The 62,813-nt window shown below is 44.6% G+C and overlaps 1 protein-coding gene across 1 annotated transcript; it reads left to right on the top strand.

Annotated features, from left to right (window-relative positions):
- The first annotated feature begins 13,238 nt into the window (after positions 1–13,238).
- On the top strand, positions 13,239–53,240 carry LOC121555578. The gene is made up of 5 exons (XM_045219855.1): positions 13,239–13,271; positions 18,048–18,827; positions 25,154–25,328; positions 25,425–25,600; positions 52,782–53,240. Exons 2-5 carry the CDS (start codon positions 18,050–18,052, stop codon positions 53,099–53,101), a joined length of 1,449 nt encoding a protein of 482 aa, XP_045075790.1. The 5' UTR covers positions 13,239–13,271; positions 18,048–18,049; the 3' UTR covers positions 53,102–53,240.
- The last annotated feature ends 9,573 nt before the right edge of the window (positions 53,241–62,813 follow it).

Genomic DNA, 62,813 nt, shown 5'->3' with positions numbered 1-62,813 from the left:
CTATATATATTAATTCTGCTCTTTACCCACAGTCTCCTTTCAATGTCTTACTCAGCCCACAATCTCTCCATATATTTAATTGTCTACTCTGCCCCAGTCATACCTCCTTCAATGTATCTGCCCACAGTATCTTATCTAGCTAATGTCTTACTCAGCCCACATACTCTATATATATTCATGCTCTCTGTTCAGCCCACATACTCTGCCCTGTGTCTCTTACTCAGCCCTTATCTATATATCTAATTTGTTATGTTGATCTATCATCTTAAATGTCTGCTCAGCTGATCTTCCTGCAGTCAGGAACTTTGTATAGGTGCAGTTTCTCGCGTGTAGAGGTCTGTGTCATTACCCATAACACTGAGAGGCAAAAACAAATCAAATCCCTTGTATAACTTGTAAATTAATTGCATTTTGTTACTGTAAACATAATATATATCCCTACCAGCATTGAATTCCGGCTCTCACAGACTGTTCTAGATTTTTCTTTATAATCCCATCTCCTGTCACTCAATGCCACCATGTCTTTTCTTTTTATATCAAAAACACCTGTCCACACTCCCAATCAAACACGACTCAACTCTCTATGTCCAGATAAGGCTGTGAGATATCGGATAATTTAGACCTGCAGGCTGGGATGGGCTACCAGGACAATAGCGCTTGGTAGCTGTTGGCGCAATTGTTAGAAAATTGGAAGAGTTTGGGTAATGGAGTTAAATCTCACCTAGGTCAACCCATGCAAGATCTCACCTCGTGGGGCATCTAGCTGATCATGAGAGGTGAGGTCAATGCCCACCACGGCAGACCTGGTCAATGGCCTGAAGAGAGCTGAGACCACAGTCTCAAACAACCATTATAATAACACTAAATGATTTAATCATAAAAAACACACATATATTCCCCGTCCAGAGCCACGTCTGAATTTATAACCATCCATGGATTCAGGATAGAATCATTTATATAATTATTTTTCTACTCGCTGTGTTGGAGGAGAAAGAAGGATAAATACAGCCACGACACCATCCCAACCGTGGAACATAGTACACTGTCAGTCTTTGGTCTTTTAAGGTTTTTGGGGGATGATCCATTATTGAGATCTTGCCAACATCCTCCTTCCCTCAGTAACTTGATTCGTGGCTGGGTCTTCCAGCATACAATACCAAAACACACGGGCAAGGGCAACTACAGGTGGCTCCTAAAAGCATCTCAATCTTCCTACCATCTCCACCTAAATCTTTGGGGGGGGCTGAAAATCCATTATTGCCCAGTGACAGCCCGAAACCTGAAATTGAGATCTGGATTGCCAATCCCTGTGCTGTGTACCAAACCTATCCACAGACCTACAGAATGATCTCTAATTACCAAACACGGGTTACATTTTCCAAATTTAATTTTTTCTACATGTAACTCAAATACTTCTTATTTTCAATAAAATGCCAATTAATTTCTAAAAATCTACAATCATTTTCTACTTTTTTTTTTATTAAACTCTCTTACAGTTAGAAGTTACTATACAAATAAATGCAACCAGCCTCCATACTGCTTTATATAAAAACCTGCAAAATCGGCAGTATATCAAAATACTTATTCTCCCCCACTGTATGCTTAAATTTCTCATCCACATATCTATATATTAAATCCAAAAGCCCCCATCTCTATTATTTAAATCCTCCAATAATACATATCATTAAATGTCTGCTCAACCTGCTCTTCACTACGATCAAAATTTGGGTGTCTAAATATCACTTGTTTTCCAAAAGCAGTATTTTTTTGTCCATTACAAATAACATAAAATTGATCAAATCATTACATTATTATCATGTTACGCTATTTTACAATATCTACATAGACTCCATTTCATCCTGTGTTCCATTTTTTTCATCATCATTTATCATTTGGCTGTATTTCATAACTTTATCATTGTTACATATTATTTACTATTTAAAAAAGCAATAAACTCCCTTCTTGAACTATTGAACATCTCTGAACATCCAGCAAAAAATTATCAGGTTCAATTACCAGATCAATACAATAACTTTCTTCAACATCAATTTTCTTGTTACAAAATTTCTAGAATACCAAAAAATAAGATCTCGTTCAACGCTTTTAACACTCACTCCCTTCACAGAGCACAAGCCAAATAGAGTGACGGTCCCTGAGCAAAAAATTTAGAGTACTAGTTTGAAAACAGACCTTTCACAGGTCACTCCAACTTCACAGCTTCATTAAATAATACCCACCAAACACCAATCTCTCAACAGTGAAGAAGCACTCCGGGATTCTCCCAGACTAGGAGAGATTGCAAAAAAAAAGTCCAGTAGTCGGTCTGTTCTTTTTGCCATCTTGATCTTCTGTTTTTTATTGGCCAGTCTGAGATATGCCGGCTTTTCTTTTGCAACTCTGCCTAGAAGGTCAGCACCGTAGCCGCCTCCAGCATCGTAGCTCGCCTCCAACCTCGTTTTAGAGAATTTGTCAGTACGTCCAACCGGCCTCACAACCGCAGGACCACGTGGTAACCATGGGCAGCCCAGGACTGGCTTCTTCATCAAAGACCAGCCACCCGGACAGCTGATGAAACTGTGGGTTTGCACAACCGAAGAATGTTCTGTCACAAACTGGTCAGAAACGTCTCAGGGGAAGCTCATCTGCGTGCTAAAGCGTCATCCACCAACGGTCTTGACTTGACTGCCGTTTAGCGTCATAAATGCGACTTCAGTGCAAATGCTCGCCTGTGTGACGGCCACTGGCACGCTGGAGAAGTGTAGCTCTTCACGGATGAATCCGGTTGCTTCTGTACCGGGCAGATGGCAAAAGCATGTATGGCGTCGTGTGGTGAAGCGGTTTGCACTAGATGTCAACATTGTGAACATAGTGCCCCGTGGTGGTGGTGGGATTATGGTATGGCAGGCATAAGCTACGGACAACGAACACAATTTGAAGGCACCAGAGATACCGTGACAAGATCCTGGAGGCCCATTGTCGTGTTTCCATTCATCCGCCGGCCATCACCTCATGTTTCAGCATGATGATGTCGGGCATGAGATCTGAAAAATTCCTGGAAGACTGAAACTGTCCTAGTTCCATGGCCTGCCACCCGTTGAGCATGTTTGGGGATGCTCTGGATCGACGTTTAACGACAGTGTGTTCCAGTTCCGCCAATATCTCAGCAACTTGAAGCACAGCCATTGAAGAGGAGTGAGACAACGCTCCACAGAGGCCACAATCAACAGCCTGATCAACTCTATCATAGAGGATATAAACCATATTCTGTTACATTTCTATTCAATAATAAATCAGGTCAGAGCTCAGAGAGGCAGATGGCAAGTTGATACAAATCCCCTCTGTTTGCAAACCAATGCTAGGACTAGATGCACGGGGTATAAATGTCGATGCTTTTTTCCAGTGGAGAATTAGTTTATGAATTGCCTAGCTTGGCTGTGGGACAGTGGATGTGTAGGAATAATTCAAATAATACTGTTGACAGGCATTACCTAGGATCATCATGAATAACTAACTGCTACTTTCAACCAATCAGTATCCAGGATCCAAATATACTGTTTTATAATGAGGATCTAGTCTGGATTAAAACCTCATAGGAAGAACAGTCTTTATCAATGTGGAGGTTTCATTCAGCTCTCTGTTTAACTAGATACTCTTTGTTTTTGGCAGGAAAAGAGACCAGACTCTCAACCCTGGGACATACGGAAAAGAGTCCTTCAGGGGAACCAGACCCAGAGTCACCCAAACCAACGAGACAACCCACTGCTTCCAGTGTAATATGAGTTTCTAAATGGTTATGGAAGCTGAAAGAGCACAAAATGACACACACTGAAGAAAAGCCTTACCAATGCTCCCAGTGTGGAAAGAGTTTTCCGTTGTTTGGGGGAGCCTGAACAAACATAAGAGAATACACACAGGAGAAAAAGCCTTACCACTGCTCTCCCAGTGTGGAAATAGTTTTAGGTGGTTAGGTTGCCTGAATAAACATAAGGTAAAATACACTGTCAGGAGAGAAAGCCTTACCCCTGTTCCCATTGTCGGAAAAGAAGTTTGTGGGGTTGTTAGATACTGTGAAAGGAAGCATGAGAGAGGACACACACAGGGTGAGAAACCTTTCCATCTGCTCCCAGTGGGAAATAGTTTTAGTTAGGGAACCTAAACAAACATAAGAGAATACACTCTGGAGAGACCTTACCCCTGTTCCCATTGTGGAAGAATTTTAGGTTGTTGGGATAATCTGAAAGAGCATGAGAGGACACATACGGGGGAGAAACCTTACCATTGTTCCCAGTGTGGAAAGGATTTTGCTCAGTTAGGCCAAAAAAGCACTGAAGATAATACACTCTAGAGAGAAGCCTTACCACTGCTCCTATTGTGGAAAGAGATTTACCCAGTTAGGAGCCTGAACAAACATAAGAGAATACACTCTGGAGAGAAGCCTTACCCCTGTTCCCATTGTGGAAAGAATTTTAGGTTGTTAGAATTAATCTGAAGGAGCATGAGAGGGCAGCACACAGGGGAGAAAACCTTACCATTGCTCCCAGTGTGGAAAAGGATTTTACCAAGTTAGGAACCTTAAAGAGCACGAGAGAATACACTCTGGAGAGACACCTTACCACTGCTCTCATTGTGGGAAAGAGTTTTATCCAGTTAGGGAACCCTGAGCAAACATGAGGGATACACTCTGGAGAAGCCCTACCACTGCTCCCAGTGTGGAAAGACTTTTACCCAGTTAGGAAACCTGAACAAACATAAGAGAATACACTCTGGAGAGAAGTCTTGTAACATTGTTCCAAGTTAGGGAACCTGAAAGGCAAGAGAAAATAAACACACAGGGAGGATAATCAGTGCCACCTGGTGAGGGATTAGCATAGGCTAACATGTGCCATGTTATCTGATGGGACCACCGGCTACAATTTAGCGTGGTTCTGTCACATGCAACTAAATTTGAGGATTTTAATTTGCTGATCATTTTTTGTGCTGGAGAACTCTGTTTTTAAATGTAAATGGTTGCTTATGTTCGCAAGCTAAGGACCCAATGTGTATTTCTTGTTTCTGACCTTGTAACCTTTAGTCTGGGTTTCATTGAATGAATGTGTGTATTAGGGCTCTATTCCGTCTGTAAAAGCTGAAGTGTTACAGATTCACATAGAAATGTAAAGGTGATTTCGGATTGAGCCCATATATGCAGGGTTTACCTTGAATGCAGTCTCCAGCTAAAACAGGAACATTGGCTTTAAATTTCAATCCAAGCTGTAAAGCTGAATTTAGGCGTTATGGATTGAATAGAGCCCTTAGTCTTCACCCCTAAAGGTTTATGAAAACGTGATGACGTTATTCTGATAACGGTGATAAGTTGTTGACAAAAAAAAAAAACTGTACTAAGCTACTTCATGAATGTTCCCATCAGTATTATTCCACAAAGTTGGAAAAAACACAGATGCTGATTGTTAAAAAATGGATTAATGCCAAAATATTTGTATCTGAATAAAAATAAAATCTTTTTTTTTACTATGTTACCCACTAGTGGACATTCGTTATATACATCTACATCAATGTACTTACAGAAATGAGCTCACTTCTGAATGGATGGCTGGATGGTTGATAACACAACGTAGTCAGTCAGAACATCAGGAGAGGTCTTCTGATTGGGTGAATGGATGACTGGAAGGTTGATAACACAACGTGTCAGTCAGAACATCAGGAGAGGTCTTCTGATTGGGTGAATGGATGGCTGGATGGTTGATAACACAACGTGTCAGTCGGAACATCAGGAGAGGTCTTCTGATTGGGTGAATGGATGGCTGGATGGTTGATAACTACAACGTGTCAGTCAGAACATCAGGAGAGGTCTTCTGATTGGGTGAATGAATGGCTGGAAGGTTGATAACACAACGTGTCAGTCGAACATCAGGAGAGGTCTTCTGATTGGGTGAATGGATGGCTGGGGTTGTATAACAACGGTGTGGTCGAACATCAGAGAGGTCTTCTGAGTGGACTGTATACAGCCATATCATTTTACATTTATGTAATTTAGCAGACGCTCTTATCCAGAGCAACTTGCAAATTGGTGCAATCAACTTCTATGATAGCCAGTGGGACAAGCACTTTTTTTTTTTATGGTGGGGGTGAAGGATTACTTTTTATACTATTCCAGGTATTCTTAAAGAGGTAGGGTTTCAGTGTCTCCGAAAGGTGGTCATGACACCGCTGACCACCAGCGTCGTGGGGAGCTTGTTCCACCATTGGGGTGCCAGACAGCAATAGTTTTGACTGGGCTGAGCGGGAACTGTGCTTCCACAGAGGTAGGGACCAGCAGGCCAGAGGTGGATGAACGCAATGCCCTAGTTTGGGTGTAGGGGTCTGATCAGAGCCTGAAGGTAAGGAGGTGCCGTTCCCCTCACAGCTCCGTAGGCAAGCACCATGGTCTTGTAGCGATACGAGCTTCAACTGGAAGCCAGTGGAGTTTGTCCTGAGGAGCGGGGGTGACATGAGAGAACTTGGGAAGGTTGAACACCAGATGGGACTGCAGTGTTCTGGATAGGTTGTAGGGGTTTAATGGCACAGGCAAAGCCCAGCCAACAACGAGTTGCAGTAATCCAGATGGGAGATGACAAGTGCCTGGATTAGGACCTGTCCAGCCGCTTTCTGTAGGTAGGGTCGTACTCTGCGAATGTTGTAGAGCATGAACCTGCAGGATCGGGTCACCGCTTTGATGTTAACGGTGTTGTCCAGGGTCACGCCAAGATTCTTTGCACTCTGGGAGGAGGACACAATGGAGTTGTCAACCGATGGCGAGATCATGGAGCGGTAGTCCTTCCCCGGAGGGAAGAGCAGCTCCGTCTTGCCGAGGGTTCAGCTTGAGGTGGTGATCCGACATCCACACTGATATTTCTGCCAGACATACAGAGATGCGATTCGCCACCTGGTTATCAGAAGGGGAAAGGAGAAAATTAATTGTGTCGTCTGCGCAGCAATGATAGGAGAGCCATGTGAGGATATGACAGAGCCAAGTGACTTGGTGTATAGGGGAGAATAGGAGAGGGCCTAGAACTGAGCCCTGGGGGACACCAGTGGTGAGACACCTGCAGTGCGGAGACAGATCTCGCCACGCCGACCTGGTAGGAGTGACCTGTCAGGACGCAATCCAAGAGTGAGCAGCGCCAGTTCATCTGGAGAGAGGAGAAAGAAGTCAAAGCATAGGGTAGCAGGACCAACGGTGTCATTTGACTTAATAAATGAGATCGGATGTTGTCAACCTTTTTTCAAAATGGTTGACCGAAGTCATCCACAGAGAGGGAGGAGGAGGAGGATTCAGCAGGGAGGAGAAGGTGGCAAAGAGCTTCCCTAGGGTTAGAGGCAGAGAGGCTTGAAATTTAGAGATGGTAGAAAGTGGCTTTGCAGCAGAAACAGAGGGAAGAGAAGAGAATGTAGAGAGGGAGGGAGAAAGATGAACAGGTCCGCGGGGAGTCTAGTTTTCCTCAATTTCCGCTCGGCTGCCCGGAGCCCTGTTCTGTGAGCTCGCAATGAGTCGTCAAGCCACGCAGCTGGAGGGGAGGACCGAGCCGGCCGGGAGGATAGGGACATAGAGAGTCAAAGGATGCAGAAAGGGAGAAGGAGGGTTGAGGAGGCAGAATCAGGAGATCGGAGGGAGGAAGGATTGAGCAGAGGGAAGAGATGATAGGATGGCAGAGGAGAGAGAAGCGGGAGAGAGAGAGCGAAGGTTGCGACGGCACATTACCATCTGAGTAGGGGCAGAGTGAGTAGTGTTGAGGAGAGCGAGAGAGAAAGGATACAAAAGTAGTGGTCGGAGACTTGGAGGGGAATTGCAGTGAGATTAGTAGAAGAACAGCATCTAGTAAAGATGAGGTCAAGCGTATTGCCTGCCTTGTGAGTAGGGGGGGGACGGTGAGAGGGTGAGGTCAAAAGAGGAGAGGAGTGGAAAGGTTGAAGTCACCCAGAACTGTGAGCGGTGAGCCATCCTCAGGAAAGCAACTTATCAAGGCGTCAAGCTCATTGATGAACTCTCCAAGGGAACCTGGAGGGCGATAAATGATAAGGATGTTAAGCTTGAATGGGCTAGTGACTGTGACAGCATGGAATTCAAATGAGGAGATAGACAGATGGGTCAGGGGAAAAATTGAGAATGTCCACTTGGGAGAGATGAGGGATTCCTGTGCCACTGCTGCGCTGACCAGATGCTCTCGGGGTATGCGAGAACACATGATCAGACGAGGAAAGAGCAGTAGGAGTAGCAGTGTTTTCAGTGGTAATCCATGTTTCCGTCAGTGCCAAGAAGTCGAGGACTGGAGGGTAGCATAGGCTGAGATGAACTCTGCCCTTGTTGGCAGCAGAACGGCAGTTCCAGAGGCTGCCTGAGACCTGGAACTCCACGTGGGTCGTGCGTGCAGGGACCACCAGGTTGAGTGGTAGCAGCCACGCGGTGTGAGGCATTTGTATAGCCTGTGCGGAGAGGAGAGAACAGGGGTAGACAGAGGCATAGTTGACAGGCTACAGAAAATGGCTACAATAATGCAAAGGAGATCGGAATGAAATGAACTAAATATCTGGGAAAGCGAGAGAGCGGGGCCTCCCTCACTTACGTTTCACTGGAAACATTCAAATACAGTGGGGAGAACAAGTATTTGATACACTGCCGATTTTGCAGGTTTTCCTACTTACAAAGCATGTAGAGGTCTGTAATTTTTATCATAGGTACACTTCAACTGTGAGAGACGGAATCTAAAACAAAAATCCAGAAAATCACATTGTAGGATTTTTAAGTAATTAACTTGCATTTTATTGCATGACATAAGTATTTGATCACCTACCAACCGTAAGAATTCCGGCTCTCACAGACCTGTTAGTTTTCTTTAAAAGCCCTCCTGTTCTCCACTCTTTACCTGTATTAACTGCACCTGTTTGAACTCGTTACCTGTATAAAAGACACCTGTCCACACACTCAATCAAACAGACTCAACCTCTCCACAATGGCCAAGACCAGAGAGCTATGTAAGGACATCAGGGATAAAATTGTAGACCTGCACAAGGCTGGGATGGGCTACAGGACAACAGGCAAGCAGCTTGGTGAGAAGGCAACAACTGTTGGCGCAATTATTAGAAAATGGAAGAAGTTCAAGATGACGGTCAATCACCCCTCGGTCTGGGGCTCCATGCAAGATCTCACCTCGTGGGGCATCAATGATCATGAGGAAGGTGAGGGATCAGCCCAGAACTATACTTGGCAGGACCTGGTCAATGACCTGAAGAGAGCTGGGACCACAGTCTCAAAGAAAACCATTAGTAACACACTACGCCGTCATGGATTAAAATCCTGCAGCGCACGCAAGGTCCCCCTGCTCAAGCCAGAGCATGTCCAGGCCCGTCTGAAGTTTGCCAATGACCATCTGGATGATCCAGAGGAGGAATGGGAGAAGGTCATGGTCTGATGAGACAAAAATAGAGCTTTTTGGTCTAAACTCCACTCGCCGTGTTTGGAGGAAGAAGAAGGATGAGTACAACCCCAAGAACACCATCACAACCGTGGAAGTATGGAGGTGAAAACATCATTCTTGGGGATGCTTTTCTGCAAAGGGGACAGGACGACTGCACCGTATTGAGGGGAGGATGGATGGGGGCCATGTATCGCGAGATCTTGGCCAACTACCTCCTTCCTCAGTAAGAGCATTGAAGATGGGTCGTGGCTGGGTCTCCAGCATGACAACAACCCAAAACACACAGCCAGGGCAACTAAGGAGTGGCTCCGTAAGAAGCATCTCCAAGGTCCTGGAGTGGCCTAGCCAGTCTCCAGACCTGAACCCAATAGAAAATCTTTGGAGGGAGCTGAAAGTCCGTATTGCCCAGCGACAGCCCCGAAACCTGAAGGATCTGGAGAAGGTCTGTATGGAGAAGTGGGCCAAAATCCCTGCTGCAGTGTGTGCAAACCTGGTCAAGACCTACAGGAAACGTATGACTCTGTAATTGCAAACAAATGTTTCTGTACCAAATATTGAGTTCTGCTTTTCTGATGTATCAAATACTTATGTCATGCAATAAAATGCAAATTAATTACTTAAAAAATCATACAATGTGATTTTCTGGATTTTTGTTTTAGATTCCGTCCTCACAGTTGAAGTGTACCTATGATAAAAATTACAGACCTCTTACATGCTCTTTGTAAGTAGGAAAACCTGCAAAATCGGCAGTGTATCAATACTTGTTCTCCCCACTGTATAACTCTCCCAAATTCCACTTTAGAAATTATAATTGTTGTAAACTACAGCGGTTCAATGTTTTCTAGGAATAGACTCTAACTTAGTTTATTCAGCTAGCTAACTTGGTACAATATTATTCTGTAAAAACCGCCCAGGGCACCGTATCCTATGACGCCATAGCTAACTAGCATGCTAGCTTCCAATAACACGGTTTAGCACCAATACTCAGTGACAGTGGCGGCTCCTGAAGAAATTCTCAGGGGGGCAATTTTTCTGATGATTTAGGTGACCTACACATTTAAAAAAAAGATATGTCCAGCAACAACATGAAGACAGGGGCAGCATATAAGTCAATACCAGAAGCATTTATTGACTGATCTCAAAAGTGTTGGCTTACAAAAGCAAAATAAGTTATCACAGTAAAAATAATCAAGGGTGTTCTTTCACATTCCTCAACACTGCATAAACAATATGCATTTCCATAAAACACCTCATCTAATTGTGCCACAAAGTTGACAAGTCCAAGAAAAATACCAGGGTTGGTGGAGCCCTCAGTTTCATCTTTGCCTGTAAAGTTAACTCAAACACTCCGCAAAAACTTCACACACTGGATTAGCCGGCTGAGATGTGGCGGTTCTTGCTAACCTCATCGTTGTGGCGGCGGACAGCTAGCCTGTATCCCTCATCCAGTTGAGTGGCAATGTTCACTCTCCCCAAAGCAGACAATCTCAAACAGCTATCCATGTGGGTCTTTGACAGCTCATGTTTCTTAATCTTTTCTGAAAGATGGTGCATGTCCGTTACACCAGTCGCTGTCCAAGCGGTGCTGTCTGCCGTGCCGCCTTCAGGGTGAAAGAGTAAGCAGGGGGTAGCAGAAGACTGCATTAGCTACATACGAGCCTGCTAGCCAGGTTTTTCGTTCGATACCAATTTTTTGGAAAATCCTGGGTGTAGGACTTTCCCCCTTTAGTAGAAACCTGTTGAATTATTAAATTTGGTCTGGGAGGTCCTAATTGTTTCGTTACCAATTTATCTTGATTTGTTCGCCGACAAAAAGGAACTTCTTTCAAAGAGACAATCGAAGTTGCACTGAACGCTAGCCATCTTGACAGTAGTATCGTGTGAATTGATTGACGCTGCTACCCGCTCTTTTCTTAGTTACGTTCATGGTTATGTTACGTATGACGAAAGCGCGTAAGTGCAAGCCCTCCCGGAACCCATAGAGATTGTATTGAAAGCTCTGATATTTGAAAAAAAGATTTTACATGAGAGTCTATGAGAGACTTCTGGGGGGGCGATTTTCAACCTGACTGAAATCGCCCCAAAAGGGGGCATTGAAGCACGACTTTAGCCTGATTGGACATTTAGTGGCAGATCAGACGTCCAGATTACAACACTGATAACTACTGTTGCCGTGATATAATTGATTAGAAAAAAATCCCTTCCTTTTCCCGTTTGGCAGTGCGTCGCCCATATCGCCCTAATGAACACAGACCGCCCCTGCGTGACAACAAACTACCAATAGTGTGTTAACACGCTGAACAGATCATTCGTGTCCGTGTCTAACGTTGTGTAAGGTTTTGGGGTTAGTTTTGACAGTTTGAGTGAGTACGTCGTCAACTTATTCAGCCAGTTAGTTAGCTAGCTAGAATAGTTAGCATATTAGCTAGCCATTGCTCTCTGCCAACGAACCAACCTCCTCTCACGGTATGAAACACACAGAGAGAGCCAAGCTAACGTTAACTAGTCACCCATGTCTTGAGTGGACCTGAACCATCTATGTATTGTCACACTATATAGAAGCACTATAGATCAAGCTGCTAATTTGTATATTATCTGTTTATTTGACTGAATAAGATATTGCCTTAAATGCTGATGTGCAGTTGATTTGTATGTTTTAAATTTTCATTAAAATTCTGACCCTATCAACACGTTTCTCTTTTAAGGTCTGAATATAATAGTTATATTTAATGAAATAAATGGAAAAAAAAAAAATTGGTCTGAAAGTAAAATTAAAGATGCACTATGTAGAATTCACTCCGACATTTCCTGGTCGCTAAAATTCGAATAATTTCAATTTATGTGAGAAAACAAGCAAGTATAGTGTAGAGTATCATTGTGCCATCTAAACTGCTGTGAAATATATATTTTCCATAAATCAGATTGTATTGGTCACATACACATATTTTGAGCAGATGCTATTGCGGGTGTAGCGAAATGCTTGTGGAAAAACAACTTTCTATTGCTGGATTCAAACATGCAACCTTTGGAGTCAGAGGCAACCCCTTTCTATTGTCTATTCTATCTCCCCCCCATGCTGCCAGCGTGACGTATAATCTAGGGGACGAGATGTATATTCGACGTCAACAACAGTTAGTCAGCCACCTCCCTAGCTTGCTAGCCAACATAGCCGAAACATTAATGCTCTTGAGACGCTTTCAGTGTAGATTAATCACTTTCAGTATAGATAGTTACCGCATTTAATTTCATATTTACGTTACTAATCGGCTAGCTGATTAGCTAAAATAGCCGAGCACAACGCTAGTGGCTCATGTTAACTAGCTAACCTAGCTAGCTAACATCCCCGACCATGAGCTCACTAAGCTACTCTCCTCCTGCTAAAGAAGAGGAGGTCTGCTGGACGGAGAAAGAAGCTCTAGTGAAAGAGGAGGAGGAAGAGGAGGATGTTACAATACAAAAACAAGTAGAGGGGTGAGGCTGTTACCGTGAAAGAAGAAAGAAAGCTTTACAGTGAAAGAAGAGGAAGACGCGTTCAGAGTGAAAGAGGAGGAGGATGTTACAGTGAAAGAAGAGGAAGACGCGTTCAGAGTGAAAGAGGAGGAGGATGTTACAGTGAAAGAAGAGGAAGACGCGTTCAGAGTGAAAGAGGAGGAGGATGTTACAGTGGAAGAAGAGGAAGACGCGTTCAGAGTGAAAGAGGAGGAGGATGTTACAGTGAACGGAGAGTTGGAAGAGGGAGGATGCAGTTTTTGGGAGTGAAAGAGGAGGGGGAGATAACTGGCACATTGGTAGAGGAGACAGGAGATCTGATTAACACCAGTAAGTACTGTCTTATGTCTAAAGTGTTGAACTAATGAGTTGTTTATAAAAGCGCCATTCTAGGTTTTACGCTTGAATATGTTTTTTCTGTACTGTAGGAATTGTTAAAGCTACACTGTAACGTGTGAATACCATCAAACAGTGGGGCCACCAACAAACTGCACGAATCAAACGTAACTGGCATTGATTATAATACTGTAGTCCTCTGTCTTTCATTTCTGCTCAACCTGAAGACATGACGTTCCATGAGAGCAAGATTGGATTTGAAGCCCTCAATTATTATTATTATTATTATTATTATTATTATGGGGCCTGTAATCAAACGTATTGTTGTTGATGGAATTCTTCTAAACCTGAACCGTCCTCTCAGGGGTTGAGTGGACCTGAACCGTCCCCTCTCAGGGATTGAGTGGACCCTGAACCGTCCCCTCTCAGGGGTTGAGTGGACCCCTGAACCGTCCCCTCTCAGGGGTTGGAGTGGACCTGAACCGTCCCCTCTCAGGGGGTTGAGGGACCTGAACCGTCCCTCTCAGGGGTTGAGTGGACCCTGAACCGTCCCCTCTCAGGGGTTGAGTGGACCTGAACCGTCCCTCTCCAGGGGTTGAGTGGACCTCTGAACCGTCCCTCTCAGGGGTTGAGGGACCTGAACCGTCCCCTCTCAGGGGTTGAGTGGACCTGAACCGTCCCCTCTCGGGGTTGAGTGGACCTGAACCGTCCCCTCTCGGGGTTGAGTGGACGTGAACCGTCCCCTCTCGGGGGTTGGAGTGGACCTGAACCGTCCCCTCTCGGGGTTGAGTGGACCTGAACCGTCCCCTCTCAGGGGTTGAGTGGACCTGAACCGTCCCCTCTCAGGGGTTGAGAGTGGACCTGAACCGTCCCTCTCAGGGGGTTGAGTGGACCTGAACCGTCCCCTCAGGGGTTGGATTGGACCTGAACCGTCCCCTCTCAGGTTGAGTGGACCTGGGAAACTGTCCCCTCTCGGGGGTTGGAGTGGACCTGAACCGTCCATTCTCAGGGGTTGGAGTGGACCTGGAACCACCCCCTCTCAGGGGTTGAGTGGACCTGAACCACCCCCTCTCATAGGGTTGAGTGGATCCTGAACCGCCGCCCTCTCAGGGGTTGGAGGACCTGAAACCACCCCTCTCCAGGGGGTTGAGTGGACCTGAACCGTCCCCTCTCAGGGGTTGAGTGGACCTGAACCGTCCCCTCTCAGGGGTTGAGTGGACCTCTGAACCGTCCTCTCGGGGGTTGGGTCGACGCTGAACCGTCCCCTCTCGGGGGTTGGAGTGACCTGAACCGTCCCCTCTCGGGGGGTTGAGTGGACCTGAACCGTCCCCTCTCGGGGGGTTGAGTGGACCTGAACCGTCCCCTCTCGGGGTTGAGTGGACCTGAAACCGTCCTCTCTCGGGGTTGAGTGGACCTGAACCGTCCCTCTCGGGGTTGGAGTGGACCTGAAACCGTCCCCTCTCAGGGGTTGAGTGGACCTGAACCGTCCCCTCTCAGGGGTTGGAGTGGACCCTGAACCGTCCCCTCTCAGGGGTTGAGTGGACCTGAACCGTCCCTCTCAGGGGTTGAGTGGACCCGAACCTCCCCCTCTCAGGGGTTGAGTGGACCTGAACCACCCCCTCTCAGGGGTTGAGTGGACCTGAACCACCCCCTCTCAGGGGTTGAGTGGACCTGAACCACCCCTCTCTCAGGTGGGGAGTGACCTGGAACCACCCTCCTCGAGAGGTTGAAGTGGACAAACCACCCCTCTCAGGGGTTGAGTGGACCTGAACCATCCCCTCTCAGGGGGTTGAGTGGACCTGGAACCACCCCCTCTCAGGGGGTTGAGTGGGACCTGGAACCACCCCCTCTCCCAGGGGTTGGAGTGGACCTGGGAACATCTCTCAGGGGTTGAGGGACCTGAACCATGCCCTCTCAGGGGTTGAGTGGACCTGAACCATCTCCTCTACAGGATTGTGGACCTGAACCGTCCCCTCTCCCAGGGGTTGATTGGACTCTGCACCGTCCCCTCTCAGGGGTTGAGTGGACCTGAACACGTCCCCTCTCAGGAGTTGGAGTGGACCTGAAACCGTCCCCTCTCCAGGGGCAGTTGGAGTGGACCTCTGAACCCTTCTCCTCTCCCAGGGGTTAAGTGGACCTCTAGACCACACACATCCCCTCTCAGGGGTTGAGTGGACCTTGAACCATGCCCTCTCAGGGGTGCGGTGGACCTCTGAACCATCCCCTCTCAGGGGTTGAAGGTGGACCTGAACCATCCCTCTGGGTTGAGTGGACCTGAACCATCCCCTCTCAGTTGAGTGGACCTCTGAACCATGCCCCTCTCAGGGGTTGAGTGGACCTCTGAACCATCCCTCTCAAGGTTGGGGAGTGGACCTCTGAACCATGCCCCTCTCAGGGGGTTGAGTGGACCTCTGAACCATCCTCTAAGGGCTTGAGTGACCTCTGAACCATCCCTCTCAGGCTGGGTGGACCTCTGAACCATCCCCCAAGGCCTGAGGACTCTGAACCATCCCCCTCCCAAGGGGTTGGAGAGTGGACTGAAAACCATCTCCTCTAAGGGGCTGGAGTGGACCTTCTGAAACCATCCCTCTAAGGGGTTGGAGTGGACCTCCTGAACCACCCTCTAAGGGGGTTAAGTGGACCCTCTGAACCATCCCCTCTAAGGGGTTGAGTGGACCTCTGAACCATCCCCTCTAAGGGGTTGAGTGGACCTGAACCGTCCCCTCTAAGGGGTTGAGTGGACCTGAACCGTCCCCTCTCAGGGGTTGAGTGGACCTGAACCATCCCCTCTAAGGGGATGCGTGGACCTGAACCATCCCCTCTCAGGGGTTGAGTGGACCTGAACCATGCCAGGGAAATGCACATTACACCATGACAGCTCAAACAACTCAAGTCTTTCCTTTATTTTGGCAATTACCTGCATATACACTGAGTGTACAAAACATTAGGAACACCTTCCTAATATTGAACCTTGCGGCATTATCCTGCTGGGGGGAAAAAAATATCTGTTCGCAGATGGATACACTGCTGTCATAAAGAGATGCACTTGATAAGCGATGATGTTCAGATATCCTGTGGCATTCAAACGTTGCTCCACTTTTATCAATGGGCCCAAATGTGCAAATGCCATGAAAAAACACACCCACACACCATCACCACCAGTCTGCCATATGTTGACACGCGGCATGATGGATCCATGTCGCTCATGTAGTTTTCTCCATACCCTAGTCCTCCCATCAGCGTGAAACAGCAGGAACCAGGATTCATCAGACCAGGCAATGTTTTACAATTCTCCAGTGTTTTAGTGCCTTAGCTCCGATGCAAACGCGAGTTTTCTTGTTTTTTTGCTAAAAATAAGTGGAACTCTTGTAAGGTCGGTCGGTGGCCATACCCCATTCATGTCAAGGTACTGTATGATGAGGTGTAAATTATTTTATGGGTCTTTAGGCACCAACGTTTGTACTGGACTGTCAGTCGACTAACTGTAGCCCGTCTGTTGCTCTGCACTATTCAAGTCAGCCTCCTTGTCCTCTTTCATCAATGACCCGTTTTCAACCACTGGCCTGCCGTTGGCTGGATGTCCTTTGGGTGGTGGACCGTTCTTGATGCACACGGGAAAAACTGTTGCGCGTGAAAAACCCAGCAGCGTTGCAGTTCTTGACACAAACCGGTCCGCCTGGCACCTACTACCATACCCCCGTTCAAAGGCACTTACATCTTTTGTCTTGCCCATTCACCCTCTGAATGGCACACATACACAATCCATGTCTCAATTGTCTCAAGGCTTAAAAAAAATCCTTCTTTAACCTGTCTCCTCCCCTTTCATCTACACTGATTTGAAGTGGATTTAACATGTGACATCAATAAGGGATCATAGCTTTCACCTGTATTCACCTGGTCAGTCTATGTCATGGAAAGAGCAAGTGTTCTTAATGATTTGCCCCTCAGTATATATAAATATAATTCATTTAAAAGTAAAACAATTGATGTCCGGTCCAGAATATTGACCCTTGATAAAGTAAAAAAAAAGGCTATTAAATAAAGAATACAAATACTGAGCTTTATCAGCTCAAAAAAAGGGACATTTATATTCCTTTATACTAAAGCATGAAACACACAGAGAATCTCACTGCAGGTACTGTAGACTGCCGATAGGTAGTTATCACAGTGGGAGGCCGGTCCCTTCTCTGACGAGAACAGAAGCGGTACCCTGCTCTGCCTGCTGACCCAGTAGAACCTACTGATTCTACCTGTCGAATCACAACGGCTCGTCAGTGGGGCCAATAACTTGACGTTGAGCCAATCAGAGAGCACAAACCCACCCACGTAGGGGGGAGCCAACAGGAGAGACAACAAAGTTAAAAAGAAGGGCATTTTCTCCACAAAGGAGCCAGTCACACTTCCTATGGCTATGGGATGGGAGCAACGACTAAATGCTTCCTCCAAACTAGCTAACCACTCTAGCTAGTATTTCAATGATAAATAAAAAATCTGTGGATTAGCTAGTGGCCATGAAACTGTGTTAGCTGTCGAGTTAGTGCCGTGTATTTGACTCCAGGCTGACAACAGAGGAGGAGTTGGAAGGAGGGTTTTTTTAGTGGGAGGAGTTCTGGAACTAGAATGGATTCTAGGTTTTAGAGAGTGGGGAGGTGTGGTCTCAGGTGTGTTACTAAGCAACAACTAAGCAGCCTGGAGCATTCAACCTGTTGGATTACTTCACTGATTTTTGTTGTGGTTTTTATTGACTGTTATTTTACTTTTCCATACTAGAGATGGCTCCGGTGCGCTCTGCAATGCGTTCGTGTCCGCTTTGCCCTAAGGTCGTGGTCGGCTTCAGTCAGCACCTAAGGCAGGTGCACAATGTGAGGAACACGGAGGAGAGGGTGATCCTTTGTCATTGGCAGTCGGGCCGCGTCAATATCAGGCAGGAGCCGTGTCCAGTGACGGGATGCTCCGCCCACGTCAGCAGGCTGGAACGGCACATGAACTCGCACACAGAACTCAACAGAACGCAGAGGAGACGGGCTTTGGAGGAGCTTAGGAGACAGCTGACCATGGAGCGGCTGGCCACGCTGAGGGCATCCAACCCTGTCATCCCACTGGCCACCGATTTGGACATTGTGGAAGCTGCAAAGCAAGAACAGGAGGAGGACTCTTTAGATTCACGGCTAAAGGAAGAGGAAGAGGAGGACGTGGGCTGCGAAGATGATTCCTGCCACTGCCAAGCGGTGATCCTGAGGCTGCAGAAAGCTGTGCAAGAGAGGGACGAGGCCCTGACCAAGAGCGGCGAGACCATCCAATCCGTTAGAGAGGACAACCTGAAGCTGACCTCTGAACTGAACAGAGCCAGGAAGAGGTACGAGCTACTGAGAAGGCAGACGGCGAGGTCAGCAAAGAGGTCCAGGTTTCAGGCCGAGCAGTCTCCTCCTGGGTCAGACACGGAGCAAGAGGAACTGCAGCAGGACCAAGCCACGGGTTCAGGGTCCTGGACAGAGGAGGCCACGGCGTCCGGATCTAGCAGCCAAATTCCCCTCCCGGGCTCTGCTCTGAGTAAGTACTGTCTTTTAAATAGTGCAAAGTATTTGTATTTGAAAAGTCCGACTGTTTTTTGTGTTCACGTTGTAGAACAAAAATGTTTGGGTCCAGCTAATCACAGTTATAGTGCCTTCAAACCCCTTGACTTATTCCACATTTTGTTGTGTTACATTTTGTTTTGTTACAGCTTGAATTCAAAATGGATGACATTTATTATTTTCTCTCAACCATCTACACACAATACATCATAATGACAAAGTGAAAACATGTTTGTAGAAATATTTGCAAATGTACTTGAAAAAAGGAAAAATGATATCACACCTCTGAGTCAATACTTTGTAGAAGCACCTTTGGCTGCGATTACAGCTGTGAGTCTTTCTGGGTAAGTCTCTAAGAGCTTTTCACAGCTGGATTGTGCAACATTTGCCCATTATTCTTTTCAAAATTCTTCAAGCTCTGTCAAATTGGTTGTTGAATATTGCTAGACAGCCATTTTCAGGTCTTGCCATAGATTTTCAAGTAGATTTAAGTCAACTCGGCCACTCAAGAACATTCACTGTGTTCTTGTAAAGCAACTCCAGTGTAGATTTGGCCTTGTGTTTTAGGTTATTTTCCTGCTGAAAGGTGAATTCATCTCCCAGTGTCTGGTGGAAAGCAGACTGAACCAGGTTTTCCTCTAGGATTTTGCATGTGCTTAGCTCCATTCTGTTTATTTTTTATCCTGAAAAACTCCCCAGTTCTTAATGATGGCAAGCATACCCATAACCTGATGCAGCCACCACTATGCTTGACAATATGAAGGAGTGGTACACAGTAATGTGTTGTATTGGATTTGCCCCAATCGTAAGTGAATTGCTTTGCCACATTTTTTGCAGTACTACTTTAGTGCCTTGGTGCAAACAGGACGCATGTTTTGAAATATTTGTATTCTGTACAGGCTTCCGTCTTTTCCACTCTGTCAGTTAGGTTAGTATTGTGGAGTAACTACAATGTTGTTGATCCATCCTCAGTTTTCTCCTATCACAGCCATTAAACTCTGTAATTGTTTTAAAGTCGGCATTGGCCTCATGGTGAAATCCCCGAGCAGTTTCCTTCCTCTCCAGCAACTGTGTTAGGAAGGACGCCTGTATCTTTTTAGTGTCTGGGTGTATTGATACACCATCCAAAGTGTAATTAATAACTTCACCATGCTCAAAGGGATATTCAATGTCTGCTTTTTTATTTTATTTTACCCATCTACCAATAGGTGCTCTTTTTTACGAGGCATTGGAAAACCATAGTCTGTCGTTGAATCAGTGTTTGAAATTCACTGCTCGACTGAGGGACCTTACAGATAATTGTATCCTCCGCTGTGTAGACTTCTGTAGGACCCATCTTCCGCTGTGTAGACTTCTGTAGGACCCATCCTCCGCTGTGTAGACTTCTGTAGGGCCCATCCTCCGCTGTGTAGACTTCTGTAGGGCCCATCCTCCGCTGTGTAGACTTCTGTAGGGCCCATCCTCCGCTGTGTAGACTTCTGTAGAACCCATCCTCCGCTGTGTAGACTTCTGTAGGACCCATCCTCCGCTGTGTAGACTTCTGTAGGGCCCATCCTCCGCTGTGTAGACTTCTGTAGGTCCCATCCTCCGCTGTGTAGACTTCTGTAGAACCCATCCTCCGCTGTGTAGATTTCTGTAGGACCCATCCTCCGCTGTGTATGGCCTGCTTCACTCTTCCCAGACCCCATCCTGAGTTCACATTGAGTTTACTGGCCCATCATTGGTCAGTGGGGTTGCCCACAGTAACCTGCCAGGCAACCTGTTAGGCTGATTTCCCTCCCAGATGGATTATTACTGTTGTTGTTATTATTGACCTGCTGTTGGAGCTCAGAACAATTTCACCTGCAATTATATCTGCGTTCTGACTGTGAATGTGACTATTAAACTTTGATTTGATTAATCTGAGTGAATAGCATCAAATGCTTCTCTATCTGTCTTCAAAAGTATTTGTGTTTTGAAATGGATTAGAAAAACTACCTGACTGCCTCTGTTGCCTTTATATATATATATTACATATAACAACACAACAATTACATATTTATTTCATAAACAAAGTTATGCAACACCCAATTCCCCTGTGTGAAAAAGTAATTGCCCCCTTACACTCAACAACTGGTTGAGCCAACTTTAGCTGCAATGACTCCAACCAAATGCTTCCTGTAGTTGTTGATCAGTCTCTCACGTCGCTGTGGAGGAATTTTGGCCCACTCTTCCATGCAGAACTGCTTTAACTCAGTGACGTGTGGGTTTTCAAGCATGAACTGCTCGTTTCAAGTCCTGCCTCAACATCTCAATTGGGATTAGGTCTGGACTTTCAAATTTGTTGCTTTTTAGCAATTTTCATGTAGACTTGATTGTGTGTTTTGGATCATTGTCTTGCTGCATGACCCAGCTGCGCTTCAGCTTCAGCTCACAGACGGATGGTCTGACATTCTCCTGTAGAATTCTCTGATACAGAGCAGAATTCATGGTTCCTTCTATTAAGGCAAGTCGTCCAGGTCCTGAGGCAGCAAAGCATCCCCAAACCATCACACCACCACCACCATGCTTGACCTTTGGTATGATGTTCTTACTGTGGAATGCAGAGTCAGGCATTACTGGAACCATGTCGTGAGGGCCCTCCTGTAGCTCAGTTGGTAGAGCATGGCGCTTGCAACGACCAGGGTTGTGGGTTCGTTTCCCACGGGGGGCCAGTGTGAAAAATGTATGCACTCACTAACTGTAAGTCGCTCTGGATAAGAGCGTCTGCTAAATGTAAAAAATGTAAATGACTAAAATGTAAATGTAAATATATCTATATACATGCCTAAATGCCTCTATACCTATATATATATATACAGTGGGGAAAAAAAGTATTTAGTCAGCCACCAATTGTGTAAGTTCTCCCACTTAAAAAGATGAGAGGGGCCTGTAATTTTCATCATAGGTACACGTCAACTATGACAGACAAAATGAGAAAAGAAAATCCAGAAAATCACATTGTAGGATTTTTTATGAATTTATTTGCAAATTATGGTGGAAAATAAGTATTTGGTCAATAACAAAAGTTTCTCAATATTTTGTTATATACCCTTTGTTGGCGATGACACAGGTCAAACGTTTTCTGTAAGTCTTCACAAGGTTTTCACACACTGTTGCTGGTATTTTGGCCCATTCCTCCATGCAGATCTCCTCTAGAGCAGTGATGTTTTGGGGCTGTAGCTGGGCAACACGGACTTTCAACTCCCTCCAAATATTTTCTATGGGGTTGAGATCTGGAGACTGGCTAGGCCACTCCAGGACCTTGAAATGCTTCTAACGAAGCCACTCCTTCGTTGCCCGGGCAGTGTGTTTGGGATCATTGTCATGCTGAAAGACCCAGCCACGTTTCATCTTCAATGCCCTTGCTGATGGAAGGAGGTTTTCACTCAAAATCTCACGATACATGGCCCCATTCATTCTTTCCTTTACACGGATCAGTCGTCCTGGTCCCTTTGCAGAAAAACAGCTCCAAAGCATGATGTTTCCACCCCCATGCTTCACAGTAGGTATGGTGTTCTTTGGATGCAACTCAGCATTCTTTGTCCTCCAAACACGACGAGTTGAGTTTTTACCAAAAAGTTCTATTTTGGTTTCATCTGACCATATGACATTCTCCCAATCCTCTTCTGGATCATCCAAATGCACTCTAGCAAACTTCAGATGGGCCTGGACATGTACTGGCTTAAGCAGGGGGACACGTCTTGCACTGGAGAATTTGAGTCCCCAAGCGGCGTAGTGTGTTACTGATGGTAGGCTTTGTTACTTTGGTCCCAGCTCTCTGCAGGTCATTCACTAGGTCCCCCCGTGTGGTTCTGGGATTTTCTTGTGATAATTTTGACCCCACGGGTGAGATCTTGCGTGGAGCCCCCAGATCGAGGGAGATTATCAGTGGTCTTGTATGTCTTCCATTTCCTAATAATTGCTCCCACAGTTGATTTCTTCAAACCAAGCTGCTTACCTATTGCAGATTCAGTCTTCCCCAGCCTGGTGCAGGTCTACAATTTTGTTTCTGGTGTCCTTTGACAGCTCTTTGGTCTTGGCCATAGTGGAGTTTGGAGTGTGACTGTTTGAGGTTGTGGACAGGTGTCTTTATACTGATAACAAGTTCAAACAGGTGCCATTAATACAGGTAACGAGTGGAGGACAGAGGAGCCTCTTAAAGAAGAAGTTACAGGTCTGTGAGAGACAGAAATCTTGCTTGTTTGTAGGTGACCAAATACTTATTTTCCACCATAATTTGCAAATAAATTCATAAAAAATCCTACAATGTGATTTTCTGGAATTTTTTTTCTCAATTTGTCTGTCATAGTTGACGTGTACCTATGATGAAAATTACAGGCCTCTCTCATCTTTTTAAGTGGGAGAACTTGCACAATTGGTGGCTGACTAAATAATTTTTTTCCCCACTGTATATATATATATATACACACAGTGAGGGAAAAAAGTATTTGGTCCCCTGCTGATTTTGTACGTTTGCCCACTGACAAAGAAATTATCAGTCTATAATTTTAATGGTAGGTTTATTTGAACAGTGAGAGACAGAATAACAACAAAGAAATCCAGAAAAACGCATGTCAAAAATGTTATAAATTGATTTGCATTTTAATGAGGGAAATAAGTATTTGACCCCCTCTCAGTCAGAAAGATTTCTGGCTCCCAGGTGTCTTTTATACAGGTAACGAGCTGAGATTAGGAGCACACTCTTAAAGGGAGTGCTCCTAATCTCAGTTTGTTACCTGTATAAAAGACACCTGTCCACAGAAGCAATCAATCAATCAGATTCCAAACTCTCCACCATGGCCAAGACCAAAGAGCTCTCCAAGGATGTCAGGGACAAGCTTGTAGACCTACACAAGGCTGGAATGGGCTACAAGACCATCGCCAAGCAGCTTGGTGAGAAGGTGACAACAGTTGGTGTGATTATTCGCAAATGGAAGAAACACAAAATAACTGTCAATCTCCCTCGGCCTGGGGCTCCATGCAAGATCTCACCTCGTGGAGTTGCAATGATCATGAGAACGGTGAGGAATCAGCCCAGAACTACACAGGAGGATCTTGTCAATGATCTCAAGGCAGCTGGGACCATAGTCACCAAGAAAACAATTGGTAACACAATACGCCGTGAAGGACTGAAATCCTGCAGCGCCCGCAAGGTCCCCCTGCTCAAGAAAGCACATATACATGGCCGTCTGAAGTTTGCCAATGAACATCTGAATAATTCAGAGGAGAACTGGGTGAAAGTGTTGTGGTCAGATGAGACCAAAATCGAGCTCTTTGGCATCAACTCAACTCGTCGTGTTTGGAGGAGGAGGAATGCTGCCTATGACCCCAAGAACACCATCCCCACCGTCAAACATGGAGGTGGACACATTATGCTTTGGGGGTGTTTTTCTGCTAAGGGGACAGGACAACTTCACCGCATCAAAGGGATGATGGACGGGGCCATGTACCGTCAAATCTTGGGTGAGAACCTCCTTCCCTCAGCCAGGGCATTGAAAATGGGTCGTGGATGGGTATTCCAGCATGACAATGACCCAAAACACACGGCCAAGGCAACAAAGGAGTGGCTCAAGAATAAGCACATTAAGGTCCTGGAGTGGCCTAGCCAGTCTCCAGATCTTAATCCCATAGAAAATCTGTGGAGGGAGCTGAAGGTTCGAGTTGCCAAATGTCAGGCTCGAAAACTTAATGACTTGGAGAAAATCTGCAAAGAGGAGTGGGACAAAATCCCTCCTGAGATGTGTGCAAACCTGGTGGCCAACTACAAGAAACGTCTGACCTCTGTGATTGCCAACAAGGGTTTTGCCACCAAGTACTAAGTCATGTTTTGCAGAGGGGTCAAATACTTAATTCCCTCATTAAAATGCAAATCAATTTATAACATTTTTGACATGCGTTTTTCTGGATTTTTTTGTTGTTATTCTGTCTCTCACCGTTCAAATAAACCTACCATTAAAATTATAGACTGATCATGTCTTTGTCAGTGGGCAAATGTACAAAATCAGCAGGGAATCAAATACTTTTTATCTCTATACATGCCTTAATATATACAGTGGGGAGAAAGAGTATTTGATACACTGCCGATTTTGCAGGTTTTCCTACTTACAAAGCATGTAGAGGTCTGTAATTTTTATCATAGGTACACTTCAACTGTGAGAGACGGAATCTAAAACAAAAATCCAGAAAATCACATTTGTATGATTTTTAAGTAATTAATTTGCATTTTATTGCATGACATAAGTATTTGATCACCTACCTACCTAATCATGTTTCTTTGTTTAGGTGTGTTTATGGAGGGATTCAGGAAGACCTGTGAGGGCCCCAATCCAAACGATAAGATGAAGGAAAATTGTGACGCGAAGTTCAAGAGGGTTCAGCAATTTGTGATGTACATGGCAAAGGACGAGATTTACCCTTCCACTCTCGCTTTCCTGAAAAACCATGACAAGATGAGGAGGTAAGCAGAGTTCTTTCTTTCACTTTAGTCTCATCAGTGTTCGTGCACTAATACACTAATTGATTGTATGATGTGTGTGTGTGTTTTTTTTTTTAGATGGGTTCAGACCCTTCAGAAGAACAAGGACATCGCCACGGTCACCAACTACACCTTGACTATCGGTGCATTTCTTCAATACGCCGAGGAGACACCGCCACCTGGCTGCCGGCTGACCAGAAACCAATGGAGGGGGATCAACCGGGTGATGAAGGGAGCAGCTTCACCAGGCCAAGGTGAACGACGACAAGGAAGGCGTTATAGGTCCCCGTGTAGCTCAGTTTAGTAGAGCATGGCGCTTGCAACGCCAGGGTTGTGGGTTCGTTTCCCACGGGGGGGGCCAGTATGAAAAATGTATGCACTCAATAACTGTAAGTCGCTCTGGATAAGAGCGTCTGATAAATGACTAAAATGTAAAATGTAAGGAAGGTGGTGTCCAAAAAGAGCCTGGAAGGTTCCCATCTAATCTGATTTAGGGGACGTCCCGTCTCCTTCCACACCTCCCTCATGTAGACAGGAAGGTTCCCATCTAATCTGATTTAGGGGACGTCCCGTCTCCTTCCACACCTCCCTCATGTAGACAGGAAGGTTCCCATCTAATCTGACTTAGGGCTTTGCCTGCTGGAGAACCAGTCTCTTGCCAAGGTCAAGATCCCTGAAGTGCTGAGTACGTTTTTCTCAATATGTGATATCACTGTTATTCCACTCTTCTAGACCTCAGAGATGTATAGAGGGCATTATGGAAGCTGGCTGTTTTTATTCTAGACGTCAGAGATGTATAGAGGGCATTATGGAGTGGGAAGCTGCCTGTTTATATTCTAGACATCAGAGATGTATAGAGGGCATTATGGAAGCTGACTGTTTATATTCTAGACGTCAGAGATGTATAGAGGGCATTATGGAAGCTGACTGTTTATATTCTAGACATCAGAGATGTATAGAGGGCATTATGAGTGGAAGCTGACTGTTTATATTCTAGACATCAGAGATGTATAGAGGCATTATGGAAGCTGACTGTTTTTATTCTAGACATCAGAGATGTATAGAGGGCATTATGGAAGCTGCCTGTTTATATTCTAGACATCAGAGATGTATAGAGGGCATTATGGAAGCTGACTGTTTATATTCTAGACGTCAGAGATGTATAGAGGGCATTATGGAAGCTGCCTGTTTATATTCTAGACGTCAGAGATGTATAGAGGGCATTATGGATGAAGCTGACTGTTTATATTCTAGACATCAGAGATGTATAGAGGGCATTATGGAAGCTGACTGTTTTTATTCTAGACATCAGAGATGTATAGAGGGCATTATGGAAGCTGACTGTTTATATTCTAGACATCAGAGATGTATAGAGGGCATTATGGAGTGGAAGCTGACTGTTTATATTCTAGACATCAGAGATGTATAGAGGGCATTATGGAGAAGCTGACTGTTTATATTCTAGACGTCAGAGATGTATAGAGGGCATTATGGGGGGGAAGCTGACTGTTTTTATTCTAGACGTCAGAGATGTATAGAGGGCATTATGGAAGCTGACTGTTTATATTCTAGACGTCAGAGATGTATAGAGGGCATTATGGAGTGGAAGCTGCCTGTTTATATTCTAGACGTCAGAGATGTATAGAGGGCATTATGGAGTGGGAAGCTGACTGTTTATATTCTAGACATCAGAGATGTATAGAGGGCATTATGGAAGCTGCCTGTTTATATTCTAGACATCAGAGATGTATAGAGGGCATTATGGAGTGGGAAGCTGACTGTTTATATTCTAGACGTCAGAGATGTATAGAGGGCATTATGGAGGGAAGCTGACTGTTTTTATTCTAGACATCAGAGATGTATAGAGGGCATTATGGAGTGGGAAGCTGACTGTTTTTATTCTAGACATCAGAGATGTATAGAGGGCATTATGGAAGCTGACTGTTTATATTCTAGACCTCAGAGATGTATAGAGGGCATTATGGAAGCTGCCTGTTTATATTCTAGACGTCAGAGATGTATAGAGGGCATTATGGGAAGCTGACTGTTTTATATTCTAGACGTCAGAGATGTATAGAGGGCATTATGGAAGCTGCCTGTTTATATTCTAGACATCAGAGATGTATAGAGGGCATTATGGAAGCTGACTGTTTTTATTCTAGACGTCAGAGATGTATAGAGGGCATTATGGAAGCTGACTGTTTATATTCTAGACGTCAGAGATGTATAGAGGGCATTGAGTGGAAGCTGACTGTTTATATTCTAGACATCAGAGATGTATAGAGGGCATTATGGAAGCTGACTGTTTTTATTCTAGACGTCAGAGATGTATAGAGGGCATTATGGAAGCTGACTGTTTTTATTCTAGACGTCAGAGATGTATAGAGGGCATTATGGAGTGGGAAGCTGACTGTTTATATTCTAGACATCAGAGATGTATAGAGGGCATTATGGAAGCTGACTGTTTATATTCTAGACATCAGAGATGTATAGAGGGCATTATGGAGTGGGAAGCTGACTGTTTTATTCTAGACATCAGAGATGTATAGAGGGCATTAGTGGGAAGCTGACTGTTTTTATTCTAGACGTCAGAGATGTATAGAGGGCATTATGGAAGCTGACTGTTTATATTCTAGACATCAGAGATGTATAGAGGGCATTATGGAGTGGGAAGCTGACTGTTTATATTCTAGACATCAGAGATGTATAGAGGGCATTATGGAAGCTGACTGTTTATATTCTAGACGTCAGAGATGTATAGAGGGCATTATGGAGTGAAGCTGACTGTTTATATTCTAGACGTCAGAGATGTATAGAGGGCATTATGGAAGCTGACTGTTTATATTCTAGACATCAGAGATGTATAGAGGGCATTATGGAAGCTGACTGTTTATATTCTAGACGTCAGAGATGTATAGAGGGCATTATGGAGTGGGGCTGACTGTTTATATTCTAGACATCAGAGATGTATAGAGGGCATTATGGAGTGGAAGCTGACTGTTTTATATTCTAGACGTCAGAGATGTATAGAGGGCATTATGGAAGCTGACTGTTTATATTCTAGACATCAGAGATGTATAGAGGGCATTATGGAAGCTGCCTGTTTTTATTCTAGACATCAGAGATGTATAGAGGGAAGCATTATGGAGTGAGCTGACTGTTTATATTCTAGACGTCAGAGATGTATAGAGGGCATTATGGAAGCTGACTGTTTATATTCTAGACGTCAGAGATGTATAGAGGGCATTATGGAGAAGCTGACTGTTTATATTCTAGACGTCAGAGATGTATAGAGGGCATTATGGAAGCTGACTGTTTATATTCTAGACATCAGAGATGTATAGAGGGCATTATGGAAGCTGCCTGTTTATATTCTAGACATCAGAGATGTATAGAGGGCATTATGGAGGGGAAGCTGACTGTTTATATTCTAGACGTCAGAGATGTATAGAGGGCATTATGGAAGCTGACTGTTTTATTCTAGAGCGTCAGAGATGTATAGAGGGCATTATGGAAGCTGACTGTTTTTATTCTAGACATCAGAGATGTATAGAGGGCATTATGGGAAGCTGACTGTTTATATTCTAGACATCAGAGATGTATAGAGGGCATTATGGAAGCTGACTGTTTTATATTCTAGACATCAGAGATGTATAGAGGGCATTATGGAAGCTGACTGTTTATATTCTAGACATCAGAGATGTATAGAGGGCATTATGGAAGCTGACTGTTTTTATTCTAGACATCAGAGATGTATAGAGGGCATTATGGAAGCTGACTGTTTTTATTCTAGACATCAGAGATGTATAGAGGGCATTATGGAGTAGCTGACTGTTTTTATTCTAGACGTCAGAGATGTATAGAGGGCATTATGGAAGCTGACTGTTTTTATTCTAGACGTCAGAGATGTATAGAGGGCATTATGGAAGCTGACTGTTTATATTCTAGACGTCAGAGATGTATAGAGGGCATTATGGAAGCTGCCTGTTTATATTCTAGACATCAGAGATGTATAGAGGGCATTATGGAAGCTGACTGTTTATATTCTAGACGTCAGAGATGTATAGAGGGCATTATGGAAAGCTGCCTGTTTATATTCTAGACATCAGAGATGTATAGAGGGCATTATGGAAGCTGACTGTTTTTATTCTAGACGTCAGAGATGTATAGAGGGCATTATGGAAGCTGACTGTTTATATTCTAGACGTCAGAGATGTATAGAGGGCATTATGGAAGCTGCCTGTTTTATATTCTAGACGTCAGAGATGTATAGAGGGCATTATGGAAGCTGACTGTTTATATTCTAGACATCAGAGATGTATAGAGGGCATTATGGAAGCTGACTGTTTATATTCTAGACGTCAGAGATGTATAGAGGGCATTATGGAAAGCTGCCTGTTTATATTCTAGACGTCAGAGATGTATAGAGGGCATTATGGAAGCTGACTGTTTATATTCTAGACATCAGAGATGTATAGAGGGCATTATGGAAGCTGCCTGTTTATATTCTAGACATCAGAGATGTATAGAGGGCATTATGGAAGCTGACTGTTTTTATTCTAGACATCAGAGATGTATGAGGGCATTATGGAAGCTGACTGTTTATATTCTAGACCTCAGAGATGTATAGAGGGCATTATGGAAGCTGCCTGTTTTATTCTAGACGTCAGAGATGTATAGAGGGCATTATGGAAAGCTGCCTGTTTATATTCTAGACATCAGAGATGTATAGAGGGCATTATGGAGTGGGAAGCTGACTGTTTATATTCTAGACATCAGAGATGTATAGAGGGCATTATGGAAGCTGCCTGTTTATATTCTAGACGTCAGAGATGTATAGAGGGCATTATGGAAGCTGCCTGTTTATATTCTAGACGTCAGAGATGTATAGAGGGCATTATGGAAGCTGCCTGTTTATATTCTAGACGTCAGAGATGTATAGAGGGCATTATGGAAGCTGACTGTTTATATTCTAGACCTCAGAGATGTATAGAGGGCATTATGGAAGCTGCCTGTTTATATTCTAGACGTCAGAGATGTATAGAGGGCATTATGGAGTGGGAAGCTGCCTGTTTATATTCTAGACATCAGAGATGTATAGAGGGCATTATGGAGTGGGAAGCTGACTGTTTTATATTCTAGACATCAGAGATGTATAGAGGGCATTATGGAAGCTGCCTGTTTATATTCTAGACGTCAGAGATGTATAGAGGGCATTATGGAGTGCGAAATGACTGTTTATATTCTAGACATCAGAGATGTATAGAGGGCATTATGGAAGCTGCCTGTTTATATTCTAGACATCAGAGATGTATAGAGGGCATTATGGAAGCTGACTGTTTATATTCTAGACGTCAGAGATGTATAGAGGGCATTATGGAAGCTGACTGTTTATATTCTAGACATCAGAGATGTATAGAGGGCATTATGGAAGCTGACTGTTTTATATTCTAGACGTCAGAGATGTATAGAGGGCATTATGGAAGCTGCCTGTTTATATTCTAGACATCAGAGATGTATAGAGGGCATTATGGATTGGAAGCTGACTGTTTATATTCTAGACGTCAGAGATGTATAGAGGGCATTATGGAAGCTGACTGTTTATATTCTAGACATCAGAGATGTATAGAGGGCATTATGGAGTGGGAAGCTGCCTGTTTATATTCTAGACATCAGAGATGTATAGAGGGCATTATGGAAGCTGCCTGTTTATATTCTAGACATCAGAGATGTATAAAGGGCATTATGGAAGCTGCCTGTTTATATTCTAGACATCAGAGATGTATAGAGGGCATTATGGAAGCTGCCTGTTTATATTCTAGACATCAGAGATGTATAGAGGGCATTATGGAAGCTGCCTGTTTATATTCTAGACGTCAGAGATGTATAGAGGGCATTATGGAAGCTGACTGTTTATATTCTAGACATCAGAGATGTATAGAGGGCATTATGGAGTGGGAAGCTGCCTGTTTATATTCTAGACATCAGAGATGTATAGAGGGCATTATGGAGTGGGAAGCTGACTGTTTATATTCTAGACGTCAGAGATGTATAGAGGGCATTATGGAAGCTGCCTGTTTATATTCTAGACGTCAGAGATGTATAGAGGGCATTATGGAGTGGAAGCTGACTGTTTATATTCTAGACATCAGAGATGTATAGAGGGCATTATGGGAAGCTGACTGTTTATATTCTAGACATCAGAGATGTATAGAGGGCATTATGGAGTGGGAAGCTGACTGTTTATATTCTAGACATCAGAGATGTATAGAGGGCATTATGGAAGCTGACTGTTTTTATTCTAGACATCAGAGATGTATAGAGGGCATTATGGAGTGGGAAGCTGACTGTTTATATTCTAGACATCAGAGATGTATAGAGGGCATTATGGAGTGGAAGCTGACTGTTTATATTCTAGACATCAGAGATGTATAGAGGGCATTATGGAAGCTGACTGTTTATATTCTAGACATCAGAGATGTATAGAGGGCATTATGGAAGCTGCCTGTTTTTATTCTAGACATCAGAGATGTATAGAGGGCATTATGGAAGCTGCCTGTTTATATTCTAGACATCAGAGATGTATAGAGGGCATTATGGAAGCTGACTGTTTATATTCTAGACATCAGAGATGTATAGAGGGCATTATGGAAGCTGACTGTTTATATTCTAGACGTCAGAGATGTATAGAGGGGCATTATGGAAGCTGCCTGTTTATATTCTAGACATCAGAGATGTATAGAGGGCATTATGGAAGCTGCCTGTTTTATATTCTAGACGTCAGAGATGTATAGAGGGCATTATGGAAGCTGCCTGTTTATATTCTAGACGTCAGAGATGTATAGAGGGCATTATGGAAGCTGCCTGTTTATATTCTAGACATCAGAGATGTATAGAGGGCATTATGGAAGCTGACTGTTTATATTCTAGACATCAGAGATGTATAGAGGGCATTATGGAAGCTGACTGTTTTTATTCTAGACATCAGAGATGTATAGAGGGCATTATGGAAGCTGACTGTTTATATTCTAGACATCAGAGATGTATAGAGGGCATTATGGAAGCTGACTGTTTATATTCTAGACATCAGAGATGTATAGAGGGCATTATGGAGTGGGAAGCTGACTGTTTTTATTCTAGACGTCAGAGATGTATAGAGGGCATTATGGAAGCTGACTGTTTTTATTCTAGACATCAGAGATGTATAGAGGGCATTATGGAGTGGGAAGCTGACTGTTTATATTCTAGACATCAGAGATGTATAGAGGGCATTATGGAAGCTGACTGTTTTTATTCTAGACATCAGAGATGTATAGAGGGCATTATGGAAGCTGACTGTTTTTATTCTAGACGTCAGAGATGTATAGAGGGCATTATGGAAGCTGACTGTTTATATTCTAGACATCAGAGATGTATAGAGGGCATTATGGAAGCTGACTGTTTTTATTCTAGACATCAGAGATGTATAGAGGGCATTATGGAAGCTGACTGTTTATATTCTAGACGTCAGAGATGTATAGAGGGCATTATGGAAGCTGACTGTTTATATTCTAGACGTCAGAGATGTATAGAGGGCATTATGGAAGCTGCCTGTTTATATTCTAGACATCAGAGATGTATAGAGGGCATTATGGAGTGGGAAGCTGCCTGTTTATATTCTAGACGTCAGAGATGTATAGAGGGCATTATGGAAGCTGACTGTTTATATTCTAGACGTCAGAGATGTATAGAGGGCATTATGGAAGCTGACTGTTTATATTCTAGACATCAGAGATGTATAGAGGGCATTATGGAAGCTGACTGTTTATATTCTAGACATCAGAGATGTATAGAGGGCATTATGGAAGCTGCCTGTTTTTATTCTAGACATCAGAGATGTATAGAGGGCATTATGGAGTGGGAAGCTGACTGTTTATATTCTAGACGTCAGAGATGTATAGAGGGCATTATGGAAGCTGACTATTTATATTCTAGACGTCAGAGATGTATAGAGGGCATTATGGAAGCTGACTGTTTTTATTCTAGACATCAGAGATGTATAGAGGGCATTATGGAAGCTGACTGTTTATATTCTAGACATCAGAGATGTATAGAGGGCATTATGGAAGCTGCCTGTTTTTATTCTAGACATCAGAGATGTATAGAGGGCATTATGGAGTGGGAAGCTGACTGTTTATATTCTAGACGTCAGAGATGTATAGAGGGCATTATGGAAGCTAACTGTTTATATTCTAGACATCAGAGATGTATAGAGGGCATTATGGAGTGGGAAGCTGACTGTTTATATTCTAGACATCAGAGATGTATAGAGGGCATTATGGAAGCTGCCTGTTTATATTCTAGACGTCAGAGATGTATAGAGGGCATTATGGAAGCTGCCTGTTTATATTCTAGACGTCAGAGATGTATAGAGGGCATTATGGAAGCTGCCTGTTTATATTCTAGACATCAGAGATGTATAGAGGGCATTATGGAAGCTGCCTGTTTATATTCTAGACATCAGAGATGTATAGAGGGCATTATGGAAGCTGACTGTTCATATTCTAGACATCAGAGATGTATAGAGGGCATTATGGAAGCTGACTGTTTATATTCTAGACATCAGAGATGTATAGAGGGCATTATGGAAGCTGCCTGTTTATATTCTAGACGTCAGAGATGTATAGAGGGCATTATGGAAGCTGCCTGTTTATATTCTAGACGTCAGAGATGTATAGAGGGCATTATGGAAGCTGCCTGTTTATATTCTAGACATCAGAGATGTATAGAGGGCATTATGGAGTGGGAAGCTGACTGTTTATATTCTAGACATCAGAGATGTATAGAGGGCATTATGGAAGCTGACTGTTTATATTCTAGACATCAGAGATGTATAGAGGGCATTATGGAGTGGGAAGCTGACTGTTTATATTCTAGACATCAGAGATGTATAGTGGGCATTATGGAAGCTGCCTGTTTTTATTCTAGACATCAGAGATGTATAGAGGGCATTATGGAAGCTGCCTGTTTATATTCTAGACGTCAGAGATGTATAGAGGGCATTATGGAGTGGGAAGCTGACTGTTTATATTCTAGACATCAGAGATGTATAGAGGGCATTATGGAAGCTGCCTGTTTATATTCTAGACGTCAGAGATGTATAGAGGGCATTATGGAAGCTGCCTGTTTATATTCTAGACATCAGCGATGTATAGAGGGCATTATGGAGTGGGAAGCTGCCTGTTTATATTCTAGACGTCAGAGATGTATAGAGGGCATTATGGAAGCTGCCTGTTTATATTCTAGACATCAGAGATGTATAGAGGGCATTATGGAAGCTGCCTGTTTTTATTCTAGACGTCAGAGATGTATAGAGAGCATTATGGAAGCTGCCTGTTTATATTCTAGACGTCAGAGATGTATAGAGGGCATTATGGAAGCTGACTGTTTATATTCTAGACGTCAGAGATGTATAGAGGGCATTATGGAAGCTGACTGTTTATATTCTAGACGTCAGAGATGTATAGAGGGCATTATGGAAGCTGACTGTTTATATTCTAGACATCAGAGATGTATAGAGGGCATTATGGAAGCTGACTGTTTATATTCTAGACATCAGAGATGTATAGAGGGCATTATGGAAGCTGACTGTTTATATTCTAGACATCAGAGATGTATAGAGGGCATTATGGAAGCTGCCTGTTTATATTCTAGACATCAGAGATGTATAGAGGGCATTATGGAAGCTGACTGTTTTTATTCTAGACATCAGAGATGTATAGAGGGCATTATGGAAGCTGACTGTTTATATTCTAGACATCAGAGATGTATAGAGGGCATTATGGAAGCTGACTGTTTATATTCTAGACATCAGAGATGTATAGAGGGCATTATGGAGTGGGAAGCTGACTGTTTTTATTCTAGACGTCAGAGATGTATAGAGGGCATTATGGAAGCTGACTGTTTTTATTCTAGACATCAGAGATGTATAGAGGGCATTATGGAGTGGGAAGCTGACTGTTTATATTCTAGACATCAGAGATGTATAGAGGGCATTATGGAAGCTGCCTGTTTATATTCTAGACATCAGAGATGTATAGAGGGCATTATGGAAGCTGACTGTTTATATTCTAGACATCAGAGATGTATAGAGGGCATTATGGAAGCTGACTGTTTATATTCTAGACATCAGAGATGTATAGAGGGCATTATGGAAGCTGCCTGTTTATATTCTAGACGTCAGAGATGTATAGAGGGCATTATGGAAGCTGCCTGTTTATATTCTAGACGTCAGAGATGTATAGAGGGCATTATGGAAGCTGCCTGTTTATATTCTAGACATCAGAGATGTATAGAGGGCATTATGGAGTGGGAAGCTGACTGTTTATATTCTAGACATCAGAGATGTATAGAGGGCATTATGGAAGCTGACTGTTTATATTCTAGACATCAGAGATGTATAGAGGGCATTATGGAGTGGGAAGCTGACTGTTTATATTCTAGACATCAGAGATGTATAGTGGGCATTATGGAAGCTGCCTGTTTTTATTCTAGACATCAGAGATGTATAGAGGGCATTATGGAAGCTGACTGTTTATATTCTAGACGTCAGAGATGTATAGAGGGCATTATGGAGTGGGAAGCTGACTGTTTTTATTCTAGACATCAGAGATGTATAGAGGGCATTATGGAAGCTGCCTGTTTATATTCTAGACGTCAGAGATGTATAGAGGGCATTATGGAAGCTGCCTGTTTATATTCTAGACATCAGCGATGTATAGAGGGCATTATGGAGGGAAGCTGCCTGTTTATATTCTAGACGTCAGAGATGTATAGAGGGCATTATGGAAGCTGCCTGTTTATATTCTAGACATCAGAGATGTATAGAGGGCATTATGGAAGCTGCCTGTTTATATTCTAGACATCAGAGATGTATAGAGAGCATTATGGAAGCTGCCTGTTTATATTCTAGACGTCAGAGATGTATAGAGGGCATTATGGAAGCTGACTGTTTATATTCTAGACGTCAGAGATGTATAGAGGGCATTATGGAAGCTGACTGTTTATATTCTAGACGTCAGAGATGTATAGAGGGCATTATGGAAGCTGACTGTTTATATTCTAGACATCAGAGATGTATAGAGGGCATTATGGAAGCTGACTGTTTATATTCTAGACATCAGAGATGTATAGAGGGCATTATGGAAGCTGACTGTTTATATTCTAGACATCAGAGATGTATAGAGGGCATTATGGAAGCTGCCTGTTTATATTCTAGACATCAGAGATGTATAGAGGGCATTATGGAAGCTGACTGTTTTATATCTAGACATCAGAGATGTATAGAGGGCATTATGGAAGCTGACTGTTTATATTCTAGACATCAGAGATGTATAGAGGGCATTATGGAAGCTGACTGTTTATATTCTAGACATCAGAGATGTATAGAGGGCATTATGGAGTGGGAAGCTGACTGTTTTTATTCTAGACGTCAGAGATGTATAGAGGGCATTATGGAAGCTGACTGTTTTTATTCTAGACATCAGAGATGTATAGAGGGCATTATGGAGTGGGAAGCTGACTGTTTATATTCTAGACATCAGAGATGTATAGAGGGCATTATGGAAGCTGACTGTTTTTATTCTAGACATCAGAGATGTATAGAGGGCATTATGGAAGCTGACTGTTTTTATTCTAGACGTCAGAGATGTATAGAGGGCATTATGGAAGCTGACTGTTTATATTCTAGACATCAGAGATGTATAGAGGGCATTATGGAAGCTGACTGTTTTTATTCTAGACATCAGAGATGTATAGAGGGCATTATGGAAGCTGACTGTTTATATTCTAGACGTCAGAGATGTATAGAGGGCATTATGGAAGCTGACTGTTTATATTCTAGACGTCAGAGATGTATAGAGGGCATTATGGAAGCTGCCTGTTTATATTCTAGACATCAGAGATGTATAGAGGGCATTATGGAGTGGGAAGCTGCCTGTTTATATTCTAGACATCAGAGATGTATAGAGGGCATTATGGAAGCTGACTGTTTATATTCTAGACGTCAGAGATGTATAGAGGGCATTATGGAAGCTGACTGTTTATATTCTAGACATCAGAGATGTATAGAGGGCATTATGGAAGCTGACTGTTTATATTCTAGACATCAGAGATGTATAGAGGGCATTATGGAAGCTGCCTGTTTTTATTCTAGACATCAGAGATGTATAGAGGGCATTATGGAGTGGGAAGCTGACTGTTTATATTCTAGACGTCAGAGATGTATAGAGGGCATTATGGAAGCTGACTGTTTATATTCTAGACGTCAGAGATGTATAGAGGGCATTATGGAAGCTGACTGTTTTTATTCTAGACATCAGAGATGTATAGAGGGCATTATGGAAGCTGACTGTTTATATTCTAGACATCAGAGATGTATAGAGGGCATTATGGAAGCTGCCTGTTTTTATTCTAGACATCAGAGATGTATAGAGGGCATTATGGAGTGGGAAGCTGACTGTTTATATTCTAGACGTCAGAGATGTATAGAGGGCATTATGGAAGCTGACTGTTTATATTCTAGACATCAGAGATGTATAGAGGGCATTATGGAGTGCGAAGCTGACTGTTTATATTCTAGACATCAGAGATGTATAGAGGGCATTATGGAAGCTGACTGTTTATATTCTAGACATCAGAGATGTATAGAGGGCATTATGGAAGCTGCCTGTTTATATTCTAGACATCAGAGATGTATAGAGGGCATTATGGAAGCTGCCTGTTTATATTCTAGACGTCAGAGATGTATAGAGGGCATTATGGAAGCTGACTGTTTTTATTCTAGACGTCAGAGATGTATAGAGGGCATTATGGAAGCTGCCTGTTTTTATTCTAGACATCAGAGATGTATAGAGGGCATTATGGAAGCTGCCTGTTTATATTCTAGACATCAGAGATGTATAGAGGGCATTATGGAAGCTGCCTGTTTATATTCTAGACATCAGAGATGTATAGAGGGCATTATGGAAGCTGCCTGTTTATATTCTAGACATCAGAGATGTATAGAGGGCATTATGGAAGCTGACTGTTTATATTCTAGACGTCAGAGATGTATAGAGGGCATTATGGAGTGGGAAGCTGACTGTTTATATTCTAGACATCAGAGATGTATAGAGGGCATTATGGAAGCTGACTGTTTATATTCTAGACGTCAGAGATGTATAGAGGGCATTATGGAAGCTGACTGTTTTTATTCTAGACGTCAGAGATGTATAGAGGGCATTATGGAAGCTGACTGTTTTTATTCTAGACATCAGAGATGTATAGAGGGCATTATGGAAGCTGACTGTTTATATTCTAGACGTCAGAGATGTATAGAGGGCATTATGGAAGCTGCCTGTTTATATTCTAGACGTCAGAGATGTATAGAGGGCATTATGGAGTGGGAAGCTGACTGTTTATATTCTAGACGTCAGAGATGTATAGAGGGCATTATGGAAGCTGCCTGTTTATATTCTAGACATCAGAGATGTATAGAGGGCATTATGGAAGCTGACTGTTTATATTCTAGACATCAGAGATGTATAGAGGGCATTATGGAAGCTGCCTGTTTATATTCTAGACATCAGAGATGTATAGAGGGCATTATGGAAGCTGACTGTTTATATTCTAGACGTCAGAGATGTATAGAGGGCATTATGGAGTGGGAAGCTGCCTGTTTATATTCTAGACATCAGAGATGTATAGAGGGCATTATGGAAGCTGACTGTTTATATTCTAGACATCAGAGATGTATAGAGGGCATTATGGAGTGGGAAGCTGACTGTTTATATTCTAGACATCAGAGATGTATAGAGGGCATTATGGAAGCTGACTGTTTTTATTCTAGACGTCAGAGATGTATTGAGGGCATTATGGAAGCTGCCTGTTTATATTCTAGACATCAGAGATGTATAGAGGGCATTATGGAAGCTGCCTGTTTATATTCTAGACATCAGAGATGTATAGAGGGCATTATGGAAGCTGCCTGTTTATATTCTAGACATCAGAGATGTATAGAGGGCATTATGGAAGCTGCCTGTTTATATTCTAGACATCAGAGATGTATAGAGGGCATTATGGAAGCTGCCTGTTTATATTCTAGACATCAGAGATGTATAGAGGGCATTATGGAAGCTGACTGTTTATATTCTAGACATCAGAGATGTATAGAGGGCATTATGGAAGCTGACTGTTTATATTCTAGACATCAGAGATGTATAGAGGGCATTATGGAAGCTGCCTGTTTATATTCTAGACGTCAGAGATGTATAGAGGGCATTATGGAAGCTGACTGTTTATATTCTAGACCTCAGAGATGTATAGAGGGCATTATGGAAGCTGCCTGTTTATATTCTAGACGTCAGAGATGTATAGAGGGCATTATGGAGTGGGAAGCTGACTGTTTTTATTCTAGACATCAGAGATGTATAGAGGGCATTATGGAAGCTGACTGTTTATATTCTAGACGTCAGAGATGTATAGAGGGCATTATGGAGTGGGAAGCTGACTGTTTATATTCTAGACATCAGAGATGTATAGAGGGCATTATGGAAGCTGCCTGTTTATATTCTAGACATCAGAGATGTATAGAGGGCATTATGGAAGCTGACTGTTTATATTCTAGACGTCAGAGATGTATAGAGGGCATTATGGAAGCTGACTGTTTATATTCTAGACATCAGAGATGTATAGAGGGCATTATGGAAGCTGACTGTTTTTATTCTAGACGTCAGAGATGTATAGAGGGCATTATGGAAGCTGACTGTTTTTATTCTAGACATCAGAGATGTATAGAGGGCATTATGGAGTGGGAAGCTGACTGTTTATATTCTAGACATCAGAGATGTATAGAGGGCATTATGGAAGCTGACTGTTTATATTCTAGACATCAGAGATGTATAGAGGGCATTATGGAGTGGGAAGCTGCCTGTTTATATTCTAGACATCAGAGATGTATAGAGGGCATTATGGAAGCTGCCTGTTTATATTCTAGACATCAGAGATGTATAGAGGGCATTATGGAAGCTGCCTGTTTATATTCTAGACATCAGAGATGTATAGAGGGCATTATGGAAGCTGCCTGTTTATATTCTAGACATCAGAGATGTATAGAGGGCATTATGGAAGCTGACTGTTTATATTCTAGACGTCAGAGATGTATAGAGGGCATTATGGAAGCTGACTGTTTATATTCTAGACGTCAGAGATGTATAGAGGGCATTATGGAGTGGGAAGCTGACTGTTTATATTCTAGACATCAGAGATGTATAGAGGCATTATGGAGTGGGAAGCTGACTGTTTATATTCTAGACGTCAGAGATGTATAGAGGCATTATGGAAGCTGCCTGTTTATATTCTAGACGTCAGAGATGTATAGAGGGCATTATGGAGTGGGAAGCTGACTGTTTATATTCTAGACATCAGAGATGTATAGAGGGCATTATGGAAGCTGACTGTTTATATTCTAGACATCAGAGATGTATAGAGGGCATTATGGAGTGGGAAGCTGACTGTTTATATTCTAGACATCAGAGATGTATAGAGGGCATTATGGAAGCTGACTGTTTTTATTCTAGACATCAGAGATGTATAGAGGGCATTATGGAGTGGGAAGCTGCCTGTTTATATTCTAGACATCAGAGATGTATAGAGGGCATTATGGAGTGGGAAGCTGACTGTTTATATTCTAGACATCAGAGATGTATAGAGGGCATTATGGAAGCTGACTGTTTATATTCTAGACATCAGAGATGTATAGAGGGCATTATGGAAGCTGCCTGTTTATATTCTAGACATCAGAGATGTATAGAGGGCATTATGGAAGCTGACTGTTTATATTCTAGACATCAGAGATGTATAGAGGGCATTATGGAAGCTGACTGTTTATATTCTAGACGTCAGAGATGTATAGAGGGCATTATGGAAGCTGCCTGTTTATATTCTAGACATCAGAGATGTATAGAGGGCATTATGGAAGCTGCCTGTTTTTATTCTAGATATCAGAGATGTATAGAGGGCATTATGGAAGCTGACTGTTTATATTCTAGACGTCAGAGATGTATAGAGGGCATTATGGAAGCTGCCTGTTTATATTCTAGACGTCAGAGATGTATAGAGGGCATTATGGAAGCTGCCTGTTTATATTCTAGACATCAGAGATGTATAGAGGGGCATTATGGAAGCTGACTGTTTATATTCTAGACATCAGAGATGTATAGAGGGCATTATGGAGTGGGAAGCTGCCTGTTTATATTCTAGACATCAGAGATGTATAGAGGGCATTATGGAAGCTGACTGTTTATATTCTAGACATCAGAGATGTATAGAGGGCATTATGGAAGCTGACTGTTTATATTCTAGACATCAGAGATGTATAGAGGGCATTATGGAAGCTGACTGTTTATATTCTAGACATCAGAGATGTATAGAGGGGCATTATGGAAGCTGCCTGTTTATATTCTAGACGTCAGAGATGTATAGAGGGCATTATGGAAGCTGACTGTTTATATTCTAGACGTCAGAGATGTATAGAGGGCATTATGGAGTGGGAAGCTGCCTGTTTATATTCTAGACATCAGAGATGTATAGAGGGCATTATGGAGTGGGAAGCTGACTGTTTATATTCTAGACGTCAGAGATGTATAGAGGGCATTATGGAAGCTGCCTGTTTATATTCTAGACGTCAGAGATGTATAGAGGGCATTATGGAGTGGGAAGCTGACTGTTTATATTCTAGACATCAGAGATGTATAGAGGGCATTATGGAAGCTGACTGTTTATATTCTAGACATCAGAGATGTATAGAGGGCATTATGGAGTGGGAAGCTGACTGTTTATATTCTAGACATCAGAGATGTATAGAGGGCATTATGGAAGCTGACTGTTTTTATTCTAGACATCAGAGATGTATAGAGGGCATTATGGAGTGGGAAGCTGACTGTTTATATTCTAGACATCAGAGATGTATAGAGGGCATTATGGAGTGGGAAGCTGACTGTTTATATTCTAGACATCAGAGATGTATAGAGGGCATTATGGAAGCTGCCTGTTTATATTCTAGACATCAGAGATGTATAGAGGGCATTATGGAAGCTGCCTGTTTTTATTCTAGATATCAGAGATGTATAGAGGGCATTATGGAAGCTGACTGTTTATATTCTAGACGTCAGAGATGTATAGAGGGCATTATGGAAGCTGCCTGTTTATATTCTAGACGTCAGAGATGTATAGAGGGCATTATGGAAGCTGCCTGTTTATATTCTAGACATCAGAGATGTATAGAGGGCATTATGGAAGCTGACTGTTTATATTCTAGACATCAGAGATGTATAGAGGGCATTATGGAAGCTGACTGTTTATATTCTAGACATCAGAGATGTATAGAGGGCATTATGGAGTGGGAAGCTGCCTGTTTATATTCTAGACATCAGAGATGTATAGAGGGCATTATGGAAGCTGACTGTTTATATTCTAGACATCAGAGATGTATAGAGGGCATTATGGAAGCTGACTGTTTATATTCTAGACATCAGAGATGTATAGAGGGCATTATGGAAGCTGACTGTTTATATTCTAGACATCAGAGATGTATAGAGGGCATTATGGAAGCTGCCTGTTTATATTCTAGACATCAGAGATGTATAGAGGGCATTATGGAAGCTGACTGTTTATATTCTAGACATCAGAGATGTATAGAGGGCATTATGGAAGCTGACTGTTTATATTCTAGACATCAGAGATGTATAGAGGGCATTATGGAAGCTGACTGTTTATATTCTAGACGTCAGAGATGTATAGAGGGCATTATGGAGTGGGAAGCTGCCTGTTTATATTCTAGACATCAGAGATGTATAGAGGGCATTATGGAAGCTGACTGTTTATATTCTAGACGTCAGAGATGTATAGAGGGCATTATGGAAGCTGACTGTTTATATTCTAGACATCAGAGATGTATAGAGGGCATTATGGAGTGGGAAGCTGACTGTTTATATTCTAGACATCAGAGATGTATAGAGGGCATTATGGAAGCTGCCTGTTTATATTCTAGACATCAGAGATGTATAGAGGGCATTATGGAAGCTGACTGTTTATATTCTAGACCTCAGAGATGTATAGAGGGCATTATGGAAGCTGACTGTTTTTATTCTAGACCTCAGAGATGTATAGAGGGCATTATGGAAGCTGACTGTTTATATTCTAGACATCAGAGATGTATAGAGGGCATTATGGAAGCTGACTGTTTATATTCTAGACGTCAGAGATGTATAGAGGGCATTATGGAAGCTGACTGTTTATATTCTAGACATCAGAGATGTATAGAGGGCATTATGGAAGCTGCCTGTTTATATTCTAGACGTCAGAGATGTATAGAGGGCATTATGGAGTGGGAAGCTGACTGTTTATATTCTAGACATCAGAGATGTATAGAGGGCATTATGGAAGCTGACTGTTTATATTCTAGACGTCAGAGATGTATAGAGGGCATTATGGAAGCTGCCTGTTTATATTCTAGACATCAGAGATGTATAGAGGGCATTATGGAAGCTGCCTGTTTATATTCTAGACATCAGAGATGTATAGAGGGCATTATGGAAGCTGACTGTTTATATTCTAGACATCAGAGATGTATAGAGGGCATTATGGAAGCTGACTGTTTATATTCTAGACGTCAGAGATGTATAGAGGGCATTATGGAAGCTGCCTGTTTATATTCTAGACATCAGAGATGTATAGAGGGCATTATGGAAGCTGCCTGTTTATATTCTAGACATCAGAGATGTATAGAGGGCATTATGGAAGCTGCCTGTTTATATTCTAGACATCAGAGATGTATAGAGGGCATTATGGAAGCTGCCTGTTTATATTCTAGACATCAGAGATGTATAGAGGGCATTATGGAAGCTGACTGTTTATATTCTAGACGTCAGAGATGTATAGAGGGCATTATGGAAGCTGCCTGTTTTTATTCTAGACATCAGAGATGTATAGATGGCATTATGGAAGCTGACTGTTTATATTCTAGACATCAGAGATGTATAGAGGGCATTATGGAAGCTGCCTGTTTATATTCTAGACGTCAGAGATGTATAGAGGGCATTATGGAGTGGGAAGCTGACTGTTTATATTCTAGACATCAGAGATGTATAGAGGGCATTATGGAAGCTGACTGTTTTTATTCTAGACGTCAGAGATGTATAGAGGGCATTATGGAAGCTGACTGTTTATATTCTAGACATCAGAGATGTATAGAGGGCATTATGGAGTGGGAAGCTGACTGTTTATATTCTAGACGTCAGAGATGTATAGAGGGCATTATGGAAGCTGACTGTTTATATTCTAGACATCAGAGATGTATAGAGGGCATTATGGAAGCTGCCTGTTTATATTCTAGACGTCAGAGATGTATAGAGGGCATTATGGAGTGGGAAGCTGACTGTTTATATTCTAGACGTCAGAGATGTATAGAGGGCATTATGGAGTGGGAAGCTGACTGTTTATATTCTAGACATCAGAGATGTATAGAGGGCATTATGGAAGCTGACTGTTTATATTCTAGACATCAGAGATGTATAGAGGGCATTATGGAAGCTGACTGTTTATATTCTAGACGTCAGAGATGTATAGAGGGCATTATGGAAGCTGACTGTTTATATTCTAGACATCAGAGATGTATAGAGGGCATTATGGAAGCTGCCTGTTTATATTCTAGACATCAGAGATGTATAGAGGGCATTATGGAAGCTGACTGTTTTTATTCTAGACGTCAGAGATGTATAGAGGGCATTATGGAAGCTGACTGTTTATATTCTAGACCTCAGAGATGTATAGAGGGCATTATGGAAGCTGCCTGTTTATATTCTAGACATCAGAGATGTATAGAGGGCATTATGGAAGCTGACTGTTTTTATTCTAGACGTCAGAGATGTATAGAGGGCATTATGGAAGCTGACTGTTTTTATTCTAGACATCAGAGATGTATAGAGGGCATTATGGAAGCTGACTGTTTATATTCTAGACGTCAGAGATGTATAGAGGGCATTATGGAAGCTGACTGTTTATATTCTAGACATCAGAGATGTATAGAGGGCATTATGGGAAGCTGCCTGTTTATATTCTAGACATCAGAGATGTATAGAGGGCATTATGGAAGCTGACTGTTTATATTCTAGACATCAGAGATGTATAGAGGGCATTATGGAAGCTGACTGTTTATATTCTAGACATCAGAGATGTATAGAGGGCATTATGGAAGCTGACTGTTTTTATTCTAGACGTCAGAGATGTATAGAGGGCATTATGGAGTGGGAAGCTGACTGTTTATATTCTAGACATCAGAGATGTATAGAGGGCATTATGGAAGCTGACTGTTTATATTCTAGACATCAGAGATGTATAGAGGGCATTATGGAAGCTGCCTGTTTATATTCTAGACGTCAGAGATGTATAGAGGGCATTATAAAAATAAATAAATAAAATATTTCACCTTTATTTAACCAGGTAAGCCAGTTGAGAACAAGTTCTCATTTACAACTGCGACCTGGCCAAGATAAAGCAAAGCAGTGCGATAAAAACAACAACACAGAGTTACATATGGGGTAAAACAAAACATAAAGTCAAAAAATACAACAGAAAATATATATACAGTGTGCGCAAATGTAGCAAGTTATGGAGGTAAGGCAATAAATAGGCTATAGTGCAAAATAATTACAATTAGTATTAACACTGGAATGATAGATATGCAAGAGATGGTGTGCAAATAGAGATACTGGGGGTGCAAATGAGCAAAATAAATAACAATATGGGGATGAGGTAGTTGGGTGGGCTAATTTCAGATGGGCTGTGTACAGGTGCAGTGATCGGTAAGGTGCTCTGACAATTGATGCTAAAAGTTAATGAGGGAGATAAGAGTCTCCAGCTTCAGAGATTTTTACAATTTGTTCCAGTCATTGGCAGCAGAGAACTGGAAGGAATGGCGGCCAAAGGAGGTGTTGGCTTTGGGGATGACCAGTGAGATATACCTGCTGGAGCGCAGACTACGGGTGGGTGCTGCTATGGTGACCAATGAGCTAAGATAAGGCGGGGATTTGCCTAGCAGTGATTTATAGATGGCCTGGAGCCAGTGGGTTTGACGACGAACATGTAGTGAGGACCAGCCAACAAGAGCGATACAGGTCACAGTGGTGGGTAGTATATGGGGCTTTGGAGACCAAACGGATGGCACTGTGATAGACTACATCCAATTTGCTGAGTAGAGTGTTGGAGGCTATTTTGTAAATGACATCGCCGAAGTCAAGGATCGGTAGGATAGTCAGTTTTACGAGGGCATGTTTGGCAGCATGAGTGAAGGAGGCTTTGTTGCGAAATAGGAAGCCGATTCTAGATTTAACTTTGGATTGGAGATTCTTAATGTGAGTCTGGAAGGAGAGTTTACAGTCTAACCAGACACCTAGGTATTTGTAGTTGTCCACATACTCTAGGTCAGACCCAGTAGAGTAGTGATTCTAGTCAGGTGGGCGGGTGCCAGCAGCGTTCGGTTGAAGAGCATGCATTTAGTTTTACTAGTGTTAAGAGCAGTTGGAGGCTACTGAAGGAGTGTTGTATGGCATTGAAGCTCGTTTGGAGGTTTGTTAACATAGTGTCCAATGAAGGGCCAGATGTATACAAAATGGTGTCGTCTGCGTAGAGGTGGATCTGAGAGTCACCAGCAGCAAGAGCGACATCATTGATATACACAGAGAAAAGAGTCGGCCCAAGAATTGAACCCTGTGGCACCCCAACAGAGACTGCCATAGGTCCAGATAACAGGCCCTCCGATTTGACACATTGAACTCTATCTGAGAAGTAGTTATGGAAGCTGCCTGTCTATATTTTAGACGTCAGAGATGTATAGAGGGCATTATGGAAGCTGTGTGTTTGGTTGGTTGGTTGGTTGGGGAAACGACTCCAGGCACCGCAGCGTAATGTGTGTTGGTTGGTTGGGGAAACGACTCCAGGCACCGCAGCGTAATGTGTGGTTGGTTGGTTGGGGAAAACGACTCCAGGCACCGCAGCGTAATGTGTGGTTGGTTGGTTGGTGAAACGACTCCAGGCACCGCAGCGTAATATGTGGTTGGTTGGGGAAACGACTCCAGGCACCGCAGCGTAATGTGTGGTTGGTCGGTTGGGGAAACGACTCCAGGCACCGCAGCATAATGTGTGGTTGGTTGGTTGGGGAAACGACTCCAGGCACCGCAGCGTAATGTGTGGTTGGTTGGTTGGGGAAACGACTCCAGGCACCGCAGCGTAATGTGTGGTTGGTTGGTTGGTTGGGGAAACGACTCCAGGCACCGCAGCGTAATGTGTGTTGGTTGGTTGGTGAAACGACTCCAGGCACCGCAGCGTAATGTGTGGTTGGTTGGTTGGGGAAACGACTCCAGGCACCGCAGCGTAATGTGTGGTTGGTTGGTTGGGGAAACGACTCCAGGCACCGCAGCGTAATGTGTGGTTGGTTGGTTGGGGAAACGACTCCAGGCACCGCAGCGTAATGTGTGGTTGGTTGTTTGGGGAAACGACTCCAGGCACCGCAGCGTAATGTGTGGTTGGTTGGTTGGGGAAACGACTCCAGGCACCGCAGCGTAATGTGTGGTTGGTTGTTTGGGGAAACGACTCCAGGCACCGCAGCGTAATGTGTGATTGGTTGGTTGGGGAAACGACTCCAGGCACCGCAGCGTAATGTGTGGTTGGTTGGTTGGGGAAACGACTCCAGGCACCGCAGCGTAATGTGTGGTTGGTTGGTTGGGGAAACGACTCCAGGCACCGCAGCGTAATGTGTGGTTGGTCGGTTGGGGAAACGACTCCAGGCACCGAGCGTAATGTGTGGTTGGTTGGTTGGGGAAACGACTCCAGGCACCGCAGCGTAATGTGTGGTTGGTTGGTTGGGGAAACGACTCCAGGCACCGCAGCGTAATGTGTGATTGGTTGGTTGGTTGGGGAAAACGACTCCAGGCACCGCAGCGTAATGTGGTTGGTTGGTTGGTTGGGGAAACGACTCCAGGCAACGCAGCGTAATGTGTGGTTGGTTAGTTGGGGAAACGACTCCAGGCACTGCAGCGTAATGTGTGGTTGGTTGGTTGGGGAAACGACTCCAGGCACCGCAGCGTAATGTGTGGTTGGTTGGTTGGGGAAACGACTCCAGGCACCGCAGCGTAATGTGTGGTTGGTTGGTTGGGGAAACGACTCCAGGCACCGCAGCGTAATGTGTGGTTGGTTGGTTGGGGAAACGACTCCAGGCACCGCAGCGTAATGTGGTTGGTTGGTTGGGAAACGACTCCAGGCACCGCAGCGTAATGTGTGGTTGGTTGGTTGGGGAAACGACTCCAGGCACCGCAGCGTAATGTGTGGTTGGTTGGTTGGGGAAACGACTCCAGGCACCGCAGCGTAATGTGTGGTTGGTTGGTTGGGGAAACGACTCCAGGCACCGCAGCGTAATGTGTGGTTGGTTGGTTGGGGAAACGACTCCAGGCACCGCAGCGTAATGTGTGGTTGTTCATTTCTAATAGGTGGGAAACACAAAACAAATTCAGACCATGGTCCAGATGTCACTGACCAAGGAGGGAGGACACTTGGTTTTCACACTTCCAAAAAAATTCAAGCACCGCCTCGCAGGAGGAAAGAAGGCCCAGCTTCAAGCACCGCCTCGCAGGAGGAAAGAAGGCCCAGCTTCAAGCACCGCCTCGCAGGAGGAAAGAAGGCCCAGCTTCAAGCACAGCCTCGCAGGAGGAGAGAAGGCCCAGCTTCAAGCACCGCCTCGCAGGAGGAAAGAAGGCCCAGCTTCAAGCACCGCCTCGCAGGAGGAAAGAAGGCCCAGCTTCAAGCACCGCCTCGCAGGAGGAAAGAAGGCCCAGCTTCAAGCACCGCCTCGCAGGAGGAAAGAAGGCCCAGCTTCAAGCACCGCCTCGCAGGAGGAAAGAAGGCCCAGCTTCAAGCCACCGCCGCAGGAGGAAAGAAGGCCCAGCTTCAAGCACCGCCTCGCAGGAGGAAAGAAGGCCCAGCTTCAAGCACCGCCTCGCAGGAGGAAAGAAGGCCCAGCTTCAAGCACAGCCTCGCAGGAGGAAAGACCCTCAGCTCAAGACCCTTCCTGTCTACAGGAGGGAGGTGTGGAAGGAGACGGGACGTCCCCAAAGCCCTAAGTCAGATTAGATGGGAACCTTCCTGTCTACACGAGGGAGGTGTGGAAGGAGACGGGACGTCCCCCAAAGCCCTAAGTCAGATTAGATGGGAACCTTCCTGTCTACACGAGGGAGGTGTGGAAGGAGACGGGACGTCCCCAAAGCCCTAAGTCAGATTAGATGGGAACCTTCCTGTCTACACGAGGGAGGTGTGGAAGGAGACGGGACGTCCCCAAAGCCCTAAGTCAGATTAGATGGGAACCTTCCTGTCTACACGAGGGAGGTGTGGAAGGAGACTGGACGTCCCCAAAGCCCTAAGTCAGATTAGATGGGAACCTTCCTGTCTACATGAGGGAGGTGTGGAAGGAGACGGGACGTCCCCAAAGCCCTAAGTCAGATTAGATGGGAACCTTCCTGTCTACACGAGGGAGGTGTGGAAGGAGACGGGACGTCCCCAAAGCCCTAAGTCAGATTAGATGGGAACCTTCCTGTCTACACGAGGGAGGTGTGGAAGGAGACGGGACGTCCCCAAAGCCCTAAGTCAGATTAGATGGGAACCTTCCTGTCTACACGAGGGAGGTGTGGAAGGAGACGGGACGTCCCCAAAGCCCTAAGTCAGATTAGATGGGAACCTTCCTGTCTACACGAGGGAGGTGTGGAAGGAGACGGGGCGTCCCCAAAGCCCTAAGTCAGATTAGATGGGAACCTTCCTGTCTACATGAGGGAGGTGTGGAAGGAGACGGGACGTCCCCAAAGCCCTAAATCAGATTAGATGGGAACCTTCCTGTCTACATGAGGGAGGTGTGGAAGGAGACGGGACGTCCCCAAAGCCCTAAGTCAGATTAGATGGGAACCTTCCTGTCTACACGAGGGAGGTGTGGAAGGAGACGGGACGTCCCCAAAGCCCTAAGTCAGATTAGATGGGAACCTTCCTGTCTACACGAGGAGGTGTGGAAGGAGACGGGACGTCCCCAAAGCCCTAAGTCAGATTAGATGGGAACCTTCCTGTCTACATGAGGCGTCCCAAAGCCCTAAGTCAGATTAGATGGGAACCTTCCTGTCTACACGAGGGAGGTGTGGAAGGAGACGGGACGTCCCCAAAGCCCTAAGTCAGATTAGATGGGAACCTTCCTGTCTACACGAGGGAGGTGTGGAAGGAGACGGGGACGTCCCCAAAGCCCTAAGTCAGATTAGATGGGAACCTTCCTGTCTACACGAGGGAGGTGTGGAAGGAGACGGGACGTCCCCAAAGCCCCTAAGTCAGATTAGATGGGAACCTTCCTGTCTACACGAGGGAGGTGTGGAAGGAGACGGGACGTCCCCAAAGCCCTAAGTCAGATTAGATGGGTACCTTCCTGTCTACATGAGGGAGGTGTGGAAGGAGACGGGACGTCCCCAAAGCCCTAAGTCAGATTAGATGGGAACCTTCCTGTCTACACGAGGGAGGTGTGGAAGGAGACGGGACGTCCCCAAAGCCCTAAGTCAGATTAGATGGGAACCTTCCTGTCTACACGAGGGAGGTGTGGAAGGAGACGGGGCGTCCCCAAAGCCCCTAAGTCAGATTAGATGGGAACCTTCCTGTCTACACGAGGGAGATGTGGAAGGAGACGGGGCGTCCCCAAAGCCCCTAAGTCAGATTAGATGGGAACCTTCCTGTCTACACGAGGGAGGTGTGGAAGGAGACGGGACGTCCCCAAAGCCCTAAGTCAGATTAGATGGGAACCTTCCTGTCTACACGAGGGAGGTGTGGAAGGAGACGGGACGTCCCCAAAGCCCTAAGTCAGATTAGATGGGAACCTTCCTGTCTACATGAGGGAGGTGTGGAAGGAGACGGGACGTCCCCAAAGCCCTAAATCAGATTAGATGGGAACCTTCCTGTCTACATGAGGGAGGTGTGGAAGGAGACGGGACGTCCCCAAAGCCCTAAATCAGATTAGATGGGAACCTTCCTGTCTACATGAGGGAGGTGTGGAAGGAGACGGGACGTCCCCAAAGCCCTAAGTCAGATTAGATGGGAACCTTCCTGTCTACATGAGGGAGGTGTGGAAGGAGACGGGACGTCCCCCAAAGCCCTAAGTCAGATTAGATGGGAACCTTCCCTGTCTACATGAGGGAGGTGTGGAAGGAGACGGACGTCCCAAAGCCCTAAATCAGATTAGATGGGAACCTTCCTGTCTACATGAGGGAGGTGTGGAAGGAGACGGGACTTCCCCAAAGCCCTAAGTCAGATTAGATGGGAACCTTCCTGTCTACACGAGGGAGGTGTGGAAGGAGACGGGACGTCCCCAAAGCCCTAAGTCAGATTAGATGGGAACCTTCCTGTCTACACGAGGGAGGTGTGGAAGGAGACGGGACGTCCCCAAAGCCCTAAGTCAGATTAGATGGGAACCTTCCTGTCTACGAGGGAGGTGTGGAAGGAGACGGGACGTCCCCAAAGCCCTAAGTCAGATTAGATGGGAACCTTCCTGTCTACACGAGGGAGGTGTGGAAGGAGACGGGACGTCCCCAAAGCCCTAAGTCAGATTAGATGGGAACTTTCCTGTCTACATGAGGGAGGTGTGGAAGGAGACGGGACGTCCCCAAAGCCCTAAGTCAGATTAGATGGGAACCTTCCTGTCTACATGAGGGAGGTGTGGAAGGAGACGGGACGTCCCCAAAGCCCTAAGTCAGATTAGATGGGAACCTTCCTGTCTACATGAGGGAGGTGTGGAAGGAGACGGGACGTCCCCAAAGCCCTAAGTCAGATTAGATGGGAACCTTCCTGTCTACATGAGGGAGGTGTGGAAGGAGACGGGACGTCCCCTAAATCAGATTAGATGGGAACCTTCCTGTCTACACGAGGAGGTGTGGAAGGAGACGGGACGTCCCCAAAGCCCTAAATCAGATTAGATGGGAACCTTCCTGTCTACATGAGGGAGGTGTGGAAGGAGACGGGACGTCCCCTAAGTCAGATTAGATGGGAACCTTCCTGTCTACATGAGGGAGGTGTGGAAGGAGACGGGACGTCCCCAAAGCCCTAAATCAGATTAGATGGGAACCTTCCTGTCTACATGAGGGAGGTGTGGAAGGAGACGGGACGTCCCCTAAATCAGATTAGATGGGAACCTTCCTGTCTACATGAGGGAGGTGTGGAAGGAGACGGGACGTCCCCAAAGCCCTAAATCAGATTAGATTGGAATAGAAACAGAGCCTATTCCATGGCTGTCTGAAAAGGATGAACGACTAATATCATCTTTATTTAAGTGTCTTGTTTACTTATGTCTTACAGGTCAAAAATGTACTCCAGAACGCCGACAGGGAAAGTTTGGCCAACTTCATGCGCCACGACATCCAGATGGCAGACAACTTAGATCCGTCCCAAGCCAGCAAAACCAGTGCCCTCCTCGAGGCGGCGTTGAAAGTGGAAGATACCACGGTCGGCTCAGAGAACCATCCCTCACCTCCAAGCGAGAGAGGACGACTCCCCCTCCGAGCGGAGCACCACCCCTGAAGAGACCAAGGTGCAGCACCAGGAGTCTGCCACGTCCGCCAGGGGAAGAGGAGGAACGGACGGCCAGACAACCTCTAGTAAGAGAAGCTATTCCTTGACAACACGTTAGATTACAAAGATGGCGCTTGTACACCATGTAACAGTCAAAGAACAAGCAGATGATCCTCAGGCGCCGTATGGTGGCCACCGTCAGTCCTCCTCCAACTAAAGAGCATGTCGCCGCTCGCCTCCCCCCATTGTCACGTTGCAGGGTATGAAGCGGCTGAGGTCCCCTAAAGCCCGACTCAAAACAGACTCAAGGAGAAAGAAGCTGGACGAGGGGAGCCGTCTGACAGCCAGTTGGAAGGAGGAGAGCCGTCTAACAGCCAGTTGGAAGGAGGGGAGCCGCCTGACAGCCAGTTGGAAGGAGGGGAGCCGTCTGACAGCCAGTTGGAAGGAGGGGAGCCGTCTGACAGCCAGTTGGAAGGAGGGGAGCCGTCGACAGCCAGTTGGAAGGAGGGGAGCCGTCTGACAGCCAGTTGGAAGGAGGGGAGCCGTCGACAGCCAGTTGGAAGGAGGGGGAGCCGTCTGACAGCCAGTTGGAAGGAGGGGGAGCCGTCTGACAGCCAGTTGGAAGGAGGGGGAGCCGTCTGACAGCCAGTTGGAAGGAGGGGAGCCGTCTGACAGCCAGTTGGAAGGAGGGAGCCGTCTGACAGCCAGTTGGAAGGAGGGGAGCCGTCTGACAGCCAGTTGGAAGGAGGGGAGCCGTCTGACAGCCAGTTGGAAGGAGGGAGCCGTCTGACAGCCAGTTGGAAGGAGGGGAGCCGTCTGACAGCCAGTTGGAAGGAGGAGAGCCGTCTGACAGCCAGTTGGAAGGAGGGAGCCGCCTGACAGCCAGTTGGAAGGAGGGGAGCCGTCTGACAGCCAGTTGGAAGGAGGGGAGCCGTCTGACAGCCAGTTGGAAGGAGGGAGCCGTCTGACAGCCAGTTGGAAGGAGGGAGCCGTCTGACAGCCAGTTGGAAGGAGGGAGCCGCCTGACAGCCAGTTGGAAGGAAGGGAGCCGTCTGACAGCCAGTTGGAAGGAGGGAGCCGTCTGACAGCCAGTTGGAAGGAGGGGAGCCGTCTGACAGCCAGTTGGAAGGAGGGGAGCCGTCCGACAGCCAGTTGGAAGGAGGGGAGCCGTCTGACAGCCAGTTGGAAGGAGGAGAGCCGTCTGACAGCCAGTTGGAAGGAGGGGAGCCGCCTGACAGCCAGTTGGGAGGAGGGAGCCGTCTGACAGCCAGTTGGGAGGAGGGAGCCGTCTGACAGCCAGTTGGAAGGAGGGGAGCCGTCTGACAGCCAGTTGGAAGGAGGGAGCCGTCTGACAGCCAGTTGGAAGGAGGGGAGCCGTCTGACAGCCAGTTGGAAGGAGGGCCCGGCCTGACAGCCAGTTGGAAGGAGGGGAGCCGTCTGACAGCCAGTTGGAAGGAGGGAGCCGTCTGACAGCCAGTTGGAAGGAGGGGAGCCGTCTGACAGCCAGTTGGAAGGAGGGGAGCCGTCTGACAGCCAGTTGGAAGGAGGGGAGCCGTCTGACAGCCAGTTGGAAGGAGGGGAGCCGTCTGACAGCCAGTTGGAAGGAGGAGCCGTCTGACAGCCAGTTGGAAGGAGGGCAGCCGTCTGACAGCCAGTTGGAAGGAGGGCAGCCGTCTGACAGCCAGTTGGAAGGAGGGGGAGCCGTCTGACAGCCAGTTGGAAGGAGGGAGCCGTCTGACAGCCAGTTGGAAGGAGGGGAGCCGTCTGACAGCCAGTTGGAAGGAGGGGAGCCGTCTGACAGCCAGTTGGAAGGAGGGAGCCGTCTGACAGCCAGTTGGAAGGAGGGCAGCCGTCTGACAGCCAGTTGGAAGGAGGGGAGCCGTCTGACAGCCAGTTGGAAGGAGGGCAGCCGTCTGACAGCCAGTTGGAAGGAGGGAGCCGTCTGACAGCCAGTTGGAAGGAGGGGAGCCGTCTGACAGCCAGTTGGAAGGAGGGGGAGCCGTCTGACAGCCAGTTGGAAGGAGGGAGCCGTCTGACAGCCAGTTGGAAGGAGGGCAGCCGTCTGACAGCCAGTTGGGAGACATCAGAACAGCTGACACACACAGGTTGTTGATTCAGACTCCTGATGGAGACATCAGAACAGCAGAGCTGACACACATTCTCACAAGTCATTTATTATGTTTACGTTCAATCATTTCATTTGATTTCTCTTGTTTAGATTATTCAATAAAATATATTGTTAATAGTTCTCCCCTGTGTTGTGTTAAATTTCAGACTGTTGAAAGGTCTAAACAGTATCCTGAGTCAGCATTGAATTGCATATTGTCTGAGTGTCTTTTGACTCATACAGTTCATGTGTCATGGACATGTCGTTGTCAATCAGGAAACACCGCTGATAGACCACACATTGAACAGTTCATGTGTCATTGCTCAGAGTCATCAAAAACAGTCCAAGGACTGTACTGATAGAGTGTATGTGTACTGTTCAGTGTCCCCATGGTGGACTTTATTAGTGTAAGCCCTTTAACTGCATGTCCAATTCGTGATGGTAAATTGTAATATACTGCAGTTGGACAGTGTCCATTGGCAATATCTTTGAATAGGGATTTCCCATCACAAAATGGACAGGCTGAAATCAACACTGAGGAGCGAGGGACACGCCTGTTCCAGAGCTCGCCTGTTCTAGAGCTCGCCTGTTCTAGAGCTCGCCTGTTCTAGAGCACTGTGAGTTATGTGGCTATAGAACATTCTCAGGTCGAGAAACAGCCTCGTCCAGTTGCAATATATTCAATTGATTTGTCACATCACGAAAATGACGACATTTGGGATAGTCCCAGAAACACGAAGACTAGGAACCGCCCATAGAAACGGAGCCTACAAGTTTCTGTCAGATAGCTCTTTCAGCAAATGTTTTTTTATTTTTTTACCTAACGTGCTTTATGTAGTCCAACCATATCACAGAGGTACTTCATAGGAACAGTGCTTTGTGTGTAGTCCAACCATATCACCGAGGTGGTACTTCATAGGAACATATGAGCCATTTCTGTTAGAGGTGCAGTAGTGAAATCAACAAGACTTTCCACATTCACCAGCTCAGTGGTCTGTGCAAGGTTAGGAACCTCAACTCTATAGGACGTCAGATCTCTATCAAAGCACACAGTATTATATGCCTGAAACTCAAAGCAATACAGTGTTGAGTTTAGGACAAATATGTCTCTTATCAGTCCAATATGTCTCTTATCAATCCAATATGTCTCATATCAGTCCAATATGTCTCTTATCCGTCCAATATGTCTCTTATCTATGTCTCTTATCAGTTCAATATGTCTCTTATCAGTCCAATATGTCTCTTATCTATGTCTCTTATCAGTCCAATATGTCTCTTATCAGTTCAATATGTCTCTTATCAGTTCAATATGTCTCTTATCAGTTCAATATGTCTCTTATCAGTCCAATATGTCTCTTATCAGTCCAATATGTCTCTTATCTGTCAAATGTCTCTTATCAGTCCAATATGTCTCTTATCCGTCCAATATGTCTCTTATCAGTTCAATAGGTCTCTTGTCAGTTCAATATGTATATTATATATGTATATATATAATATATATTTTTTTAAAAGTATAAAAACCCCCAACAACAAACAAAAAGTATAAAAACTAACAAAAGATAACTAATGTAAGACATACTGTGTCTGTAAAATGTATATAGTATGTATAAGCTGGAAGCTTAAGTGTTGTTGTTCATTAGTTTACTCCAATTAGGGGGGGTAGAGTTGGGGGAAAATAATTAAGGAATGAATTTCAATTAACAGGTGTGTCTTCTTAAAAGTTAATTAGTGGAATACTTTCCTTCTTAATGCGTTTTAGCCAATCAGTTGTGTTGTGACAAGGTGGGGGGTATACAGAAGATAGCCCTATTTGGTAAAATACCAAATCCATATTATGGCAAGAACAGCTCAAATAAGCAAAGAGAAATGACAGTCCATCATTACTTTAACACATGAAAGTCAGTCTATACGGGAAAATGTCATGAACTTTGAAAGTTTTCTTCAAGTACAGTCGCAAAAAACCATCAAGCGCTATGATGAAACTGGATCTCATGAGGACCACCACAGGAATGGAAGACCCAGAGTTACCTCTGCTACAGAGGATAAGTTCATTAGAGTTACCAGCCTCAGAAATTGCAGCCAAAATAAATGCTTCACAGAGTTCAAGTAACAGACACATCTCAACATCAACTGTTCAGAGGGGACTGTGTGAATCAGGCCTTCATGGTCGAATTGCTGCAAAGAAACCACTACTAAAGGACACCAATAAGAAGAAGAGACTTGCTTGGGCCAAGAAACACGAGCAATGGACATTAGACTGGTGGAAATGTGTCCTTTGGTCTGGAGTCCAGAATTGAGATTTTTGGTTCAAACCACCATGTCTTTGTGAGATGAGGTGTGGGTGAACGGATGACCTCAGCGTGTGTAGTTCCCACCGTAAAGCATGGAGGAGGAGGTGTTATGGTGTAGGGGTGCTTTGCTGCTGACACGGTCTGTGATTTATTTAGAATTCAAGGCACACTTAACCAGCATGGCTACCACAGCATTCTGCAGCGATATGCCATCCCATCTGGTTTGGGCTTAGTGGGACTAAAAAATACTAAAAATTAAGAAAAACCCTTGAATGAGTAGGTGTGTCCAAACTTTTGACTGGTACTGTATATATTTACAAGAAAATATATGGGGGATTGAAAATTATGCATACAATTACATTGATGGAAGCCACAATCTATTTGCAATATGAAAGCTGATCTACCCCCTAACATGATCAATAAGGCTGTACAGTGCAATATGAAAGCTGATCTAGCCCCTAACATAATCAATAAGGCTGTACAGTGCAATATGAAAGCTGATCTACCCCCTAACATAATCAATAAGGCTGTACAGTGCAATATGAAAGCTGATCTAGCCCCTAACATAATCAATAAGGCTGTACAGTGCAATATGAAAGCTGATCTAGCCCCTAACATAATCAATAAGGCTGTACAGTGCAATATGAAAGCTGATGTATCCCCTAACATAATCAATAAGGCTGTACAGTGCAATATGAAAGCTGATCTATCCCCTAACATAATCAATAAGGCTGTACAGTGCAATATGAAAGCTGATCCATCCCCTAACATAATCAATAAGGCTGTACAGTGCAATATGAAAGCTGATCTACCCCCCTAACATAATCAATAAGGCTGTACAGTGCAATATGAAAGCTGATCCATCCCCTAACATAATCAATAAGGCTGTACAGTGCAATATGAAAGCTGATCTATCCCCTAACATAATCAATAAGGCTGTACAGTGCAATATGAAAGCTGATCCATCCCCTAACATAATCAATAAGGCTGTACAGTGCAATATGAAAGCTGATCTAGCCCCTAACATAATCAATAAGGCTGTACAGTGCAATATGAAAGCTGATCTACCCTAACATAATCAATAAGGCTGTACAGTGCAATATGAAAGCTGATCTAGCCCCTAACATAATCAATAAGGCTGTACAGTGCAATATGAAAGCTGATCTACCCCCTAACATGATCAATAAGGCTGTACAGTGCAATATGAAAGCTGATCTAGCCCCTAACATAATCAATAAGGCTGTACAGTGCAATATGAAAGCTGAACATATATATGAATATGAAAGCTGTATTTAACAGCGCCGGAGAAGATGGCTGCCGTTTTACAGCCCTCTAACCAATTGTACTATTATGTGTGTTTTTCCGCGTTATTTGTAATTTATTTTGTACATAATGTTTATGCCATCGTCTCTTATAACCAAAAAAGAGCTTCTGGATATCAGGACAGCGATTACTCACCTCGCATTGACGAAGACTTTTTCTTCAACGAGTCGGACGCGAAGGATATTCTACAGACACCCGGCAAGGCCCAGATCCCCGTCATTCGCCTGAGGAAGAGACGGAGATATCGTGGACGTAGGTCGGGATGCCTTGTAAGGATCCGACGGCGGCGAGTAAACTGCCTCTCCCATCAATACTATTAGCCAACGTTCAATCTTTTGAGAATAAAATTGACGATTTAAGATTACGGTTATCCTACCAACGGGACATTAAAACTGTAATATCTTATGTTTCACGGAGTCGTGGCTGAAGCGACAACAATGATACCATTCAGCTAGCAGGCTACACGCTACATCGGCAGGACAGAACGGCTGGCTCCGGTAAGACAAAGGGTGGCGGTCTCTGTATATTTGTAAACAACAGCTGGTGTACAAAATCAAATACTAAGGAAGTCTCGAGGTTTTGCTCGCCTGAGGTAGAGTATCTTATGATAAGCTGTAGACCACACTATTTACCAAGAGAGTTTTCAGCTATATTTTCATAGCTGTCTATTTACCACCACAAACCAATGCTGGCATTAAGATTGCACTGAATGAGTTGTACAAGGCCATTAATCAACAGGAAAACGCTCATCCAGATGCAGCGCTCCTAGTGGCCGGGGACTTTAATGCAGGGAAACTTAAATCCGTTCTACCTAATTTCTACCAGCATGTCAAATGTGCAACCAGAGGGAAAAAACTCTAGACCACCTTTACTCCACACACAGAGACGCATACAAAGCTCTCCCTCGCCCTCCATTTGGCAAATCTGACCATAACTCTATCCTCCTGATTCCTGCTTATAAGCAAAAACTGAAGCAGGAAGCACCAGTGATTCGGTTAATAAAAAAGTGGTCAGATGACGCAGATGCCAAGCTACAGGACTGTTTTGCTAGCACAGACTGGAACATGTTCCGGGATTCTTCAGACAGCATTGAGGAGTACACCACATCAGTCACTGGCTTCATCAATAAGTGCATCGATGATGTCGTCCCCACAGTGACCGTACGTACATACCCCAACCAGAAGCCATGGATTACAGGCAACATCCGCACTGAGCTAAAGGGTAGAGCGGCCGCTTTCAAGGAACGGGACTCTAACCCGGAAGCTTATAAGAAATCCCGCTATGACCTCCGACGAACCATCAAACAGGCAAAGAGTCAATACAGGTCTAAGATTGAATCATACTACACTGGCTCTGACGCTCGTCGGATGGGCAGGGCTTGAAAACTATTACAGACTACAAAGGGAAGCACAGCCGCGAGCTGCCCAGTGACACAAGCCTACCAGACGAGCTAAAACCACTTCTATGCTCGCTTCGAGGCAAGCAACACTGAAGCATGCATGAGAGCACCAGCTGTTCCGGACGACTATGTGATCACGCTCTCCGTAGCCGATGTGAGTAAGACTTTTAAGCAAGTCAACATTCACAAGGCCGCTGGGCCAGACGGATTACCAGGGCGTGTACTCCGAGCATGTGCTGACCAACTGGCAAGTGTCTTCACTGACATTTTCAACATGTCCCTGACCGAGTCTGTAATACCAACATGTTTCAAGCAGACCACCATAGTCCCCGTGCCCAAGAACTCTAAGATAACCTGCCTAAATGACTACCGACCCGTGGCACTGACGTCTGTAGCCATGAAGTGCTTTGAAAGACTGGTCATGGCTCACATCAACAGCATAATCCCAGAAACCCTAGACCCACTCCAATTTGCATACCGCCCCAACAGATCCACAGATGATGCAATCTCTATCGCACTCCACACTGCCCTTTCCCACCTGGACAAGAGGAACACCTACGTGAGAATGCTATTCATTGACTACAGCTCAGCATTCAACACCATAGTGCCCTCTAAGCTCATCACTAAGCTAAGGATCCTGGGACTAAACACCTCCCTCTGCAACTGGATCCTGGACTTCCTGACGGGCCGCCCCCAGGTGGCAGCGGGTAGGTAACAACACATCTGCCACACTGATCCTCAACACGGGGGCCCCTCAGGGTGCGTGCTCAGTCCCCTCCTGTACTCTCTGTTCACCCATGACTGCATGGCCAGGCACGACTCCAACACCATCATTAAGTTTGCCGACGACACAACAGTGGTAGGCCTGATCACCGACAACGATGAGACAGCCTATAGGGAGGAGGTCAGAGATCTGGCCGTGTGGTGCCAGGACAACAACCTCTCCCCTCAACGTGACCAAGACAAAGGAGATGATTGTGGACTACAGGAAAAAAAAGAGGACTGAGCACGCCCCCATTCTCATCGACGGGCTGTAGTGGAACAGGTTGAGAGCTTCAAGTTCCTTGGTGTCCACATCACCAACGAACTATCATGGTCCAAGCACACCAAGACAGTCGTGAAGAGGGCACGACAAAGCCTATTCCCCCTCAGGAGACTAAAAGATTTGGCATGGGTCCTCAGATCCTCAAAAAAAAATTCTACAGCTGCACCATCGAGCATCCTGACTGGTTGCATCACCGCCTGGTATGGCAACTGCTTGGCCTCTGACCGCAAGGCACTACAGAGGGTAGTGCGTACGGCCCAGTACATCACTGGGGCAAAGCTCCCTGCCATCCAAGACCTCTATACCAGGCGGTGTCAGAGGAAGGCCCTCAAAATTGTCAAAGACTCCAGCCACCCTAGTCATAGACTGTTCTCTCTCTACCGCACGGAAGCGGTACCGGAGTGCCAAGTCTAGGTCCAAAAGACTTCTCAACAGCTTCTACCCACAAGCCATAAGACTCCTGAACAGCTAATCATGGCTACCCGGACTATTTGCACTGCCCCCCCCACCCCATCCTTTTTACGCTGCTGCTACTCTGTTAAGTATTTATGCATAGTCACTTTAACTCTACCCACATGTACATATTACCTCAACTACCTCAACTAGCCGGTGCCCCCCACATTGACTCTGCACCCGTTACCCCCTGTATATATAGCCTCCCTACTGTCACTTTATTTTACTTCTGCTCTTTGTTTTCTCAACACTTTTTTTTGTTGTTGTTTTATTCTTACTTTTTTGTTTAAAATAAACGCACTGTTGGTTAAGGGCTGTAAGTAAGCATTTCACTGTAATGTCTGCACTTGTTGTATTCGGCGCATGTGACCAATAAAATTTGATTTGATTTGATTTGATTTGATTTGATTTGATTTGATCCATCCCCTAACATAATCAATAAGGCTGTACAGTGCAATATGAACGCTGATCTACCCCCTAACATGATCAATAAGGCTGTACAGTGCAATATGAAAGCTGATCTATCCCCTAACATAATCAATAAGGCTGTACAGTGCAATATGAAAGCTGATCCATCCCCTAACATAATCAATAAGGCTGTACAGTGCAATATGAAAGCTGATCTACCCCCTAACATAATCAATAAGGCTGTACAGTGCAATATGAAAGCTGATCTATCCCTAACACAATCAATAAGGCTGTACAGTGCAATATGAAAGCTGATCTAGCCCTAACATAATCAATAAGGCTGTACAGTGCAATATGAAAGCTGATCTATCCCCCTAACATAATCAATAAGGCTGTACAGTGCAATATGAAAGCTGATCTAGCCCCTAACATAATCAATAAGGCTGTACAGTGCAATATGAAAGCTGATCTATCCCCTAACATGATCAATAAGGCTGTACAGTGCAATATGAAAGCTGATCTATCCCAACATAATCAATAAGGGCTGTACAGTGCAATATGAAAGCTGATCTATCCCCTAACATAATCAATAAGGCTGTACAGTGCAATATGAAAGCTGATCTAGCCCCTAACATAATCAATAAGGCTGTACAGTGCAATATGAACGCTGATCTAGCCCCTAACATAATCAATAAGGCTGTACAGTGCAATATGAAAGCTGATCTACCCCCTAACATAATCAATAAGGCTGTACGAGTGCAATATGAAAGCTGATCTATCCCCTAACATAATC

Source organism: Coregonus clupeaformis, unplaced genomic scaffold (assembly GCF_020615455.1).
Source record: "Coregonus clupeaformis isolate EN_2021a unplaced genomic scaffold, ASM2061545v1 scaf2834, whole genome shotgun sequence".
In the NCBI taxonomy this organism is placed as follows: Eukaryota; Metazoa; Chordata; class Actinopteri; order Salmoniformes; family Salmonidae; genus Coregonus; species Coregonus clupeaformis.
The sequence above is the reverse complement of the archived record's forward strand: the minus strand, read 5'-3'. Positions and strand labels throughout refer to the sequence as shown.

Excerpts from the sequence above, each read along its gene's own strand:
- LOC121555578 (XM_045219855.1), top strand. The coding sequence starts at position 18,050 with ATGGCTCCGGTGCGCTCTGCAATGCGTTCGTGTCCGCTTTGCCCTAAG. Across the intron at positions 18,828-25,153 it reads CCTCCCGGGCTCTGCTCTGA|GTGTGTTTATGGAGGGATTC; the intron begins GTAAGTACTGTC and ends TTCTTTGTTTAG. Across the intron at positions 25,601-52,781 it reads AGCAGCTTCACCAGGCCAAG|GTCAAAAATGTACTCCAGAA; the intron begins GTGAACGACGAC and ends TATGTCTTACAG.